Here is a 71522-nt window from a genome sequence, read left to right as displayed (position 1 = left end):
AGGAATGTCTTCAGCGGATATGTCAAATTAGACAACCTCAGGGCAGGTATTCAATTCTTGGTTGCTCTATGTTTTCCCATGTGTATGAACAAACTGCTCCTGTGTCAATCTGTGTGAAAATGGCTTACGTTTTTGCTTCATGTATTACATAGCCTGTGAGTCAACACAGGGCGTGACAAGGGATGACTTCCGTCTTAATAGCCTTTAATAACAGAAAACACCTAAATAAAAAGAGTGCAACTGCCTTAAAATAAGAAACTCAAGAAACCCAAACTACAAATGTCCCTAAAACACAGCTGGTGTTCAAATAACACCTTACACGATTGACACTTGTTCTCACTTCTGGTGATTTATAATTCCCCTATGGATGCAAATAAAGAAAAACCTCAGCCAGTGTCCAATTCTCCTATGATGGATGATATCCTAAAGGAATTCCTCAACACTACACTTCTGAGACCTCTACCTGCACCCCAAACATAAAAAAAAAAAAAAGTTTTCAACCTCTCCATTTCCTGTGCACACGCACAGATTTGAGAGCGGATATGTTCTCACATAGAGTCACAAGTTCCCACAACTCTGAAAAACATCAGTCTTTAAGATCCAGGACCGATTTTGTTTTTTTACGCCCACTCTCCTTCCCTTGATGGGGACTAGGTGTGTTAAGAATATTGTATTTCTGTTCTGTTCAGGTGACTTGAGGAAAGAAGTAGTTTCGCAACAACACAACCCATTGTCTTATCAACAGTTATGTACAGTTTCTTTTTCAGATTTTTTGAGTAGCTGGTGATGACAAAGAACTCACATTCCTGAGTGACAGGGATTCGCAGCTGAATGGATTTCTTTCAGGTAATCATTTTCTGAAGCAGGAAAAAGGAAGAACTATGTCTCAACTAGACTGCAAAGGTATACAGTCATCACTGAAGTCAAAAGGTTACTTTACAGCCATGTTTGGTATCAACAACAGTGATACAAGGAAAGGCCATTACTCTGGCTTGACCTTTGTGGAGACATTACAAATGTGCTTACCATCCACCTTGGATTCACTGAGCAAAATCCTGATTTGTTTGAAGCTCCTGTTCTGTTTGCTGACATGGGGCTTTCATTTTAGCGTTAGAAAGAAGTTCCCCCCCCATCTCTGTGTGGACTCTCTCTAGGCACTCCAGCTTCCTACTGCAATCCACAGACATGAAGTTAGTGGGGTTAGGTTAATTGGTGCTTCTAAATTGCCCGCAAGTGTGAATGTGAATGAGAATGGTTGTCTGTCACTCTGTTAGCCCTGCGACAGGCTGGTGACCTGTTCAGGATGCAGGCCCTGTGATAGCTGGGATAGCCTCCACATCTATCTAGCTTCGAGAGACAAGATAAATATAACTTATAGATGCAGGTCATGAACTTAGCTTGTAGATGAGCTTATATCTATGACCAAATCCAAATAAAGTTTTGAATGGACAGCACCGAAGCAATTATTGTTCATTCTGATAGGAACATAAGTTAGCCAAATATAAAGAATTAAGAATGGTTGTGGGGACATTTCAATTGGAACATTGTATAAATTGTTTAATTCTTTGGGCATTTCAAGACGTATCAGAGCTAGAATGAAGCATGTGGTACTTTGGCACCAGTTATCTATCACTGTATACAATCATGGTATGTCCAGTAGAGGAAGGATCCTTTAGGTCAAAAAGAAACTTCATTGACATCGTTATGTGAGTAAATATTCAAGAATTTCAGTGCATCCTGCAAGGGCCGTGCATGTTAATATCCTGAAAGATTGATCTCACACATATTCAGTTTCCTTTTGTATTCTTCTTAAAATTGCGTCTAAATACGTTTACCCTGTGGCATCTGAGCATAACACAGGATGACTTTGTTATCTGAGCTCATCTTGCTCATTATTAAATCGGAAGTGAAGATAAAATATTGCCAAATACAATTGCATAGTATTTGCTTTAAAAATGCTTTGGCCACTGTTTAAAACAGTACCAACTGCTTTCCGTTCACTGCTGTTGTGGTAACACAACAGAACAAAGCAATCAGCAGAGGGGATTTCCTTGCTTACCATTCAGCCAATAATACAGCTCTGATGACAAACAACACATGAACAGAGCATCGGTATTTACTTATAATAGAAACAACCATCTGACGTTAAAAAGTATGAATTATGTCTTCCATTTATTTTTGTTGCTCCTAAAAGTAAGTGGTCTTTTTGAAGTTCATGATCAATTACCCACAGAACTAAACAAACATTTTTGTTTGTTTGGTTATGTTAATTCAATAAGTGATTATACATGACCTGCATAGGACTGAATGATGTCATTGCTGTCAGTGTTGGGCTGAATTCCCATGGCTGGAAGGCTAAGGGAAGGAAGGCTTCATTACATGACCTGTGTGCGCATGTCTGTGTGATTTCGGCTTCAGTGAGCAAAATGTTTCATCACTGTCAGCAAAAACAAAGTGAGTTATGAGGGATAAAGAATAATGATATTGGGGCAAAGTGCAAAATAAAGAGTTAAGGAGTGAACGCTGAAATAAAGACATTTCTCCGCATGGACACTAAATTTTGAGACATATTACATCCTCCAAGAAAGAACTAAAGAAACATAAAATGGATTAAAAATTCACAACAGTGAGGTGCAAAACAAAAAGAGAACATGATAAAAAACTATGACAAACCATGAGAAAACCAAGTAAACATGTAGAAAATTATTAGGACTGTGGATATAGAACAGCATTACTATGCATGGGTATGCATAGCTAAAGCAGAAAGGTTTTAGGCACATATAAACCACCACCCGTATAACTATAGCAAATTCCTGAGGTGGAGGTTGATACATTTACTTGCCCACCTCTGAAATTCTGTGAAATTAATTTGCTTTTACCTTCTTTTGACTTAATAAGTATAACATTATATCTGTTTGAAAACTATATAAAAACGACATATATTGTACAAAATTCAGGTTTACTTTTATAACCTTTTGATTTCATTTGTCCTAAAGCAGTGGGATACTCATGAGTAACACTGTCTTTAAAGTGATTATTGATATAACATGGAAATGGTACAAATTGCTCCACCAGTTTACCCGTCTGCTTGGACTGTGTAAATATTGATTTATTACAAATGAATGTGGGAAGGGGGACCTACCCGCGGCCTTTGACCTTTCATTCCTTCCACCAAAACGTACACAAAGCCATATAATTGATCACTGCAAATCAATAATTTGAAAAGTGATAGCTAGACACACAGCTAATGGATAGATACAGAGATTTTAAGAGGTTATCGGTGTGTTTAAAGCTGCACTAGTTTTCTTTTTGGCTTCCAGGACAAAATCACTTTTTCTTTTTTCATTTTGAATAACATTTTGCACTTATCCACGTTCCCAAAAACAAACATTCAAGCAAAACAATCAAATCAACAAAAAAACCCAACACATATTTACAATGTTATGTGTCATGCATTTATGCATGTATTATTGTTTTCTTACCAAATCTTGACGAAAACAGGCTCTTCAACCCTGAAGTGACTTGCATTTTATACCTGTTTCACCTTTTCACCCTCATGAATAAAGGAAGGTTCTCACTGAACAAAGAAATTATGTGGGAGAAAATAGCAATGAGAAGAAGAGACACTTGTTTTACTTCCAGAGTTACCTTCCCTGGGTGATCAGGATTGAAACTCCCTCAGGCTCGTTTTTTTTTTTTTTTTTCCGTCTCTTTGTAGAAGAGAAATAGAAGGGAGGGGTGGGAGAAGGAGGCCACAGGTGACCTTTTTGGATTATCAACTCAATGCCTGGGGTGAATGAGAGAGAAAGAAGGAGAGGGAGTGAAGGAGAAGAGAGGTGGGGATAGGCTGGGGGAAAGGTAAAGGTGTGAAAAAAGGGGTGATGTTTTCATTTCCTTTCGTCTCTGCTTGGTGGCTCCAGGCAGTGGATTTTCACCTCACCTTGTTGCACATTGTCTTGTCACTGCAAAGTGTGTGAAAACTCCGCCCACAACGAGCTGAAGGCCAAGGGAAAGAGAGCAAGGAAGTCTAAGTTAACACACTGTAAGGTAAAGTCAAAGGAGTTTGCAAAGAAAAGCGTCTGGACTTCTTTGAGTTGCTTGAAGACGTTTCACCTCTCATCCGAGAAGCTTCTTCAGTTCTAAGGTCAAATGGCCGAGAGTCCCAGATTTAAACCCAGTGGGAGTATCCCCCCAAGGAGGGACAAAGGACCCCCTGGTGATCCTCTAATCACATGCGCCAAGGTGTGAAAGCGGGTGTGGGACCTAATCAGCCAGGGTTTCGGGTGCGCCCATTGTGAAACCTGGCCCCACCTTGTCATGTGAATTCCTGAGGTCAGATGGCCCAGGATGTGAGTGGGCGTTAAGGCGTCTGGGGAGGGAACTCAAAACTGGATTATAGATGGCAGACAGTTGGTGTCGTAAACCACCGCCTCTGTTCAAAGATGGTCGCTCACAGTGGACATAGATGGCCTCTTTCACTCCTCTTTCAAACCATCTGTCCTCTCTGTCCAAAATGTGAACATTGGCATCCTCGAAAGAGTGACCTTTATCCTTAAGATGCAGATGGACTGCTGAGTCTTGTCCTGTGGAGGTGGCTCTTCTATGTTGTGCCATGCGCTTGTGAAGTGGCTGTTTGGTCTCTCCAATGTAGAGGTCCGGGCATTCCTCGCTGCACTGTACCGCATACACCACGTTGTTCAGTCTGTGTTTTGGAGTTTTGTCTTTCGGGTGAACCAGTTTGTGTCTGAGTGTGTTGCTGGGTCTGAAGTACACTGGGATGTCGTGCTTGGAGAAAACTCTCCTGAGTTTCTCTGATACACCGGCTACATAGGGGATGACAATGTTGTTGCGTCTGTCTTTCTTATCCTCCCTCGCTGGTGTCTGATCTTCTTTTCTGTGCCTCTTTGCTGACTTTATGAATGCCCAGTTAGGATAACCGCATGTTTTCAGTGCTCCCTTTACATGTGTGTGTTCCTTCTTTTTTCCCTGAGGCTTAGAGGGAACATGTTCTGCCCGGTGGTGTAGGGTCCTAATTACTCCAAGTTTGTGTTCCAGAGGGTGATGGGAGTCAAAGAGGAGGTACTGGTCCGTGTGTGTGGGCTTCCGGTAAACTTCAATGTTGAGGTTGCCATTCTCTTCAATGTGCACAGCGCAGTCCAGGAAAGGCAAACAGTTATCCTTTGTGTCTTCCCTGGTGAACTTGATGTTTTTGTCCACGGCGTTAATGTGCGCAGTGAAGGATTCCACTTCTTGTGTCTTGATTTTGACCCAGGTGTCGTCTACATATCTGTACCAGTGGCTGGGTACTCTCCCTTTAAAAGAGCCAAGAGCCTTTCTTTCCACTTCCTCCATGTAAAGGTTGGCTACAATAGGTGACACAGGGGAGCCCATGGCACAGCCATGTTTTTGTCTGTAGAAGCCTTCGTTGTATTTGAAGTATGTTGTGGTAAGGCAGAGGTCTAACAGTGTGCAAATCTGATCGGGTGTGAAGTTGGTCCTGTCTTCCAAGGAGCTGTCTTCTTGTAGTCGTTTTCTGACAGTCTCCACTGCCTCCATGGTGGGTATGCAAGTGAAGAGAGAGACTACATCAAAGGACACCATGGTTTCATCTGGATCCAGGGTAAGTTTCTGGACCTTGTCGGTGAAGTCGGTGGAGTTCTTGATGTGGTGTGGGGTGTTCCCCACAAGAGGTGCGAGGATGGTAGCAAGGTGTTTCGCAATGTTGTAAGTGGCTGAGTTTATGCTACTGACTATGGGTCTGAGTGGGACCCCTTCCTTGTGGATCTTAGGAAGTCCATAAATGCAGGGTATGGCATCCCCTGGATAAAGGCGGTGGTATTTGAGGCGGTCAATGATTTTGTCCTTTTCAAGGTCTTGAAGGCAAGCTATAACTTTCTTTTTGTAGCTGCTTGTGGGGTCTCGTTTTAAAGCTTCGTAGGTGTTGTTGTCACTGAGGAGAGTAGTGATCTTTGTGTGGTAATCTGTTGTGTTTAGGACCACGGTGCACCTCCCCTTATCCGCTGGTAATATAGTGATGTTGTGGTCTTTGCTCAGGGAAGCGACGGCCTTCTTTTCTTGTAGGGTGAGGTTAGACGGAGGGACTTTGGCACTGGAGAGGGTGGCTGAGACTTTCATCCTGATTTGCTCTGCTTCTGTCTGTGATAATTTATTAATCCGTATGGCGGTTTCTGTGGCTGTGATGAGGTCCACTATGGGCAACTGTTGCGGAGAAATGGCGAAATTGAGTCCTTTGGCTAAAACCCTCTTTTCAGGTTCAGTGAGATTCCGGTCTGAAAAGTTCTTTACCCATTTCTCCCGACTGTCTTCAGGTGTGTTTTCTTCTCTGAGTTGTGTGGTTTCAGACTGAGGAGTGTGGGTTTTTGAAAGCAAGGTGTGAAATTTCCTGCGTTGTCTTTCTTTTCCTTGAGAGTGTTGGGCCCGCTGAGCCTTGTCCACAAACTTGTGAACCTCTTCTAAGATTGGAGAGGGTAGAAGGGTTTCCAATTCCTGCTGAGTCTGGCTGATCTTGATCTGGAGCGCATCTATAGTGAAATGGACCTGTCTTATCCTTTCACTTAGAAGGTGATTCTGTGCTCTCTGTAGAATCAAGTCTGCTCTGTGTCCCCTGACAGTGGATCCAAGGCGCAAGCTCTTAGGAACAACTCTGCTTTGTCTGCATCTTAGGTTGAAACGAAGGTGGTTCCTATAATCTGCCAGTTTCCTTGATTCCCTTTCATACTCCCGTACCAGTTGAAGGGTGTTCCTCCCAAAATGTACGGCAATATGTCTGTGAAGGTTCTCAGTCATCCAGGTCATCGTTAGTCAAAGGAGTTTGCAAAGAAAAGCGTCTGGACTTCTTTGAGTTGCTTGAAGACGTTTCACCTCTCATCCGAGAAGCTTCTTCAGTTCTAAGGTCAAATGGCCGAGAGTCCCAGATTTAAACCCAGTGGGAGTATCCCCCCAAGGAGGGACTCTCGGCCATTTGACCTTAGAACTGAAGAAGCTTCTCGGATGAGAGGTGAAACGTCTTCAAGCAACTCAAAGAAGTCCAGACGCTTTTCTTTGCAAACTCCTTTGACTAACGATGACCTGGATGACTGAGAACCTTCACAGACATATTGCCGTACATTTTGGGAGGAACACCCTTCAACTGGTACGGGAGTATGAAAGGGAATCAAGGAAACTGGCAGATTATAGGAACCACCTTCGTTTCAACCTAAGATGCAGACAAAGCAGAGTTGTTCCTAAGAGCTTGCGCCTTGGATCCACTGTCAGGGGACACAGAGCAGACTTGATTCTACAGAGAGCACAGAATCACCTTCTAAGTGAAAGGATAAGACAGGTCCATTTCACTATAGATGCGCTCCAGATCAAGATCAGCCAGACTCAGCAGGAATTGGAAACCCTTCTACCCTCTCCAATCTTAGAAGAGGTTCACAAGTTTGTGGACAAGGCTCAGCGGGCCCAACACTCTCAAGGAAAAGAAAGACAACGCAGGAAATTTCACACCTTGCTTTCAAAAACCCACACTCCTCAGTCTGAAACCACACAACTCAGAGAAGAAAACACACCTGAAGACAGTCGGGAGAAATGGGTAAAGAACTTTTCAGACCGGAATCTCACTGAACCTGAAAAGAGGGTTTTAGCCAAAGGACTCAATTTCGCCATTTCTCCGCAACAGTTGCCCATAGTGGACCTCATCACAGCCACAGAAACCGCCATACGGATTAATAAATTATCACAGACAGAAGCAGAGCAAATCAGGATGAAAGTCTCAGCCACCCTCTCCAGTGCCAAAGTCCCTCCGTCTAACCTCACCCTACAAGAAAAGAAGGCCGTCGCTTCCCTGAGCAAAGACCACAACATCACTATATTACCAGCGGATAAGGGGAGGTGCACCGTGGTCCTAAACACAACAGATTACCACACAAAGATCACTACTCTCCTCAGTGACAACAACACCTACGAAGCTTTAAAACGAGACCCCACAAGCAGCTACAAAAAGAAAGTTATAGCTTGCCTTCAAGACCTTGAAAAGGACAAAATCATTGACCGCCTCAAATACCACCGCCTTTATCCAGGGGATGCCATACCCTGCATTTATGGACTTCCTAAGATCCACAAGGAAGGGGTCCCACTCAGACCCATAGTCAGTAGCATAAACTCAGCCACTTACAACATTGCGAAACACCTTGCTACCATCCTCGCACCTCTTGTGGGGAACACCCCACACCACATCAAGAACTCCACCGACTTCACCGACAAGGTCCAGAAACTTACCCTGGATCCAGATGAAACCATGGTGTCCTTTGATGTAGTCTCTCTCTTCACTTGCATACCCACCATGGAGGCAGTGGAGACTGTCAGAAAAACGACTACAAGAAGACAGCTCCTTGGAAGACAGGACCAACTTCACACCCGATCAGATTTGCACACTGTTAGACCTCTGCCTTACCACAACATACTTCAAATACAACGAAGGCTTCTACAGACAAAAACATGGCTGTGCCATGGGCTCCCCTGTGTCACCTATTGTAGCCAACCTTTACATGGAGGAAGTGGAAAGAAAGGCTCTTGGCTCTTTTAAAGGGAGAGTACCCAGCCACTGGTACAGATATGTAGACGACACCTGGGTCAAAATCAAGACACAAGAAGTGGAATCCTTCACTGCGCACATTAACGCCGTGGACAAAAACATCAAGTTCACCAGGGAAGACACAAAGGATAACTGTTTGCCTTTCCTGGACTGCGCTGTGCACATTGAAGAGAATGGCAACCTCAACATTGAAGTTTACCGGAAGCCCACACACACGGACCAGTACCTCCTCTTTGACTCCCATCACCCTCTGGAACACAAACTTGGAGTAATTAGGACCCTACACCACCGGGCAGAACATGTTCCCTCTAAGCCTCAGGGAAAAAAGAAGGAACACACACATGTAAAGGGAGCACTGAAAACATGCGGTTATCCTAACTGGGCATTCATAAAGTCAGCAAAGAGGCACAGAAAAGAAGATCAGACACCAGCGAGGGAGGATAAGAAAGACAGACGCAACAACATTGTCATCCCCTATGTAGCCGGTGTATCAGAGAAACTCAGGAGAGTTTTCTCCAAGCACGACATCCCAGTGTACTTCAGACCCAGCAACACACTCAGACACAAACTGGTTCACCCGAAAGACAAAACTCCAAAACACAGACTGAACAACGTGGTGTATGCGGTACAGTGCAGCGAGGAATGCCCGGACCTCTACATTGGAGAGACCAAACAGCCACTTCACAAGCGCATGGCACAACATAGAAGAGCCACCTCCACAGGACAAGACTCAGCAGTCCATCTGCATCTTAAGGATAAAGGTCACTCTTTCGAGGATGCCAATGTTCACATTTTGGACAGAGAGGACAGATGGTTTGAAAGAGGAGTGAAAGAGGCCATCTATGTCCACTGTGAGCGACCATCTTTGAACAGAGGCGGTGGTTTACGACACCAACTGTCTGCCATCTATAATCCAGTTTTGAGTTCCCTCCCCAGACGCCTTAACGCCCACTCACATCCTGGGCCATCTGACCTCAGGAATTCACATGACAAGGTGGGGCCAGGTTTCACAATGGGCGCACCCGAAACCCTGGCTGATTAGGTCCCACACCCGCTTTCACACCTTGGCGCATGTGATTAGAGGATCACCAGGGGGTCCTTTGTCCCTCCTTGGGGGGATACTCCCACTGGGTTTAAATCTGGGACTCTCGGCCATTTGACCTTAGAACTGAAGAAGCTTCTCGGATGAGAGGTGAAACGTCTTCAAGCAACTCAAAGAAGTCCAGACGCTTTTCTTTGCAAACTCCTTTGACTAACGATGACCTGGATGACTGAGAACCTTCACAGACACTGTAAGTTAAACAAAATCCTGCTCGGCGACCAATAAATAAGTAAAGTACATACAAGGACCAACTGCTATCCAGTTACTTCATGTAGAAGGATAAGTCATCATGCATAATAGGAAAGGACTGTGTGATTAACTTATGAAAGATTTTTAGAAAGAACCTTTATAAAGATCCATATACAGAAAACGTAAAAGAAAAGAGGAATTCCAGGATAAAACACATTGTAACAAAAATTAATATGGTCAGTGTTTCAAAACTCCAGCTGAACTGATACAGTGAAGTCTTGTTTTGTAAATATTTTACAAAACATATTTGTAAAATATGTTTTTACATATATGTACATTAAAAAGCAATGTACATAACTTTTTAAAGATATGCTCATGGCTGTAGTCAAATGAATTGTATATTTTTATCTGTGTATACTCTAAATATCATGATGGTATATGTATATGCAGCATGGATGTGTGTGTGTTGTTTGTAGATGCCTGTCCCCTGCGATCTATTTTTATTATTTAGTGATTCAGTGAACTTCTTTTAATTAAATTGCATAAACACAAAAAATATGAATACAACACGTAATTCAACCATTAATTTGACAATTTATTATCAATTATTTACTTTGCAGCTGGTCTTAACTACTGCTCAGCATTTAATGTGCCATCTTGTACCTTCACGTGGACCACATGACATTAACGACCTCCTTTCTAGTCCAAAGTCTGTGCAGATGTTATTCGTGGTCTGTTTGATGAGTGATCTTCAGGTTCACGTTAAACAATTTAACCCCTAAATCATTTGGTCTAATAAACATTTGCTTTTTGACTATTAATTTATAAATTACTCTCATGGTTGTGATGACAATAGACATAACTGAGATGCTTTTGTTTTATAAAACCCGATACATTCTGTAAACACTTAAATATGAGGATGTAACAAATGTTTTATAGCTATAAACCAAACACTGGTAAAGCGGCAGTTTGTCATCATGTCACTTCAAAGCTCTAGTCCACTGTGTCATTTTGTCATTTTGCAACCACATGAAAAACAAAACCGCACTACTTGGTAAGATAATTCAGCATACAAGGACACCGGCCATAATTTAGCTTTGGTTGCATAAAGTCTTTGTATTTTCTTGAATGTCTATCCACTGTGAGGTTAGGAAAATTGAGGAATTTTCTTCTATAGTTTTTTTTCATTTTGCTTTGTTTAGTTTTTTGTTTTTTGGTAAAATTGTTTGAATAATTTTATTCTAGGAAATTCTCACACAAAACAAATCAGCAAACATTCCCCAGTGGATGTCAAACTACTGCAACCTACTGCTTCTCTGCCCTTTCCATTGCCTTCAGCTATTTTTACTTTTTAACAACATTCCCATGTGATTATTGTTTTTCTCATTGATCATTGACAGAAAACGCTTTATTGGATCCATCTATGCCCTATAGTCTATGCTGTGAATCCAATGACTGCTGAGGCCAACGTGTTTACGGTCATGTCTGTGAGCAGTCGACAGGCACTGGAACGCTGCACACAACCACACCTAATTAGAACAAGACTGTTTGACTTACTGCATTACCCTGTTATTACTCAGACTGGGTACAGAAGGACACAAGGCCTGATTTTAATAACTCTGCAGACAATTGAGGGAAAATTTCAAGCAGTCACCAAGGCAGGCAAGTATTTACACACATGGTTGCTGGACTTTGCTTCTCATTGCTGCTGCTGGACTAGTCGAGGCCCAAGAACATGAAGGAATCAGCATGATGGATACATGTATGAACAGTTCAAATTCTCTCATGTTAACAAAATTACTGTTTTCATGAACATGTACTAATCTAAATGGAAGGTATCAATTATTAATCATCCCCAGAGTTCCTCTAAAATCTCAACTGACTTATCAATAATTCACACATCTGACCATCTTAACGGATTCGCTGCTGGTTTAATTATATCACAACTAACGAGGCTTTTAAAGGACAGATTTCTCACTATTAAGGTAATCACTTTATTGATAAACCACCAGGACAGAAAGAAAGTCAACTGTCCTGGGAGTATAATTGATGGATGCTGAGTGTTTTTCTTAACATGGTGACAGATCATCCATTCTACCATCCCCCTTTTCTGGCTTTACCAAGTCTAGTCTTACTGCCATTAGACTGTGGTGATGGAGAAGAAAAGCATGACTCAATAGTAAGGTTTAACAGCAACACATCCTTGCCATAAAAAGACAAATGCTCACAGTTTTGGGAAAGGGTTTGTAACTTGTTGTTTTTTTAATCTAAATTAAACGGTATACGTTTCATTTTTGTTAGCAGACTGCTGAACTTTACTTTATAATAAAGCAAAACACACTTTACATCCAAACTCTCACTGAGTCACGCTGCTTCAAGTTAATTTTTGTTGTTTTACCTTTTCCAGAGCAGGGTTTCCTCCTCTGTTTTCACTATTTTGATATGCCGCTGGTCACAGTGAATACTAATCGCTACGTCATTCTAGACTGAGATTCTGGTGAAATTGCACAGAGATTATGTCAAGTCTGAACAGTTTTGGGAGCAATGTAAGCGCAGTGAATCAGCTGACATTAACAATGACTTGCTGGGCCCACTTACAAAGCTTTGGAGAATATGTGCTTGTTTCATGCTAGAGGGTTGTGATAATAGGACTTTTGGGATCCATAAAAACTGACGGCTGCAGGAGTTTCTGCATGTCTCAAAGCGTGAATCATGTTTTCTGCTTCTGGGCGCAGCTTGAGGTCCTCTGTATGTGTTAAATTTGTGAGAATTTGTTTTTTTGCTTGTCTTTCTCTTTATCATAGTCTTTAGATTTTACAGACAAACATTGTATCATACATTGTTTTTATTGATTTTGTGACAGCTGGCAATCGACTAGAACTTTTTGGTTTAGTCTTTAGTCTTTCTATCTGCGCCAAACAAATACGACTTCATTATAGTTGTGACATCAGCATGTGATCACAAGGTGAAATGCATAATTAATGATTTAAATTCTTTAAGCAAAACCAAAACAAATGGTGTATGTAGAAAGAATGACAGCTTTTGGTACATTAACAAGTTCTGTTTCAGTGTGTGTAACCCCAATCATGTTTTGGAGGATATTAAAAGGACTTTTGGAAAGAAAAGGATAAACAAGATTATCTTGATTGATTATCTTTTACCCTCTGATTGCCAAGACTTTGGAGAACATATTTCAAAAGAAGTTCCATAAATGTTTTTTAAAAAAAAACCCCAAACATGAACTGCAATGAAGAGTCTGTTTGTAACCAAAGCTTAACTTGTCCCTGCGTCCCATTTAAGTCTAAACACCAAAAATAGAAAGCTGTCCTTTGAGCCACATTGTCATCTTTTACACAGACAAACTGTCCATATGTTAAACTGCACTAAGGAATGCCTCTCTTCTCTTTCTAAGCTTGGCACCTAATATCCAAATTGAAGCTCTAAACAGCTGCTGCTTTACTTTCTCTCTGCGATGTAGCTGGGAAACCTGATCTGTGCTATTGATCAGACTTCCATGTTGTTAGCTAGAAGCCTGATGTCTCCACATTCACTTTATGACCCTCTCCTAAAAGAAGTGGGGGTGTGATTAATGATAGATAAAAATATATCTCATAAATCTTCCCAGTAGAATTTCATCAGCTGGATATAGAGGAAGTATGTCTATTCTGAATATTGTTCATCACCGTTAATTCTTTCCTGTGGTGCTTTTTTATTATTATAATTTCAAAGTCTACATAGGGTTTACATTCTTGAGATCAATTTTGTTTTCTTATTGTCACCTTGAATGTTCAAACACACTGGAGTGCATTGCTTGAGACAAACCAGGCAAATTTGGATTTATTATTTCACGTTTTAATGATTATCTGGCTTGTTGTACTCGACATAATATGGCTGGTCTGTCACTTCAGCCTCAAGACATGGCAGTTCAACTTGGCTTAATCCTGGATAGGGGAAAGGGAGAAGAAAAATGCCAGACTAGTGAATAGATAGGCATAGTCTGGGGGGATGCTGAAGAAAAATATCTGAACGGCATTTTGCAAAATCACCTCTTAAGTTAAGAAAACATGGGAGTTGAGGAGAAACAGCTGTGTGCACTGAAGCCTGGCATCCTGAGGACAAAAACACAGGCAGTTCATAATAAAAATAATAAGCCTGCTGAGTTCTTAATAATGGGCCCGAGATGAGACAATACAGTCAAATGAGGGGCACTCCATGTATCTCAGGTTGCCTTTGTCACTACAAGAGACTAGTCTTACCACCACAGAAGAAGAAAGAAGGGGTTTGGCAGTGGCAATGGGAAGTTGTTGGCTTCATCGTTTGGTTCCATACACCAGCTTTGCCACAGAGAAATTGGCAGAATGATCCAGTCTTACTCCATGGTGCCACACGTGGCTATGGACGGTACCATGTTAATGTTGGATCAGAGCCACTGGTTGGGTTCAGAGTCTGGAGTGAATACTTTAGTGTTTATGTGTGGATTTACTGTATTTGTGCCTGTGTGTGTGGTTTGGGTTCAGAGCTTAATGTGGAATGCTAGGGAAAGCCCAAACCACCCGGTTTTTCATCTTGTCCTTCTCTTACCTCACTCTTTTCTGTCATCTGTCTCTTTCTCCTCCTTCGCTCTTTCTGCCATCTGGCCTCAGTGAACAGACCTCTGACAGAAGTGCTCAGACAGCTCAGTCATAATGGTCTGGGTGGCATTAATGGGGCTCATTTCATTTCACCAAATCTTACTGCAAAAACTTCACCGACAGCTTCGCCAATAAATCGGAGGAAGACAATAAATCGTTGACAATTGCTTCTTCATTATTATTTTTTTAAAGAGAATAGGACAAAAGAACTGATATTATACAGACATTTCACACTGAACTAAATGTTCAGAAAAAAATAGGATGGTGATAATATTCAGGAACTCTTTGATTTATCTTTCATGCCCCTTTGTTTCTAGCCCTTGCATGTCCCATGAGAAGCAATGCCGGGCTCCATATAAGTACTGATTTATGGGAACCCAGGGAGCAGAAAGAAATGGGACAAGCATATTAAAGCGTAAATCATCATCATCACAAATAACTTTGCTATAATAAAACAGCAACCAACCTTTGGTGGAGGCTAAAGGGAAATCTGTAAAGATGGTAGAAAAATGAGCACTGTGAGAAAAATTTTAAGGACCAAAGACCAAGTATCACCAGTAAGCGAACACTGCTTTGATTAGTCATGCCCTCCATAGTCTTTCAAATTACCCCACGTGCCCTCCATGCCTCTTATCTATGAGAGCTCTATAATGTTTTTTGTGTCTGTTTAGTTTTTTTTTTCTTTTTAAAAAATTCCAAATTAATGTTGGCCCCCAACATTGTCAAAAGTAGAGTAACATGATAAGATGGGTCAAGCTCAGAAGCTAATATCACAACAATGGATATGTGCTAGCTCAAGCTTTTTCTTTGGGATGTGAGCTGCTGTGGAGACAGTAACCCGAGTTGGTCTAGGAAGTGAAAACTGCATCCATTTTCAGAAACAGACAGTACCTTCTATCTGTCTGAAGAAGGCATGACCACGGCCAGTATTAACTTTTGAGGGATCGTATTTTATTTTGTATATAAGTTTATTTTTTTTCTTTGTTTTCTTAGTTAAAACAAATGCAGTCTGGAGGTTTCTGCTGAAACCTAATTTTGAGCAAATCTGTTTTTTATTTCTGTGGGTATAGTGCATGCGTAGCATTCATTTCATTTTTATTTATTTTTTTACTAAATTTGTTTGAATTATTAGTAATAAATGACAAGTGAAAAGCTTTTTTTTGTTTTCCAAAAATATTTACTTTTTCAAGAACATTGCACATGTATTCAAAATTGTATGCTTTTAATTAAATCGTTAGCTGTAACATGACCTGTTACTGTAATCCCAAAAAGATGAGTCTGTTCATCTGGACGTAGTGACTCCAAGTGACTTCTTCAGACTCTGCTGAATGCAGGTTTCCCCGACCTTATAAACAGTACCTCACAGCCCACTGTTAGTGGTGCTAGTTCCAGTCGTTATTCAAATGTACTGTTTTTAAGGTTGGGGAAACCTGCAATCAGCTGAGACTGAGGAAGTCACTTGGAATATTAATGAATATTTCTCCCACTGAAAATGTTACGTCCAGATGGACAGAATCAACTTTTTGGGATTTGCTTACCTGGATGATAGGGCATGCATCAAGATGTTACTGTAATGTATATAAAAAGTAATGATAAAATAATGACTTAAAATCCACATATATCCTTTCCTATTCAGCTATATGTTGCCTATTTAAAAAATGGCGATAAAAAACTCTATATAGGCTTTATCCCTTTGACCTTCTGATCAATCTATTGATCTTGAAAGATAGGTCAAAGGTAAAATGTAACATGATATTTTAAATCTTTATATGGTACTTTCTATGCGTTGACAGTAGACACCACAATTTTAAGTATCACAGTTTCTAAGTTATGCATTGTTTTTTGTCAATTTTCCAACACTAAATCATTAAGCTGACCTTGAAGACCTTCGTAGGGGCAAATTTTAATGGACTGCCGACATGACCCCACTCTACAATCTACATGGTTGCTTGGTAGCTATTTAAGCATTAATTCCAAACTGTGTCACTCACCATTTAAAGGGGAAAATTCAGGCTGTCATAAATTTACTGAAATATGTTTCTACAGTTTCACAAAGGGAAAAAAACCCCTCAAAGGATGAGAGTACAAGAGTGCAAAGTAGCAGCAATATAAATCCTTTCTTTCATTCATTTGTTTCCATGAATTGAAATGACAATAGAGGTCTACCCACTAAATTGAAAACATGTCAGATGAATACTGGCTACAAATCAGTGATATAAAGTAAAGGGAGTTGCATCCAACATATGATGATAACAGGATATAGGTACTATATACTCTTAAGGGCACTTGCGCAACTACAATCTGTAACCAAAACTAACCAAGCCTCAGGCTTTCAGGTGAGAACAGGTGCTTATTACCCACTGAGCAACCTAAAATGAAGTTAGTAACATATTTTTTAGAATTAAATCCATGATTACTTCAGTAATTAGTTAGTAAGTGACTTATTTAGACGTGCTAAGGAATGCAACAACTTTGAATTTGAAGCAGCTAAAAATAAACTCAGAACAAAACACCTGCTTTCAAATGCTTCACATCCAAAGCACTGTGTTTACCACAGCCTCACACACACACATTTTGAACGTGATCAAAGCTTCAAAGACCTGCTCTGGTAAGTTTCTGGTAAACTTTGTGTAGTTTAATAAATAATATGTGTCTTAACTACAACAATCCTTTCCAACATTTGTTGTGTATCAAAATCTTTAACCAAGAATTTTTCCCATGAACGAGGAGCAGCATGGTACGTAACACTTATTTCTCAGCGAGCCCAATGTGCTGTGATAATGTGATGTTGTTTTAGGGTAGAAAAAATATTTCCTCCTGTGCTTGCCTGATAGTCTGACCACAACGTGTGACAATGTTTGGAGAACTTAGACAAGAAACCTTCCTTTCCTTTCCTTTCCTTTCTTTTCCTCCTCCTTCATCTCCTTTTCTTCTTCCACACGCATTGTTCATGTGTTGCTGATTACCCCCGAGTCCAGGTCTCAGCCCAGAGCTTCCACTGTTTCGATTCATATGGTTTAAAGAACTATGGAAATCCCCCATCCAACCCCTACCTTAAAGCACCCGGCGTAACCGTACATCGACAAACATGGCGTTTGTGGTTCGTGTATACAAGCGCATATCCTCTCTGACATGTGAACACATTCAGATGTACTGTATGCAAAGTAGATGCGTAAATACACACACGAGCACATGCACACGACACCCCTTGTCTTTCTTTTCTTAGGTTCTTTTGATTGACAGTGCCTGCTCCTGCAAGGGATTATAGTCGAAAATAGGGGTGTGGGTCCTGGGGAGGGGTGATGGGGGTTTGAGGCCAGGGTGAGGGAGAGTGAGAAAGAGGACTGAGGATTAGGCCCACTGAGCTTCATTAACCTGAATGTTTACACAAGCTGATCTCTCGCAATGAGACCCTTTTCCTTCCCACAAGTGTCCCCTTCAAGAATCTGCTGCCCCTTCCTCCATCCCCTCAAACCCATTGAAGCAATGAAGTCAGCAAGTCAGGCATGAAGTCCGTGCTGATAAGACCCAGGACACAGGATGGTGTGAAGGAGTTGGTTTTTTTCTTCTTCCTTATTAAAAATAAATCAAGTGGTGGTTTACCAATGTGTTTATGCAGGTTTGAGGATTATAATAATTAAAATTAAACTTTAAAAACGAAGCTTTACTGAAAATGTTTTTGGATGTTGTGTTTTGAAAGGATTAAGAAATTCTGGAGAATACTGAGACATTAAGTAGAGGAAGCCATTTGATTGTAAATTGAATGGCCTCTGTCAATCAAAATATACATGCAACATACATTTTTACTTAATAATAATTTTAAAAGAAAGCTACAAGTTGTTTCGGCAAACATCTGTTTGGTTGTCAACTTTAAAGCAAAGGACCAACTGAGGTAATTTCAGATTTTGTTGGATTCCATCTATGATTTGCATAATGAATGACTTGGAGGAGTTTATCTAAGACCAGAGCATTTGGCAACATTTGACAGAGCAGTTTCTGAGCAGCAGTTCCTTACCAGAATAGATTAAATCACAGCTAATTCTATAAGGCAGTACAACACAATGCAATGCAAAAGCAGAAAGAGGCTAAAGAGCCACTAAATTAGTGCCAATCACACGGCAGACTTCAAACACAGAGACTTGTGCTTTTGTTGCATCTCTCCAAGGGCCCATTGAGCTGTCCGGAGCTGTGCCTGAGCTTTAAGAACAACACTGGGGGCTGTTTGCCTCTCAGATTAAAGAGGGTGAGTTTGCAAGAGAGCTGAAAGCAGTGGTAGTAGGAAGACATGCTCTGGAGGTTTCCCCCTAAAGAGCAGTTAGCAGAACAGAACTGCCGATACTGTTTAGCATCTTTGGGGAAGGGTGTTTTCTCTCGGCACTGAGGTGGAAAAGTAAATTAGCTTTCATTCTGGGCTTGGCTCCGGCCCCGACAAACTGAGAATGGTGTGTTGACAGCCACAAGATTGCTCTCTTCAAAGAGCTGAAACTTAAGGGACATGGCTCACGCTTAAGTAAACAGAAAGAAGTCTAGAACTCTTACTTAGACAGGCAGGCTGTGGCATGTATTTCAAAATCGCTATGACATCAAATGCCCAGCAGATCGACTGGAAGGTATTCAGCAAGAGGCACTTCTTTGGCGACATCTGCCATGTGGGTCTAATTTTTCACCTTGAATGATTGTGAATGCTGTGGAGGTTCACTGTAGGTCTGTGCTTGCTTGACAAGATGCTGATTCTCAGGACAGAAAAAGGCAAAGGGGGAGAAGTAGAAGGAAAGCTTGAGACAGAGAGAGAAAAAGACAGATAGCTTAAGAGTGCCAAATCACGACTGCTGAGGACCAGCCGTCTACACAATCTCTGACAGGAAAGGGAATGCGGAGGGAAGAGAAGGGGAATGAGAGATTGGAGAAAGGGGTGCTGCGAGGAAAAGAGAGAAATAGTTTTTGAGGAGACATCTGGCTTTGATTAAGAGGGGCAGTGTGGACAAGCCAGGCTTTGCTGCTTGTTTTGACTGGGCTTTTCAGGGGAAGTTGATGTTGTTTGTTTTTGAATAGCAAGTGGCTTGTTAATTGATGAGTACAAGCCATGGAGACAATCACCCGGTCAAGATTAGACATTATTGAAGATAGGGTGTTTACCTATTTGTGTATTTATGTGAAGTTTGCATGTACAAGTATAGTACGAATTTGTGGGAATAGTATGGCTGTGTGGGAGGTTGTAATATATACAGAAAATAAATTTCCCCAGGAATGCCAAACTTTTCTCCAGTGTTACCTCTTAGATGCTTTGATGTGCATGAGATATATTTGCTAAAGCTCCTTTTCCCAGTCTGTTCGAGGCACAAAAAGCTGAAGGAATTCATGGTTTTGATGCTGAAATAGATGTCACAGCAGAAGACTAGCAATTTAAAAGAGGAGAATAAAATAAACACATGAAAAAACAAAAGCCAAATTTGAAAAGACAGGATTAGAACGCATGTGACAAGATGTTGTTGTAAAACGTCGGCTTTTGTGGAGAGAGACGGTAAAGATGTGTGGTATTGGCTGCGTCAGTGCGCGATGATTGCTTCAATCTTAAGATGAGAACAAAACATTTTAAACACCTATGCAGCAAAAGTGGGATTCAGAATTCTTCGCTGTCACTTTTTTGCAGACATATTGAGTGTGAGAGGAACCTCATGGCACAGCGTCCTGCACCACTGAATATGAATAAACCATCAAGTGCAGAGACTCAAGCCAAGCCAAACTCAGCACGCAGGCATCACAGCAGAACAGAACAGGAGGCCCTGGAGCTCTTACTGGCAAGCACAACCGAGCTCCACAGCCCCGCTCCCTCCCTCCCTACAAACTCCTGTTCTTGAAGTCAATTGCCCATCAAAAGAAAGATAATGGCTTTAAGAATTTTTTTTTTTGCCTCTGATTTTTAGTGATTGTTAAGATGACATGCATTGCCTGCAAAAAAAGACACTGCAGGCCAGAATGAATCCAAGAGAATACTGGTGAGTCTAGTGGGATTTTGAAGAGAAACTGGAGACCTGGAGTAGGCTGCTTGTTTTCAGAGGGCTTTGGGGTCGTGACGATGATTGGAAGTGATGTCTGTTTGGTAGCTGCTGTTTCTGCTTCAAGGGTAGCTGTATAAAAGTCAGAGGCAGTTGGGCCTTGGCACGGTTAGACAAAGTACAACCAAGAGGTGCGTGAAGGAATCAAAAATGAAAAGTGATTATGGGTAGCATTTATTAGCCAGTGCCATCCTAAGGACAGCAATGTAAGCCTTCCTTCTGAACGGGTCCTATTGCAAAATTTGTGTGGAGAAAAAAACACCTTCAAATTCTGCGTGTCAGTAAGTGTCAGTATTTCAAATTCGCTGCAAAGACTGGGAATGAATGTGAGAAGGTTCAAAACATAGTGTACTAGTGTGGCACTTTTTACAGGGTTATATTATGAAAATATAAATAATTACGACCATATGAGCCAAATAATTGCTACTTTACATTTTTTGTATTGAATGTCTCAAATAATGTAGAAAAGAGCTGATTCATTAAATATGAGAGTGTGATGGTGTTTTAGGTACCTATTTTTACATTTTTTCATTTACTGTATATGACAAAAATGAGCACATTCCTGTGCACTTTTTAAATGACATATTTGTGTGTTTATGTGTTTCCATTTGACACTAACTATTAGGATTAAATGAATCATGTTATTTTAAAAAGTATGATCATTATTATAACTTTCTATTTGTAATTTACACCCTCTTATTCCAACCTTAACACCTCACCAAGCCTTATTGTGTTTATTTGGCTTGGAGGTCTTGAACCTCTGTCCACCACACCTTAGCAGCAGCGGTGTGATGTGAGGATCAGTGAAACACTATCCAAAGCATGGGAAACCAGCTGGGAAGTGGAGAACAGCAGCGATGGGAGGATGTTCTCCCTGCTTACCAAACAGAAACTCAAGAGGATTTGTTCCAAGAGTGAGGAGGAAGGTGTCATAGAAGGTATCAGTGTCCTGATGCTTTTCCCATGTCTTCAGGGCTTTGTTGTGTTTGCAGTTTGTATGTCCACACGCGGATGAATATTTGTGTTATTGTGTTATAGAGAAAGCACACATATGTCAGTAAGATCACCAATCGTAAACCATTTTTCTGTCAAAAACATATTTTTTTCAATCTTTCTTGGCCATAATTGAACATTTCACACTGCTCACTATAACCAGCAAAAAAGTGAGCTAGTTTTTATTTTTACTGCCTGACCACTAATTTTGATGTTTGTCCAAGCTGGTGGGAGAGGAAATACAGAAGAATAAAATCAGTGTTGTTATGTCTGATGACTGGGAGGTCTAAAAATTTCAATTTCCTATGGTAGTTATGAGGTGGCGCAGGTTCCACTATTGCACCTTGGAATCCAACTACTCCACCCGGTTGAGGTGAATAAAGATGGAGTTTGCTGGATCTAAAACGACAACCTGACTTTCAGCACACTAGTAGAGGCACACAGGGCCTGTCAAGGGTAAATACGGGTAATTATAACAATATGAGTCAATGTGTAATTAATGTTTGCATAACAAAACGTCTTTTAGTACAACTTGAAATGAAGCCATCGTAACATTTTAATCACAGCTGCTTCCTTTGCTGTTTCTGTCAGGTAGTGTTAATCATTTTTGAATGATGTGACTTATTCAGATAATCAGACAACCTGTGAGTTCTACCAAAAGACATTTGCAGGTGAGACCCGTGTCTTTCTGACATTACCTCATCAAACCATCACTCAGACAGAAGCACTGCCCTGTGGGGAACATTTGCCAATAGGCATGCAGGTGAACCCTTGAATCAGCTTTAATTAGGCTGCTAAGTAAAATGCATGTTTGAAAGGTGTGGGAAAGTGAGGCTGGTGCCTGTGAACTTTATAGACCACCGGCAGAATGAACTGTTTATGTCTTTATGAAAAGAACCACAAAACAAAATATCAGTAAATTGTGATCCTTGTCTTGTGCAGAGTAAAAGAAATCCTAGACGTACTGCTATAAAGGCTTACTCTTATATAGCTGTATCCATATTAACCTTTAAAAAAGCGTGAAAGAATACAGTTGAATTCGACAGCTCGTTGTAGCATATTAATCAAACAATGTGCTCTTTCTGGTGCTAATGTAAGAAATCTCTATATTAGCACTCCTTTAAAACAACATTTCAGCACTTAAATTACTTTTAGCCTTACCCCGGGTCCTGACAGTCAAGCACCTACCCAGCACAGGAGCCCCATCTCTTAGGCTCTCGCTGTGGATACTTCTCTCAACTCAACACTGCAAATTTATTGACAGCTTTTAAAAAATATTTACTGCTCCACTTCCTCTCCCTGTGGGCACCTAGCCTGTAATCTTCCAACTCGTTTATTAGATCATTTGTCAGAGCCTTGAACCTTTCTCTCCCCTCCCACACACATTTCTTTTTTGTCATCATCTTCTCTTAACTCTTTCTTTAAGGAGTGTGTATCACCTATAAAGGTATACATATGAGAGAGAGAGAGAGGGAAAGCGAGAGAGAGAATTAGGTGAGACAGAATGGGCCTTGGAGATTAACTCCTTCCATGCCCCTCTTTTCCTTTTTAAAACAGAATTTACAGCTGATTAGCCTCCACTGTAAAGACAGGCCCCAGCTCACAGAAGGAACGCTGCAAAACATTTATGCAAGGCCAGACGCAAAGACCCTTATTAAAAACATGTGTTCTTCCAAAGACCCCTCAGAGAGACATCTAGAAAGGGGCTGAGTAAAATCTCTGCAGAGGGCTCGCTCGTCTCGTTTTCAGCACATTGTTGAAGGAAATGTCTGAAATAGGGCTCATGAATATTTAAAAAAAATACATAAATAATAAGTGCCTTAAAAATGTAAAAGTTCAAAGTAAGTATAAGACAAACAGAGGAATGAGCTCTTTACAAAGAAACAAAACACACTTGCAAGAACCTCTTAGGCATGAATTAACAAAATATATGCTTTATTATGACTATTATCCATATATTTACGCATTAAATGTGTATATTTCTTGGCCAACTGCTTCTTTTACATCATCTTAATAATCTAAGCTAACTGGTTGCTAGGTGTAGCCATATTTATTTAGCCTACTAACTGCACAAGGGGACTAGTCTACAATTCCTACCATCTAACTCTTTGAAAGAAAGTAACCAAACTGTCAAACTATTTCTTTAAAGACCAACAAATCTAGAAATTTAAAACCACAAAATCTGGTTAATCAACTGAAATAATAACTGCTCTCCAAATGGATTTTTGCTTAGTGTCCAAACTTAGCACTGAGCTCACTGTACCACAGCAGTGCTTAGATTCACTGTTTCCCCTTATGGCTATAATCTGTGTGTGTCTGTGTGAGTGTGTGTAGGCAGGAGAAAGTGAGCGGGGGCACGAGAAGGTGAAACTGGGTGTAAAAAGTACTGAAAAAAAGTGAGAGTGAACTTTGTTATTGCTGAAGACGTGTATGGTGAGGCGGCGGCTGGCGTGGACACCTAGACCCTTAGCTACTGTTGCTGCCAGGCCTCAGCTGCTACGTGTGCTTAGTCTTCACCACGTGCCCACAGAGTACACAAAGCAGCCACAGGTATGTCCCCATCACCCCAGGCCACACCGATCACAGCCAGGACGCTGTCAGAACCTTTCTGCTACCCTGTCAGGCTAACGAGTTGTGACTGAATCTTTGCTGCCAGCGCACAAGGAGTTGTTCCATTCATATACCTTCTATTGATGCATGGAGACTTTCCTTACCAGGTCACAGCCATCAAGGAGGAACCCTGGAACGTGTGTGTGTCTGTATCATAAGGACGTCTGCTTTTAGAGACTGCGAATGCGTGTGTGCTTGCATGTGGGCGTGCATGTATCCATTTATCTGTTGGTGGGTGTTCAGTCTGGTTTGCCACAGTGGAAAAGATAATCATAAACTGGCTGGCTGATGGTAAAAATGCATCCAGGTGGACTGCGCTTGTGTGCTGGTGCATGGCTCTGTGTGTCAGCTTGGCCGGGCTCACAAAGGTCCCAGTTCTTCATGAAATTTGTGGTAAATAAATTGTTGAGCTGTACACTTCAGTGCAGCCAGTGGATCAAAACTATCACACAGCTGGCTGCTGTGACATGGAAAAATGGCCCACAATCATCTTCAGGAGGAATTACGACAACATTAGGCATGTTTTCTTTATCATTCCTGCACAAAGTTGAGCAATATAAACAAAACATAATTTGATCTTTGATCATTTAAACAATGACAGTTGTGTGGTTAGGACTTGATGCCAAATTACATGAGATAATTTACCATACAAGCTATCAAGAGTCTGTATCAATATATGGCAAAAACTCAATAGGGTTAATAACACTAGCATGGCTCAGACCAAGAGGATAGAAAAATTAGTTATGGCCAGTGTTTCCAACTGACATAATTTTAGCTATGTGAGTTTCAACATAAACAGAAAAAGGAATGAGAAAATAATTGTGGTCGACTGGTGTGTGGTAACCCGTTGGTTTCAGTCTTCATGTTGGATGTGGTGTTCTTTTTCCAGGGTTTTGGATTTCTCATTATATGTTAGGTACATGAACTTGTATATGGCTCGATATGTGCTGTTAGAGTTGACTGAGTACAGCAGCATTCCCTATTCAACCTAAACTCACAAAATATTTTTTCATTTGCCAGGATTTTTATTGAGGGAGAATTTTATGGTAAAGGTAGATTTGCAGTTGAAATTTGAACGTTCATGCACACGGTCGGGCGTCACTGTCGTCCACTGGAGTCGTCCCAGAAAAGTGTGAAATGGTGTCAAAACAGCCTTTAAATTATATTATTCCTGTGTGGACAGCAGACAAACAAAATAAATTGATGGGATTCAGGAAATTAAAAGGATGCATGCTGTCCAGGCATGATTAGTTCTGAAATGTAAAATTAATCATTAACAATAAATATTTCACTGAAAACTGAATAATACTGGCAAATGTCCAGCTTCTCCAGCAGTCTCTCAGATACAACAAGACTGTCTTTCATTCATAAATCTATAAATTTAACATCTTTTATTTTTGGCATGCTATTTTGTCAAAGAGTTGGGCTTTGGAAAATAGTCATGTCATTATTTATAAATGCATAAAACAGATATTAATCAACTGTGGCAGCTATTCCCATTGCAGGATGGCATTTCGTTAGTTACTACAAATGATCACATTCTTGCCTCTGCACATTTTTTAAGGTGAAATCTGCCAGAGGAAAAAAAGAAAGAAAGAAAGATTTACCTTCTCACCATCCCCCATGATAAATCTGAGAAAATAGCCCTCTGCTCTGTTCCAAATAATTTCCTTCCAGCTCTGTCCAGAGAGATTTCAGGGACTAGGCAGTTTGGTTTTTCTCCTTCAGAGAGCGTTAGCTTAGTTGGCTGCAGGGCTAAGGGTCCAGCTCTATCAACTAACGCCAATGTAAACACAGCAATTCCTCCCCAATTAGAAACGCTAAATGCATTGGACTCGGTGCAATACCAGGGCTGGTCTATGCAATTAATGCAGCCTTAGTCTCCACTGGCTGCTTTGGATGACTGGGATGGTTAAGATGTATACAGTTTCAGTTCAAGGCCAGTCACTGGAAGTCTGATTATGCAGGTTGGACTCATCATGGAAGTATAAACATGAGGCTGGATGGGCGCTTAGTGGTTGGGGTTTTCTTTGGGTCAGCCGTGCTGGGTAGCACCACCAAGATATGCGTGGGAGGGAGGTCAATCAGAAGGAGATATTTGTAAAAGAGGAAGCGGCAATTCAGCTGTGGAAACTAATCAGATACAACTCTTAGAAAGCACAGAAGCTGTGATTATTACAGTGATGATCTGTATGCACTTTTTCAGTCCAGATGTAAAAAGACTGATTATTTTCCAATTAGGCCACTGCAATGCCATAATTTCATCAGTTAGCAATCAGTAATTAAAAATAGTCCTTGCGCCTGCAATATCCAGTCACTTCTAAGATTTAGAAAACATGGACATTCAGACTTGCACTATCCCTATTCTTACTTTTTTTCCCTGATAATTTTACATTCTTTTTAATTAGATTAAAGCTACACATGTGTATTTTGAGTTTCTGTTAGTATGCAAAAAACATGCAAAATAATTCAAAAAATGAAGAAATAAATAAAAAGATGGTAAAAAAGATATAAATGAAAGGTGCAAAATACAATAATGTATCCACTGATGAGGTGAGGTTAGTTATGTACATCACACACTCGAGCGTGCACACACACACACAACCTCTTTTTTGTGATAGAAGTGATAGAAGATCACACTTGGTTTCTTTTGTCCATTGGCCATTGTGCATTGAGGTGTTGATTTGCTTCAGCCCAGGGCACTGTACTCTCTCAAAGATAGTTTGCTAACAGAGCTTTCACTCCATTGCCTCTAATGAAAATCCATACTAAACATTTAGCTCTGTGTGAGAAAGGGAGGAAATTCAATAAGACACATAACACAATTTATAAATTACAGGAAGAACCAATCGAACCAACAGGGAAAATGGAAAAATGTTTTTATGTTTGTATTTGTTAATTTTGCTTATTTTGGGCAATGTATTGTATTTTGTATGTGGCTTCCAGTGTGTGGTGAGCATAAAGAGGTTGAAATCTATTTTCTGGGCCAAAATGAAGTCTAGTGCTGTGTTTTTATTCCTTCTTCTTTTCCACAACGATTATCAGTCATGCCGCCAGAGATGTCTCCACTGAGGTATTCCCCAAACTAATGGTCGCTCTTGGACAGCACTATCGATAGTAAACTAATCTGCAGCCTGCAAGGCACAGGAAACAGATCTCATTAGCACTCACTGAACTATCTTCCAAGGAAACTTTCATCTTTAGACCACTCTGACAAGAGGCCTGAAAGCCAGACTAATGTCACTTACTAGTTCTGGGTTTAATGGCTGACTGAAAATGTCTGAGATGGATGGACAATGAAAGAGTGGAGGGATCTGTGTGAAGTTGTTTTATGTTTGTGTGCTTGACTGCGGGGTCATAAAGCGCTGTAGTTTAACAAAAGCTATGGCACCATACAACCTTTTTGTTGTTAAATCAGTTTTGCTGCTAAATACATTTGGATTGTTTTTGTTTACTTTGTTATGTGCATTTTTGCATAGTATATGTTTTGTGACAATTTCTTATTCTGACTTTGATATTACCTTATTATTCTGTATTTACATGCTAGACAGTAGAAATTTGTGATATTGGTTGATCTAAATGAAGTCATTATAAACTAGCTGTGAAAAAATAAACAAAAACATCTAACAAAATGTTTTTTAAAAAGTAAATATAAAAATGTATATGTAGTTTCTTTCTATTCCTCTTGCCTCAAGTTAGATAAATATACTCACATTTAGAGCGATGCTGCCACACCATGGCCGAAGCGATTAGATACACATGTAGCGTTTGAACTTCTAGTCATTCAACCACTAGAGGGCGACATTCATTGCACATCCCGCGAGCTTTGGTGAGATCTTGTTGTTTGTTTACTACCCGAGGACTTCCTGTCTGGCGAGAGTAGCATTTTGTTTTTTGTGTGACTGTTTGAGCTAACTGGTTAGAAGTGAGCTTTCAAGATGGGTTGTGATGGTGGCACGATTCCCAAAAGACACGAGTTGGTGAAAGGGCCCAAAAAAATCGAGAAGGTGTGTTAGCTTTACTGTTTGCCTTCCGTTTTTAAGTAGAAAATATACCTGTTCGCGATATTTTTCGAACGCTAACAAGTTGCTAATGCTAATGGAATAAACAAAGTATTATTAAGTTTCGGGGTATCATCATGAGAATAAAAAAAGACATATTACGGTATTTAAATGTAGTTTCTAATGTACGTAATGTAGCCGTTGCTGTGAGTTTTCAGAATTTAACAGTTAGCGTTATCTTGATGTGTTATAGACGAAGCTACATGGTGTACTCTTTCCTCATGGTCTTCTTACATAAACAGGTTGATAAAAATGCTGAACTGGCTGCCAAATGGAAATACTGTGCATTGAGTCAAGAGAAACTTAGACGACCCATCGTCTCCTGTGAACTGGGAAGGTGAGTTATTTTTTGTCTTGTTTTGTACTCATCCGTCGGCCATTATTTGATGTTTGGTGACGGTATCGCTCAATGGTGTGACAGCGCGAAGATATATCCACCGTTTTACAAATAACTAAAATCAGACATTAATTAAGAATGTATAGCTTTTCATCTTTTCATCACACGCCATTATGTTCTGATAGTCTGGCACGTTATTTTTCAGACTGTACAACAAAGATGCTGTCATTGAGTATCTCCTGGATAAGTCGGCTGAGAGACCCAATGCTGAGGCTGTAGCACACATCCGTGGGATCAAGGTATATTAACACCGAAGTGTGAAAATCTGACTTGTTTTTTTAATTTTTTTTTAAAAAATTAATAAGATATAGAGCTACATTATACATTCACACGGTTGGAGCCCATGTGTTTCTGGACACACATTTCTGTGTTTATTCGTGGTTTCAAACAGAAAATTTATCTATTTGCTTTCTCTGAAGGATATAAAGGAGCTGAACTTGACTGATAACCCTGAATGGGAAGGAGAAAGAAGAAATGCAAAGGGAGACAGATATGAAGACATTCATTGTGGCATGTTTATTTGCCCTGTAGTTGGGTTGGAGATGAATGGCAAACACCGGTAAGAAACTTGAGTGAAGAGGTACTAAACCTAAGAATGAAAAAATGAGATTGACAATTCATGTTCCCTCTTTGTTTTAAGGAGCAAGCCACTGTATCTAAGTTAATTTTAATATACTAAATACATGTTTGAAATTCACTACAAAACATATGATGACATTCGTCTATCTTGCTTCTGATATACTTATGAATTTCTGGACAATTCTATATTTCTTAAAATTCTACATTTTTTTTAATTTTACCTCTGTACATCACCACATTGTACTTTAATACCGCATTTGACATTATGTTGGAAATCAGAATTTTCAAGTTCCCAGTGGAAATTTTCATCTGAAACGCCCTCTCAACTTTAATTTCCAACTCAGAAATTCAAAGTAGACACACCAACCACGAGTTAACAATTGTAAGATGGCAGCATTGAACATAAACTATATTAAAACTGTAAAACTTTTAACCTGTGCTGGTACTGTTTTGTATTTGTGATCCGTTAAATAATCCATTCACACAGCACTTACCAGGTTCAATCCATGAACATGCTGCAGCAGTGTTTTTAAGTCCAAGAAAAACAAGTATTGCTCTGTTTTGTTAATGATGGATGAATTGTTCTATCTTACTAAGAAGCCATGCATAAGACATCCTGTTTTTACTGTCTTCTCCAACTGAATCACACTCAACTCAGGAGTTATGTCACTCCTGAGTTCTGACTTCTGAGATGTCTGGAACACAGCATAAATTAGATAATCAAAATCTAATGGAAGTACAGATTTGTATCTTTGATTCTGGAGTTTAACAAAATGCATTGGGTAGAGATGTTGATCCAAGTGAAGAAAGCAGTTATTTGGCTGAGAAAACAAAAACAAACCTATCAGAGAGAAATCAAAAACCTTGGGAGTGGCCAAATCTTCAATTTGGTACACTACTGAAAAGAAGAAAGCATTAGTCTGCTCAGCAACTCCATCAAGCCTGAAAGGCCACAGAGGAAAACTAAAGTGAATGAGGTTAAAATTCTTTATGGTTAAGAAAAAAAACATTCACAAAATCTAAGGGCTCCAAGATGCTGTGGCACAGACTTGTCTACATGTTGTAGCTGTTTCCTGTCACCAGGGGGTAGTGTCACAAAGAACTCGTCTGTGGATTACTCTTGCTGTTATGCTGTTGTTGGACCTTGTCAGCTGTGGAAAAGAAAGGTGGTAGTGTACAGAGGGAAAATTACAACGTGTCAGTATCCAAAAAACTTATGGACCTAACTTTAGATTACACAAAGTTAGAAGTACAGCTCCCAGGCCTGAGTATGTCATTTATTTATTTATTTATTTTTGGTGAATGGCCCTACAAGTGATACAGGTGGAAACTGTTTAGCAATTTTATATAAGTGTTTCTCTTTTTTTAGGTTCTGTTACCTCCAGACTTGTGGCTGTGTCTTTTCAGACAGGGCCCTGAAAGAAGTCAAGACAGAAATCTGCCACAAGGTAGGCAACGTTTATTTATTTTCCCTCAGTAGGTTGTCAACTCTGACAGTTTTAAAAAAAATTCTTAAGACACTTTTAATCTTTACTGCCATTAAACTGTTCTCCATCATTGACCTTGGGTGTTTGGCATTGATGCTGCTTGTTTAAGTCACACTCAGCAAATTTTCACTGCTAATGATTTGTAAATAGGCAGGTTTGATAAAAATGTAGATAAGATAGCAGCAGTCTGGTATTAGCTTCGTTCCAGATGCACAGCTGGTTGCTCAGATGGATAAGAATGCAAGTTAAATTACTGAAGTGTAATGATTTAATGCTCCCATGAGAAGATATAAATAGAAATAAAAACATCATGTTAAATTTTTTTCAGTATTTAAGGGCTAGTAATAAAATGTAAGTGAACTCTGGCATTTTTTTACATGCTTAGAATACACACAGATGAATAACTTATTAGTTTTGGGTTGCTTTTTTTAAACAAAAAAAATTATAGCATGTTGACTTTTAAAAACTATTACAATATCAGCATTGTTAAGAAAATAAAGCCAGAAGAGAATGCAAATGTAACTAAAGTGCCCCTATAGTCCACTACAAACCACTTTGTTGTTCTATAGGAATATGTGATTAGGCAAATGTTTGAAATTTGGTTTCATCATGTTTTTAATTTGTGTTTTGCTGAATTCACAGTTTGCACTAGAATCAATGTGTACTTTAATTTGAGGATCAGAGGAAGTGATCCAAACATATATTTCAGCCTGATCCATCACTTTAGTTTAAGATGGCCTTTATATAATGCGCTTTTACAATAATACTGACCTCTTGGTGAATTTAAATAATATTAAACCATAAAGAACATGCCATATCACAACATTTAATTATGTGAGTACATGTGTTTTGGACAGATTAAACTGCACTGTTCCTTTCTTCAAGTCGCTTCTTAGATTGCCCTAGTTTAAGGCACGAGGGAATCTGAATGAAGTAGGCCTAAGGCCTTTTATGGGTTCTGACCTTGTAGTTGTAAGTAGCATTAAAACTATGGTGGTAATTTCCCATGCACAGGCTATTTTGAGGTAACAGAAAGCAGATGGTAGCTGGTCAGTGTTGTTATTTCTGTTTAACTAAAAGCATTTTGGAACAGTGACAGATCAGTTGTTTGACTTTGTCAAAAATATCTCTTAAAAGTATAAGAAAAGCTACAGCGCTTCTCGTGGGAAGCTGACTTAGAAAACAGTGATTTTTGATAAGATAGGCTTATAAGGCAGCACAGTTTCTGGAGCTATTAAGATTAGCCTGACCTTACCCACTTTTTATTCAGTTGCTAAGTTTAGGAAATGTAAAGTACAGTTCACCTAACTTTAAATGTCAAAGTAAAACACACAAAATAACTGATAATGCAACATCACCCTTTGGTATATCCATGTAAGACAATAAGCAGTTTGTGCTGAGTTTTGGACAGGTTCTATAAAAAGTGATAGCCATTTTGGCTTTTTTTTCTTTGCATCCAGTACCCAAGGTTACGAACTGACTCATAAAATTGTTGTCTAAGGCTGAACTGTCAGAATCAAGTTCAGAGTGTGTGTCTGAACTTGATTCAAAGATTGAATCTTTGTCTTAGCCAGTATTAAAAACAATGCTCTTTCTTTCTTTGTTTTTCTTTTTTCTTTCGTTTTTTTTTCTTTTGTGGGTTCATATTTGAACTCTGCATGTACTTGCATGCCGCTGTTTACTGAACACACTTTTTGTCCTTTGTTTTTTTTTTTTTTTTCATTTGCTGTTTGTTTTTTGTTTGCTTTTGCAAGGAGTCATTGCGTAAGTTGATCTGCCAGTAAAAATGTAAAAATGCCATTCACATAACCAAACGTCTTTAGTCTAGCTTGACTTACTAGAAAATTCAATGGGCTATATAGGAGAAAGCTTCTTTTTAAAAAGGCAAAACACTGTTTACTCAGGTATTGTTCAGACACACTCACAGCATGCACAGGATCATGTGAAAATTAGGACTCTTTATTAGGGATGGGTATTGATAAGATTTTCACGATTCCGATTCCATTTTCAATTCTGTTTAACGATCCGATTCTTCATCGATTCTCTTATCGATTCTTTTTTTAAAAAAGGAGAACACTAAGGTCGATTAGCTTTGTTTGTAGAACTTTGTTTTATAACTTCTCTTTGAACAAGACAGAAATTTAGGAGTAACATGGCCTTACAAACCCAACAGTGAGATCTTAAGAGATCCACAGCCTATGGCTCTTCAGTGGGGTGTCACAGGATCCCCAGGAAAAAAAATTGTAAATGTAAAATAATAAAATAAATATTCTTCTGTAGCAATAACAAAGTATAACATAAATTATTCTGTAGCAATTACACAAGAATATCCAGTAATGTCCCTGCCTACAATTAAACACATTCACTTACCGAAAATCGGGGGCATCTGCTGTGGCAAATGGGTGCAAGCCTTTGACCACAAACTTAGTCAATGCTCGGTGACATTCGTCTATCCTGGCCTGAAAGGAGATGCTATCGGTAGACTGCAGCGAGAACTGCCAGCATCTGAGCCAGCCAGACTCTGTCTGTCTCTCTCATCATGGTCACCTAAATGCAGCGCACAGTAACGGCAGGTTTTGTAATAAGGCAGATCGCGCTAACATAATATGCACTGTTAGCTGATTATTTACCTGCCGTATTAACAGGAGAGGACGTGCAAACGTCACCGCTGCTGCTGGGTTGAGATTCACGAGTCCGGAGCGGAATTAAAAACACGACATTCATTTAAGGTTATCGCCTGTTTTGTGAGCAAATGCTTTTGCATATTCGTAGTGTTTCCTCCCTTAAATAAAATATCTACTTTGCAAGTATTTCAAGTTGCCCCGTTGTCATCCGTTCTCGTAAAGTATAACCAAACTTTTGAGCGTTTGAGCCGCTTAGGCGCCCTCCTGCCAGGTAAATGACGCTCCGCAACGTGGTGACGTCATTCGGGGCGACTGGAATCGATAAAGGAATCGTTTGCAAAAATGGCAAACAATTCCAAGGAATTGAAACAGTGGGAACCGGTTCTCAACAAGAACCGGGTTTCGATACCCATCCCTACTCTTTATCATAATTGCTTTTATTTGTTTACACCTGTTTACTTCTTAAATAGGAGAATAGGGTCAACACCTTTATCAGCAGTTGTGTTTTTCAAACTGAATGTCATACTGAATAACATTTCTTTGGTAGTGGCGTTTCATCCAAGCTTTAGTCATTATTTTTGCTTTATAGACAGATTTTATTTCATATACATGTGTAGCCGTACTTTATACCAATGCTGTATTTAGGAAAAAAAGGACAGCACTGATAGAGTTTCATAGATAAACATATTAGTATATACACATGGTCTTGAAATACACAGTGCATGCATTTTGTCTTCCTTAGTTTTGTTTTCCTGTGCACACATTATGACATAACAACACAAGACAAGTGCAAATAAACCCAACTAGATGTAGTCTGCATGTTTGTAATGATTTCATTCTCCAGCACTGCTGTTAAAGTAGCTGCTGCTGTTGCTGTAGTTGCTGTGTATGGCCAGCAGCCATGACGGTTCTATGGGAACAGTAGCCTGGTTGAGAACCTTGTTTCTGTGCCACTGCTCCAGACAGTCTAGTGCCTCAGGAAAGGTATTACTCTCAAACTTATTGGCAAACATGCTGTCCATGCTGATGATCCATGGTAGGTCTTCCACTCCGTAGATACAGATGCCTCGTATGTAATGCCCTGGAAAACAGCAGCTTGGACATGATTTTTGTTTAGCATTATGCTGAAATTCATTCCTTGTATTATGAGTTTTCATCATATATATATATATATATATAAATATATGTACGGATATATTTGTTACATGAATAACCTTTTTAAGATCTGTCATGTCAAAGCTTATATAAGCTTTGACGTAAAGCTAGTGGAGAGTATGCCATATCAGACAAATTCTGCTATCAGCACATTTTATCATCTTTTGTTGAGTAAACCTTGTTTCAGCCAGTTATAGGCCTCATAATCCTGTCTGGAGCCAAGGAGTAGCACCTTACTTAATAATTGAGAAGGTCAAAAAGATTACATATATATGTAGTGCCTATTTGTGGATGTACATGTGACTTGCTCACAAAGATTTATGCGGGATTAATAATTTTTTGTGGGATTGCAAAACTAAATGTCTCAGTGACATTTTTATAATTTAAATATTTAAGAAATATTAGTAGAATTTAATCTCTGGGAGAGTAACTAATCAGGTCTTTATTGACATATATGACTATACCTTTGCAACCACTGTGTGCACTTCCTTCTTGATCCCGCCATTTGATTGCCCGGATAGCTCCTTCCCAGCCTCCATCAATGCGACTGCCTGGAGCTTCTTAAAACATGTAATCAGACGAAATTGGTAATTATATGACCTAATTGAATTGTCAAGGTTTAACTAGCCCTGGTCAGGCCTGTTTCATCTGCTGTTTGAGAGTCAGTTCTCGATACATCTCAAAGAAAAGCTAAAGGAAGAGGAAGCATTCGCAGTGTGTAAGCAATTAAAAGTAGTGACATTGATCGAAGTTGCAAAAGTTAAACTTGTTATAAATAAAATAGTCTCTTTTTCCTGATAAGTTTTCATTTTACCAGGGGAAATGAAATAAAATGTATGAGTACAACAAATGGTCAGAGGCAGGCTGGAGTCTATTCTAGCTGACATAGGTGAAAAAGAAAAGTATAACCTAGATAGGTCACCTGACAGAAACCCATTCAGTCTCCTGAACTATGGGAAGGAACTGAAGCACTTAAGGAAAGCCCACATAGGTACAGACACAGAAGGGTCCAGGTAATAAGGAAACTTGAACCTGGAACCTTGTTTCATGTCATCTTTTGTTTATATCACATCATACTCACACTAGTACATGGTTAATAGTTTTGTGCTAGCTGTTAAACAAGCGTGGAGTTTTGTGTCTGTGCATTTATTTAAAACCGCCATTTTACCTTTGATATGGTTGAGCGTCACCCAGTAGTGTTCATCTGGACTGAATGTGTCCCTGGACCAATCCAAGAGGTCATGCGCTATTGGGCTTTTCAGAACAAAGTCCACGAAAGGCCTTGTAAGAGCATAGTAGGCTGTTCCAAAATATAATTGCAGATTGTGTGGAGGAGGCCTTTTCCTCACGCCTCGCCCTTTCGGAGCTACATGTGACCCCACAATCTCCTTGTACTGGCGTTGTGTTCTGTACCTCATCGACATCGGCTGTTTGACCCCAGGTGTCATGTTTTTATCCCTCCATTGTTGGCTCTGCATGTACTGTACCAGTTCCAGGTTAGTCTTAACAGGAAAATCTTGTCCACACAGATTCACCACCTTTTTCCAGTCTGTCTTGGATTTTGCTAGATCCTTCATGCAATTCAGATCTGCTTGCAAACGAGAAAAACCAGCGTAGGTCACAGTTTCACTGTGACTGGAGAGGAATGTATTTGGAAAGCAGCTGACTAGCTTCTGTACAGCCTCCCGATACTCCCGTGGAGCCTTAGCATCCACGTGAATGCAGTACACATTTTGTGGCATATAAATGGCCCTCAAGAGGCGGATGAAAAGCTCCAGCTCTTTATGAATAGTCACAATGAAAGCTAAAGGGTAGAGCTCCTCTGTACGACTTAGAGGTCTTGTTATAAAGTGTAAATCTCTTGTCAAGTTTGAGCACAGGAAATGGCTGTTTAGAATGTAGCTTTCCTCCTGTAGACAAAAAAGGATATTATTGCCACTGTTACTGCTGAAAATATTTTTTAAATAGGAATGTCAATGTGACTGTGCTAATGCTCCTAACGGGTTGTTAGGTCAAATGAAAATTTCCTCTAGAATATTTGTGGTTTTTATTTCTCAGAAGTAAAGAAAGGGTGGGGGAAAAACATACCTGACAGTCACGGCGGTACCAATTTACTCCTTTCTTCATGCCTGGCAAAACAGTTTTACACGCAGTTGAGAAAGGTTTGCAACTTGAAGATGGGGGAGGCTTTAACTCAGGTGGCGTCCTAGTCCTCAAATAAATGAATGAAAAGATAATAATACTTATCCCCAGGCACACAAGGAAGCTGCATTTTGTCCCTTCAAGCTGGCGCATAATAGCCCTGTTTCTCTGTAGTCTGCCAGTACCACCACAGTTAAAGCTTCTGCAGTGGAGACATCCAGTTGGATTATTTGCAGAAGAATCCTGGATCCTTGAGGAATATAAAATAGGGTTAAGTATTTAGGTTGGACCTAATTGATGAAGCTAGTTTGTAAGACTTGGCACATTAACTGCTCCTGCTTTAGTGCTTCTGCTTCTGTCTGTAGGATGTTTTTCTTAGAACCGCAGCTTGCAACACAGGAAGTGAATAACGTGCTGTTCTGTATATGATGGTATTACAGAAGCATGGCAAAGTAATTGATATCGATGACTATGCTAAAATGTATTTTTGTTATGATAATGCAAAGCAGTTCAGTTGTGGATAACTTGCTATGTATATTTTCAACGCGGCAAAGGTAAGAAAAATGATTTAGTTCTTGAAAGAGTAGGTGTAAAACGTTTAACTAGTTCCTTGCAGAGGAGCGGTTTATTTGGGGGAAGTTGAGTGTGGGTTTCAGAATTTGTCATAGTAATGAAATCTCTCTAGTGAACATTTACTTTACTTGAGCTACAGGCTGTCCTATTAAATCTCAGTGTCGCATTCATTGGCCACAGTATTTTACTACAGAGACTCATGTGCTTTTGTGTTAAAAGAAATGGTTTACATTGCTTTTAATTATGACTTTTTTGATGGATTCCAGTGTTTGCATGTAAATGGGGAGTCGTCTTCTCACATGACAAGTTTGTTATTGAGTTACAGAGGGTTCTGTGCTGGGACCAATTCTATTTACATTATAGATGCGTCCCTTCCCTTCCCTTGTTATTAGACAATTTTGCATACATTTTCATTACAACACAGATGATACCAAGCTATAGTAACCTCTCAAGCTGGATTACACAAATTAATTAGTTAAAGGACAGGCATGTTTTAGAGACAACACTAAAGTTATTATATTTGTCCCTAAAAATCTCTGAAACATGATGTCTAACCAGAACGCGGACTCTTGATTGGCATTACGTTAGCCTCCAGTAACATTGTGAGGAATCTGGGACTGAACTGGATATGTCCTTCAATGTGCATTAAACAAATATGTATCCCTGCTAGGGCTGTGCGATATGACCAAAATCTCATATCCTGATATTAAGACATCTATCGTCTGATAACGATATAAATCACAAAAATGTAACATTTTCTGTAAATTCTGTGAATGTCGGGCAGCTCGACTTGCGTGAAGTGTTTCCAGCTGGGCGTCGCGTACCTGGAGTCGAGTGTTTTAACTGATGCATGAAACGATACATTTTTAGACATAGGTTGTAACGGCCGCTGTTTTCTTTGTGAGTATTTATTACACAGCGTGCTGCGGGGAAAAGCCTGTTCTAACGTTTGAGTCTAAGGTTTATTTTTTAGCACCTGGCGGCTCTTTTTTGCTTCTCATCCGTAAATACTCTGCATCTTTCACGTGATTCAGTTTATTTTGAAAAGTCTCAACAGGATCTTGAGCTTTATTGTGAAAGGTTTATGTGGAAAATAAACAAGCGGACACGAGGTGGTTTTACCGTCGTTGTTGCTAACGACAATGCTTAAAAACAAGCGCTTGTCCGTCAGTAGTGTGGTTATATTAAATATAAGAGAAAGAGAGAACTTTAGGAAATTAATATAGCCACTACAGTGACCATCAAAATAATGAAAAAATATTGCCGTAAACAGTTTATTTTGCGACACCACGAAACAAACGATAGCGTAAAATGAAACGATAGACGTTTTTATATCGTCATCCGATATATATCGTTATATTGAACAGCCCTAATCCCTGCTTTCTTTCAAGTGGAGTATTGTAATTCATTAATATCAGATTCTTCTAAACATCTTCTTTTTATCTCTCTGGCTGCTTCTGGTGTACCCTGAGGCTCTGTCCCGGGTCCTTTACTTTTTATTATCTATCTCCTACTCCTAGGTGCTATTTCACAATAACATGCAATTTCACTGCTATGCAGATGACACCCAGCTCTACTTATCCTCCAAACCCACAGCTACTCTCCTACCCACATCTCACAACTTTCTTAAACCTAATGGCAATCAAACAGAATTTATTCTAATCGGCACCAACTCAAAACTGACTAAAGTTCCAATCAGAAGTCTTTCATTATCCATTGATAACTCAGTTGTCAGAGTTATCAATGGACCCTCAGGTCAAGAGTCTTGGTGTCATCCTTGACAGCACTCTTTCCTTCACAGCACATATAAATAATATCACTCTGTCTTCCTATTTTCATCTTCATAATATTAACTGCCTTCGTCTTTCACTCACTCCACACAGTACCTCGATACTTGTCAATACTCTTATTACATCTCGTTTAGATTACTGTAATTCTCTTCTCATAAATATCTCCATAAATTGCAGTTACTTCAAAATACAGCTGCTCGTATTATATTCTGAATTAGATCTACTGAACATATAACACCTGTTCTTAAACACCTCCATTGGCTTCCAGTTCACCTCTGTGTCAATTTCGAAATCCTGCTTCTTACTTTCAAAGCACTTCATAACCTTGCTCCCCCATATTTATCTAATCTTCTCCATACGTACTCACCCTCTCTTACTCTCCGCTCTTCTTCAGCTTTCCTTCTGTCTGTTCCACCTGCTCGCCTGACTTCCATGGGACTCAGAGCCTTTAGTTGTTCTGCCCTGAGACTCTGCAGTGCACTTCTACCAGATCTCCGGACTACAAACTCTCTCTCCACTTTTAAATCGCACCTTAAAACCCATCTATTTAAAATTATGTACTCTTTATCATGATTCTGTCTTTGTCTATTTTTACCATGCTTAGCTTTTATACTTGCTTTTATACTTTCATACTTGTTTTTTTATTTTTCATTTACTTTATGTTTTTTTGTTTTTTGTTTTTTTTTGTACTAATGTTTTTGTACTTGAGGGTCTTTCAAGGTGCCTGTAAATACATTGTTTTTATTATTATTATTGTTATTATCATTATTATTATTATTATTATAAACATTCACTAAAAAGCCTCCAGTTGAGAAAGAGCAGACATATTTCTTCCATATAAACACCTCTCCATTGGCTTCAAGTCTTGAATTTAAAATTCTTCTCTGGAGCCAGTTTTTGCTGGCTGTTTCTTTCTATTAAAAGAGAGTTCTTCCTCTCCACTATCACAAAGTGCTTGCCTACAGGGAATTTTTTAAGTTTTGGGGTTTTCTCCCAAATACTGTTAGGTCTCTACCTTGAGGCAACTTTTGTTGTGATTTTGTCCTATGTAAGTAAACCAAAGTTTAATTGAAAAAAAGTACAACTTTTTTTTTTTTTTAATAATAAAAAAAAAAAAGAATTTATACCCAAGTATCCTTTGGAGGGCAGAAAAGCTTTAGACATATCTGAACACTGTTCTCTGTCACAGTAAACATCCTCACTTGAGCCTCCCTGTTCCTGAGAACATCACTGAAGATAAAGACATCCGCAGGGAGGCTGCCATGGAAATGTGTATGTTTCTGATCTGCTGAGATTGCTATCCTTCTCATACTGCGACTAATAGAAAGAACAATAGATATGTAGAAATGAGGAATAGCTTGCTGGTTGTTGGTTATCAGTTTTGGGAGATAAAAAAACCTTTTGGTTTCTTAAAATATTTGTTTATACATTCCTTGCGATGAAAATTTGAGATCATATCTAGATTATATCTCTTGCTGCAGCATATTGGACTATATTTTGTTTTCATGCAATCATTTGTCACATTGCTGCTTTGATCAGAGACAACAGACAGAAACAGACAATAACAGAATATGTAAAGAAAGAAAGACAAAGAAATGCCAAGCTTAGTGACCTACCTTTGATGCAGGTCAATCTGTACTCCTTATAGTGAAGAGGTCAACTTTTGTACATCAGCACCTGTTTGGGTCTTAATGACCTAAACTGCTCCTGCGAGTTATGTTGCTATAATTCAAGTCCTGCAGTGAAGAGTCATTTCCTTTGGCGCCATCATGAGCAGCAGCAGTAGCGGTAGTGTCAGCAATATATTCAAGCTAAATTTAATTGTTTTCTTGTGTTCTTGCCAGGAGGTTGGTTTCTCAGAGCTTGATGTTGCGTTGTGAGTGAGCCACAGTGGTTTGTGATTGTGTGGAGTATTCTCTTGTTGTGTTTGCAGCTGATTATGTCTCTCCTCCCACAGTCCCATGAGACAAGTCCGGCCCTCCCTGGTTACTAGCATGAACACCCAATCACACACCTGACATAAGGAGTCATATTCACACATTTCACACACACACTCACTCTTTCTTGCTATCGCTCGCGCTCTCTCTCTCTCTTTCCTGCTCACTTGTGTATTGCATCAGTATTTTTTGCTTGGTTTCAAATCTCATTACCTCAAGTTTCTTCTTTCTTTTTTCCTCTCAGATAAGACCAGTTCCAGTTTATCTGTCCTGTCAATGGTGTGCATGTTTATGCACGCTGTGCAGTGTGACTCTTCTCTTGTTCACAATCTTGTTGCCTCTTGCAGTTTAAAAAAAAAAAAAAAAAAAAAAAAAGATTTTGGTTGACTTGTTGACTAACTGACTTCTTGCTAGGTTGTGTCATTTTTGGTGATGGTAACAGCATAGTGACAGACTTCATAGCGGCCCACAGAGTTTATTTGCTGCTCGGTCAGCTCCTGAGATTATCTCTGTTGTGTTGAACAGAGCACATGGCCACGGTTCACACCCAATGAGCCTGCATTACAACCACACAATGGATCTCCTGCTGGTTACTCAGGGGTTTAATATTTGTTTTTGAATATGGGTGTGTGTTTTCCTATTAAAAGCATTCATGCTGTTTATGTATGTTTAGAGACACAAAAACCTAAGCCTTTTTCTTTTTAATCGCAACACTTTCACAAATATGTAAGCCAGTTTGTTTCCTACAGGGTTATCTTTAACCAGTGTTATCCTGTATTTCGATTAGCAAACTTACAAACTGTTGTGGATAAATGAAATCATAACTCAAGTGCTACTTCTGAAACCAAAGGAACAATGAAAACAAGAACAACAATAAAACAAATAACATTTTAATTTGGATCTGCAGCAAATATTAAACTTTTGATTTGGTGTGACAGAATGGCTTATTGTTATATTGTGAAAATCGCAAGTGTCAAATTGTCGAAAGAATAACATAGAATAACAATAACATTTCTTTGTCTTTGTCATTTCATCGATGTGTGCGTGTCTGACTGACTGTATTTGTGGCTTCTTTTTTTTTTTTTTTTTTTCCCCTCTCCTGCTTCACAGAGTTTAGTTTAGCCAGTCATAGGCAGGCAGCATGCAAATAAAATGGGAAAGGGACGTGTCCTGAGAAAGAAATTATCTGTGGGTTGATCTCATAGTTTTTTTTTCATTAGTGTTGAGTTCTAGGTATGTTTGGATAATCATGGCTCATGGAAAAAAGCAAAAGGCATATTACAAAAAAGCTTGACTTATTTTTCTTAGTCTGTCTAATTCCTGCAAAAGATGCATACGAGCAACATTTAAGGAACTTCCATTGAGAAAGTTTAAAAAAACAAAACAAAAGTGATTTGCAAGACGGGTTAGACTACATGTGTACTTATACGAAATGAAACTGAAAGCAGTAACTTTTTCAGAGAAAATCATTTTAAACTAGCCAAAGGTTCAAAATACCTTAAATGATGTTAATTACAATCAACTTTCAGTTTTGTTACTTCCTGTTTTGCCACAAAATGTATAATGCATATACAACCAGACAATGTTTTATCAGTGCTAGCAGGCGGCAGCTTTTAAAAGTGTAAGTAATTGAAGGGCACTTTTTTAATCCTCCTTTGCCAAGAAGCTACTGTCACTGATAACAGTTTACCTAATTCAAAGTGTGAATCTATTGAAAGGAGGTGCCAGCAACACCATTATACACAATAGTAGTAACAGAGAATTATACACAATAATAAGACAATTAACAGTAAAATAAGCTAGTAGTGTTTCCCTGGAAATTTCAAGTAAAGGTTTAACATAACTGCTTAGCACTTTAGCTTACCAATAACTAAAAAAAGTTCACTTTTTTACTCGTTGGGAGCCTGCATAGTATTTTAGTTAAAAACTTTTATTCCTTTTTCAATAAAAACAAAAACAATATTTTCTACATTGGATGTTGTATCTTGGGTCATGTTTTTTAACCAGCCACTTAAAGTCCTGCTTTTCCAAACCAGTATTTTCCATCCAAGACTTGCTCTTCTTGTCATATAGAGTGCAGCTAGTGATGCTTGGTTGAGTCTTTACTTTACTTTAGGATTACACAGCACCATCCCTCATAGCTGGCTCTGCTGAATGGTGTGTTGTTTCCTCAAATAGTGAAACAGGTCTGTTGTTTCCACCTTGAGAAAGAGAGATTTATGTGTAGATTTTGTAAAACATTGTTGTCATGGTCCTGGGTCGAGCGACCCAGTGTTTGAGTTTATGTATCTTTTGTATTCATTTGTGCCTTAGATTAGTTCACCTAGTTTATTTCTAGATTGCAGTTTAGTCTTGTTCCTCAGTTGTTTATGTCATCTCCCCCTGTACTAAGTCTCCCTGGTTCATGCGTCATGTCTATGTTTAGTTCATGTCATGTCTAGTCTCAGTGTTTCCTGTTTTACTTTGAAAGTCTGTATTCAATGTCAGTGTTTTTAGTTTCACCTCTCCTGTCCTGTCGTTAGGTTCATGTGTGTCAGCTGTGCTCCCATGTGTGGCCACTTCCCCTAATCATCCCTCATGTGTATTAAGTCTCAGTTTTTCATGCAGCCTGTGTCGCGTCGTCTGTGTTTCCACCCTCCATGTTGTCACAGCCAGTCTCTGTATTTATAGTTATGGTTTCCCGTGTCTTCATAGCTTTTCCTAGTATCTTTTTCCCAGTTTAGTTATAGTTTAGTTTGTCACTGTGTTTCTGCCTTGTTCGCACTTCTTGTCACCAGCCACAATAAAGGCTCGCTTTCAGTTAAGTTTACTCCAGTCTACTCTCGTGTGTTCGCACCTGGGTCCACACACACACCACCGCACGGCCTGTCTCCGCAGACCGTGTCAATTGTGCTTTGTTGGGGGTTGTTGAAGTAGTTCCCTTTTTAGGTAGTAAATGGTAAACAGAGGTTGACATAGAACTTGCTTATCGCTTCATGATTTCAGATCATATATTTGAAAGTCCTACCTCATGTTTAATTTTAAAACAGTTGTACTGGATAACAGTACATTAGCAGAAATAACGCTATATGGGGAATGTCTTCTGCCTTTACACTTGTTGCAAAACATGTTTGCCTTTTCTAAATCCCTTTAAGAGTCCCTAATCTGGAATACAATGTTTGTGTTATAGTGTGGGGATCCATTTAAAGATGAAGATATTGTTGTACTCAATGGCAACAAGGAGGAGGTGGACAAGCTGAGGGAAAAGATGGAAGAGAAGCGGGCCAAAGCTAAAACTAAGGTGTGTGACTTCTCTGCTTTTTGATAGAATCTGTCTTCACAACTACAAAAACCTGAAACAAATATTTATATTTAAGTCTAACTTTACATCAAGGTCAATTATTTTGTGTTTACAGTGTAATGAATATATCATCTCTTCCTTTCAGAAATCAAAGAAGAGTAAAGCAACTGAAACGGTGTCAACATCAGAATCAAAAGGTTTGTGTGAAGCCTGAGTATGTCATCATATGTGTTCAGCATTTGCATGAACAAAGCCAACAAACTAGCAAAAGGCCAGACAATTTTCTTCTTCATTTGGATAATATTTTGAATGTGCTGTAGTGTACTAGCTAGGTCATTCAAACTTTTAACTCACACGGAATACTAGTAAATACTGAGAAGTTAAGATACATATATATGTGATATATACTGTGTGGCCACCTATTTGGCACAAGCTAATGTTCACTTCAGTCTAGTTAGTCATACTTTGTACAACAATGACGGACATTGTTACTTTTTTATATATATAATATATCAGACTGTTTTTGTCATATTTTACTGGCATACAGCAAATTTATTTTTAACTTTTGTCATAATTCCTGTGCAAACCGGGGTCCTGACACATTTCCAATAACACAGGGTTAAGAGAACTATTAAAGATTAGTCATAGAAATGAGTAGTATTGGCCAATATCAGCCTAGTTCACTGCCTTTCACCTTTTGGCAAAAGGTTTCACAATCCTAAATAAAAATGTAAAAACTTTACTATATTATACATTTCCTATAATTGTGAATATGTATTACTATTTCCAGTTGTTTTTCTTCCTCTCATAAATGAGCCAAGAAATGCAAAAATAGTCACACTGTACCAGATTCTGTAGATGTACAGTCTAACCTGATGTTAATCAGTCAAATTGAAGGTGTCAGTGTTGTGTGCCAACAGAGAACATTGCTGTGGTTTCCTGTTTTCAAGAATAGCACAACGCTCTCAACTCACAAACAAGACTAACTGAGAAACCCCAGAATTCAATTTGTTTTTACTCAGATTAACACTCCAATGTATTTCACTGAACAGTATAAGTCCACTCAACTTACACAGTCTGGGAACAACATGGCCCAGGGGGTAGAACAGTCGTTTACCAGTTGGCAGGTCTGTGGATCAATTTGCCGGGCACTCCAGTCAGTGCATGTCTAAAAGCATACATTGGAATGTTTTTGCGGATGAATGTTCGACCAGGTACAGAAAAAAAAGTCCTTGTTATGAATGTGTGTGTGATTGGGTGAATGAGGCTTGTAGGAAAAAAGTGCATTTAGTGCACAGAGTTAAAAAGCGCTACATAAGCATTACTCCTTTTAACCATTTATCCTCTGTCTTTCCTGATTGCTTTCCACACAGACGGCACAGTGTCTCCTCCCAATGGTGTAGCAGGAACAAGCTCGCAACAAAATGGTGGTGACAGCAGCCAGTCGGGTAAATAACAACACTTGGATCTTATAAATACAGACAAATAGAGTCTATTGACATTGCATTGTCTTCACAAATCGCTTGAAGTTCATGAAGTGTTTACCTGGCTGTAAAGTCGGAAAGAGTTGGAGTTTTGAAGTTTTAAATTAAATTTTAAAGGAAACTCTTTTTAAAACATGAATGTGGTTTTCTGTATTTAATACAAACGTTAATCCTCATTCAGCCTCTTTTTTATTAACCTTCTAAGACCCAGCAATGAATTTAAGTCCTCTGACAGAGACTGCTATGTTAAGCACCATTTATGCTGTTTATACAACTCCTGCTATACTGTCAAGGGGACATCCTGGGCTTTTTATTATTTAAAAAGCCCATATTTGTGGGAGTTGGGCTAAAAGAGCACGTGGACTTTCTTTTCAAAAGGATGGAAATTGCAGCTTCCACAGATTTGCAAATTGTTTCTTTAATTTAAGAGTCTTAACTTTGATTTTGATTTCAGAAATGTTCAACAAGTTTATCCCTTCCAAAAAACCCCGTTTATTCACTGTCCTTTGTATTGAACTGCAGGACTCACTACTTACATTTTCAACCAGTGTCCATACTTCCATTAGCAGAAGGCAGGATGCAGCAGAAAAATAATTTACTCAGAACTACGGAAGAGGAGTCAGTCTTACTGCTGTCAGGGGATGAGCTGGACAAAGGCCAGACATCACAGTAGGAAGGTGGAAGCTCTGAGGTGGACACATCATCTTTAAAGGAGCTTAAGAAGGGGTGGTGTGACTGCAACTACCAATGATAATAGGAACTGTTTAATGTAGGGCTCTGAAATTTTTATCTAGACGGGGAAATAAAAACCTTTTCAGCTGAATTCACACACTCACACTCTCACCAGCTAAAATTTTGATTTCTTCTCTTATTTTGTCAAGTTACAAAGTGTCTGATGGTTGTATGTAACAGAAAATAGGCAACCAGGTCATAGGAAAAAAAATCACCACACAAACAAGAAGGAAATGACTGTCTGAACTTTCACTTTCTTGCTCTATATGTATATATACATATACATATATACATATACATATTGTCAAAAGAGAATATTGTATAATGTGATCAGCTATATGAAATGTATCTTTTTATTTTATCATTAAGCACATGTCTATGTGACTTTTCACCTAGTAACTTGTGTGATGAACTTATGCAGATACTAACACGATTTCCTGTCACAGACACACCACAGGCCCACATATTTCCTGTTTCTGCAGACTAATCGAACTCTTGTTTTTCTTTGTATTCATAGTCTATAAACCCTCTTTAATTCTACTAAATCTTGATCTAAAAACAATACACCCTTGTTCCACGCACACTTTTAAATATTCTAAGCTCTTTCAGACATCATGAATCATCCCACACACACTGCCTTTTCTTTCAAACTTCCACTTTTTCACTCACTGTACTATCAACCTTCGTAGTGTTATTATTACCTATTTATTATTTGGTACAAATCACACAGAGTCACTCAAATCAAATACTGACAGCATTCACATATATGTATATATGTATATGTATGTATATGTATGTATATATTTGAAACAATAATTAAGTTATCTAAACAGAAATCTAAATATCAAAACATTCTTTTCTTTTAAGGCTCAGGAGGTTAATGATCACTGTTCAGTGTTTTACTACTGATGTCCATTTAAAGTAAAATTCTATTGTAATTAAAATGTCTGTGAAGGTTCTCAGCCATCCAGGTCATCGTAGTCTAAGGAGCTTGGAAAGAAAAGAGTCTGGACTTATTTAAGTTTCCTTGAAGACGTTTCACCTCTCATCCGAGAAGCTTCTTCAGTTCTAAGAGCACTTGTTGGATAGTCCCAGATTTTAAGCGCTATGGGAGTGTCCCCGAGAGGGCCACGGACCCCCTACTGATCCTCTACCCAATCACACGAGCCAAGGTGTGAAAACGGGTGTGGGTTCCAATCAGCCAAGGTTTTGCATTGTGAAACCTAGCCCCAACCTATCATGTGATTTACTGAGGTCAAATCTCCCAAGATGTGAGCGGGCGTTAAGGCCGTCTAGGAAGAGATCTCAAAACTGGATTATAGTTGGCAGACAGCTGGTGTCGTAAACCACCGCCTCTGTTCAAGGGTGGTCGTTCACAGTGGACATAGATGGCTTCTTTAACTCCTCTTTCAAACCATCTGTCTTCTCTGTCAAAAATGTGAACATTGGCATCCTCGAAAGAGTGACCTTTGTCCTTTAGTTGCAGCTGAGTCTTGTTACGTCGAGGTGGCTCTTTTATATTGTGCCACGCATTTATGAAGTGGCTGTTTGGTTTCTCCAATGTAGAGGTCTGAGCATTCCCAGGTCCCTCTATAGCATACACTACGTTGTTAAGTTTGTGTTTAGGAGTTTTGTCTTTGGGATGAACCAGTTTTTGTCTGAGTGTGTGGCTGGGTCTGAAGTACACTGGGATGTCGTGCTTGGAGAAGACTCTCCTGACTTTCTCTGATAAACCTGCTACATAGGGGATGACAGTATTGTTGCATTTGTCTTTTCACACCTTGGCTCGTGTGATTAGGAAGAGGATCAATGAGGGTCCATGACCCTCTGGGGGACACACCCGCAGGGCTTAAAATCTGGACTCTCCACCAATTGCCCTTAGAACTGAAGAAGCTTTTTGGATGAGAGGTGAAACATCATCGAGGAAACTTAAAGAAGTCCAGACTCTTTTCTTTCCAAGCTCCTTAGACTATTGTAGTTAAAGTAACATCTAATGGGTATTATCAACCTGTGGGAGGAACAAGTCCTTATTTTTAAAGATGCCTTTTTTTTTGTCTCCTTCATCCTACTACTCAGCTGTAGCTGGAGCCTCTGGATCTTCCAGCTCGTCTAAAGTGACCAAGCCTTCATCAGCCTCTGCTACAAAGAGGTCCATCCAGGATATGAACGAAAAGTCAGAGGCTTTTAAGTCTTTGTTCACAACCCACAGTTCTGCCAAGCGCACTAAAGACCAGACATCCAACTGGGTCACCCACACCCCTTATCATTTCTAATAACTACTAAAGTGCATAGATCACAGTTTCTAGATCTTTCCAGAAATGTTGACATATTAAAATGCTTGCTGTGCATACCAACCACACACACCAACCCTACATGACCTCAGATATTGACAGCGATATGTGGGCTAATTCCCAATTTCTCTCTCCATTTCCCAGTAGCTCAGTGTTTACATGTTGTGAACATTTAGTTACGGCTCCCTAAGTGGTTCTGACTATGTGTTTTGTAACTTAATTCCTCCCCCATGGATTCCCTCTTAACCTCTTTGTTCTCAGTCACAGGTGCTTGAGGAATTAATACTAGGATGACTGTATTATCAGTGGCACTCTGCTTCCCCCTAATGGACAGAAAATAGCTTTTTAATGTGCTCACAGCATTGCTGCATTTATTTTACTCCTTAGTGATGATAAGAAAAATGAAAAAAGACAAACTGCCCTGCATTTGAAAAAGCAGATCCTCAGTAATTAGTATCTCCAGATTTTCCTTCCTCACGAAATCCAGTTGTATGTGCATGGTAGCTGTTTATTTTGGCTTATTTTTTTAACAGGTGTAGCAGATGACTTTCACTCACTTTTGTTCTTTTACTTAGTTATTTCTCAATTGTTCTTTGAAGTGGGGGAAAACTAAAGCATTCTGTGTATTTGACTCTTCTGATTTGCAAAATAACCACCACAGCCAGAGACCAACAGCTTTAATGCAATGGGGGAAATATAATCAGTAACTATCGCTTTTTTTGTTTTTGTGCATTTTTGTCTGGACTTTTATGGAAGACCTTTAAAATAAAAAGTTACATTGTATTATTATCTCCAGTTGAATTCATATTGAGGTTTAATGTGCTTGTTTAGACAGTCAGTACATTTACAAAGAAATAAAAAATGCTTTGTTCTTCCTTTTTGCTTTTTTTTTTTGTATCAAGCAATGTCACAATAAATTTCTATTCCCTGTATTTTAGTGTTCTTTTTATGGTGCAGATTATATTACATCTTTGTGTTCTCTCTTCTGTAACACGTTACCAAGTGCATAGCAGAGCATTAATTATCCAAGATCACAAAAGCAAAACCAAATCCCTGTTGTGCACTTGAAGGGAAACATCACACCTAACACAAGCTATAAAAAAAAACTCTTAGGCAACAACAAGTCTCCCTGCAGTGATTATATGGACAGTGTCACATTTTTGTAATTAGGGCTTGTATTTCACAGTAATGAGACAATCAGGAAACAACTGAAAAACAGGCTCAGCATAAATCCACAAAAAAAACAAAACTTTTGAGTATTCGTGGCATTACTTACAGTCAGGGAAAAATTATTTGAACTCCTGCTGATTTAGTAAGTTTGCCCATTAACAAAGAAATCATCAGTCTATATTTTCAACGGTAGGTTTATTTGAACACTAAGAGACAGAACAACAGCAAAAACAATCCAGAAAAATGGATTTCAAAAAAGTTTTTAATTCTATCCATTCGCATTTTCATGAAGGAAATTAGTATTTGATCCCTTTGCAAAACGTGCTTTAGTACTTGGTGGTAAAAGCTTTGTTGGTGTCTTGCAGTTGGCCACAAGTTTTGCACACATCTCAGGGATTTTTGTCCCAATCCTCTTTGCAGTTCTCTCCAAGTCATTAATGTTTCGTGGCTGATGTTTGGCGACTCGAACCTTCAGCTCCCTCGAAAGATTTTCTGTGGGATTAAGGTCTGGAGACTGACTAGGACACTCCCAAGACCTTAATATGCTTCTTCTTGAGCCAGTCCTTTGTTGCCTTGGCTGTGTGTTTTGGATCTTTTTCATGCTGGAATATACACCCACGACACATTTTCAATGCCCTGGCTGAGGGGAGGTTCTCACCTAACCATCCTCCCTTTGATGCAGTGCAGTTGTCCTGTCCCCTTGGGAGAAAAACACCCACAAAGTAAATTGTTTCCACCTCCATGTTTGATGGTGGGGACTGTGTTTTTGGAGTGGTAGGCAGCATTTCTCCTCATCCAAACATGGCGAGTTGAGTTGATGCCAAATAACTGAATTTTGATCTCATCTGACCACAACACTTTCCCCCAGTCCTCATCTGAATCATTGAGATGTTCAGTGGCAAACTTCGAACGGGCTTGTACATGTGCTTTCTTGAGCAGGGGGACCTTGCGGGCACTGCAGGATTTCAGTCCTTCGTGGCAGACTGTGTCACCAACTGTTTTCTTGGTGACTATGGTCCCACCTACCTTGAAATCATTGACAAGTTCCTCCTGAGTAGTTCTGGGCTGGTTCCTCACCATTCTCATTATCACTGAACTCCACGAGGTGAGATCTTGCGTGGAGCTCCAGAACGATGGAGCCTGGTAGTTACTTTATGGTTCTTCCATTTGCAAATAATCGCTTCAACTGTTGTCACCTTCTGACCTTGCTGCTTGGCGATGGTCTTGTAGCTCATTCTAGCCATTTGTAGGTCCACAATCTTTTTCCTGACATTCTTGGAAAGCTCTTTGGTCTTGGCCATGGTGCAGAGTTTGGAATCTGGATAGCTTCATTGCTTCTATGGACAGCTATCTTTTATACAGGTAATGAGTTGAGAAGGCTCCTAATGTCAGCTCATTACCTGTATTAAGAACTCTTGCTGATTGATCGGGGATCAAATACTTGTTTCCTTCATGAAAATGTGAAGAAATTTATACCTTTACTGAAATGCATTTTCTGGATTTTTTTTGTTAATGTTCTGTCTCTCACTGTTTAAATAAACCTACCGTTGAAATTATAGACTGATCATTTCTTGGGCAAACTTACAAAATTTTTCAAAATCAGAGTATTTTATTACCATTAATTTGTCCAGTTTTTATAAACCTTAAATTTGTACATTCAGGGATTCAAATGTTTGTTTTTTTTCCCTTGAATGTAAAAATTTAAGGTTTATAAAAACTGGACAAATTAATGGTAATAAAATACTCTGAGAAACCTCTGGTATCAACAGCTGATATCCAGAACCTGTGAATGTTAAATACGGTCTTTCTTGCTTTGTGATACTTTGCCAGACTTTTACTGCATCCTGAGTTAATGTTTGCCGGGTTTTTCCTCTCTAATTTTCCATATAGGGAAACACATGATTGGGTTGCAATTAGATGATTGGCTTGTGTGATCCAGAAAATGTCAAAACCTTTTACCTTCAACACTTTATTGGTTGCTTTTAGTGCCATCTGCTATACAGTGCTACCGCTGCAAAAATCATTCTTACACACACATATGTGAAAATGGCAATAAAAAAGTAATATGCCATGCCAATAAGCTATTTTTCTCACTGCTGAATTAATCATGGCATGTAATGTACATACCTAAATAACTTAAATAACTGAAAATTAAGTACCGTAGACATAATATGTTGAGCTGATCTCTGAATAGGTCCACCCAGAGTAGCTACTTACTCCACAGCCACTACAAAACAAGCAACTACTGCAGGCCTGTGGTAATGAATAGATGCGGCCCCTAGGTGACAGCACAGGCGCAAGTACCGCGCTGAGATTTTATACTCGGCGTAAAGAAAACAACATACAAAGGGTGTACAAAGCATGCTTCTCGTTACACCACAAATGATCAAATTATGGTGGCTAAAGCTTTAGAATAACAGAACTGTTTCCATCCAGAGATTTTCCTGGTAGTCTGCTGTTCTCTTTCTTTCACGTTTGGATCACTCAGTGCCGCACTTTATAAAACAAAGCATTCAACACTGATTAGGAAACAAGCTCATTTTAATTTAGTTGATAGTTATAATAAAGACTTGCGAATGAGAAAAAATTATTTATATTTATTATTTAGGCCTTTTTGGTGGTCATGGGGGACTATAATAAAACTAAGTTGGTGGGGTTTTTTTGGAAAGATATAATAAATACCAACTACACGGAACAATTTATTGTTTGTTTATATTTGTTTGAATTATTTCACCAACACATAATATCAAATTTGCTAAATTGTAGATTTTTTTCCCTCCACCGTTAATTTTTGTTTTACTCAAGAACGTAACAACATAATTTGGTATATTAGAAAATCTTTACTCTGTAGCACACGATTTTAAATTAAGGTCACATTGTTGGAATTAAATGAATCTGGGGAAAATATGTATCATTCCACCATTTAAAAAAAAAAAATCGATTAAACAGGTGTCAGACGTCTTTCCCCCCTCGTTAGATCAAGATATATCAGCTGCATTCTTAACCACACAGCAAAGACACTTTGATCTGTTCATTAGTTTAAGCTGAAATCTTCTAGAGATCAGATAACAGGGACTATACACCTTAAAAAGCTTCAGTGGCTTTTGAAAGCAGATTCTTGTGGTCACCCCGAGGCGATGTGGCTTTAGGGCTGGGCTGGAATTACCTAATCTTGAATTTTCCATACTTCTTTTTTTCCACCTATTCATTAATTTTATCTTCTGTAACTTTATTATTTTTATTTTTTTACACTCAAAACTAGAATACAGTGGCAAGTTTAACTGTAGTACTGTCTCGGTTATAGGTCTAATTCTGTGCATCAGTATATATTTGTTTTCCTCAATTTTTTTTTTTTTTTTAAGTCTTTCGTGCCAGCTTTCCTCATATTAATGAATTAATGTACACGTTGTTTTACACAGAACCGTATATGGAAATTTTCATAAATGGTTTGGCAATACATTTTGATTTGTCCTCTCAGGTGTAGTTCACTAGAGTGCGCATGCGTACTGCACAGCAGTCAGGTGAAGTCGGCAATGTAAAACTCATGGTTTCACTCATTCGCTGCAGCTCAGCTGGATTACTGCGACTGGAGCCTTGCAGATGTCTGTACTGGAGAGGATAGACTGGAGGGTGAGTTGGCTGCCTCCTGTATTTTCCTCTTACAGATGATCTAATTTGACCAAGCCTGTATCGTGTTTATCGCTTTTGTTTTATTGCTTCCCACAATAACCAGGAGTTAAATTGGGCTGGTGCTGTTCGGGGCTGAGTTCCGACACACTCCTCACAGAGCTCGGTAGACGATCAGCCTCACTTCATCTTAATATAGGTTATCCTAGAGTCCGTTTTTACAGCCACACTCTTAAAAATTTGAACAATGAATTAATGCACTTCCACCTCTGTCATTAAATTTAACAAGCCTGACTAATTACAGCTGTAGGGTATAATATGGCAACTTTCAAATATCACAAGCTTCACAGGGTTTCCCGTAAAAGTCACCTTGCAGATCAGCTCCCTGTTTTGTCAGAAACCACCTTGAAGATCAGGTCTCTGTAGCATTGGGAGATTGTTGCGTGTGAGAGGCCAGGGAGTGAGAAACGAATGCAAATTGGTTGACATCCTGCTTGAACAGGACGGAGGCCTGTGGATTATCTTTTAACCTTCGCTGACTTAACTAGTAGCGTCCAGTTAAAATAACCTGAATATAAAAGGAATTTAAATTGCACCATGTTTGAGTTTGAGTTTGCTACAGCAACAATAATATCCAAGCATATGAAAAGGCTAATGTAAAATGTAAACTTATAATTCTAATGCACTTATTAAAAAGACTAAACTTATTCGTTTAATATCTACATCATTGGAAGACTAACAGAAAAGTAAACTTAGGGAGGGTCTTTCTTACACTGATCACTTTGAAAACGGTCTTTCTCAGAGTAGAATAAAAACGTAAACCTAGTTATGGTTTAGTCTATATTAAGTCAAATGATATTAATCATAGATCTACTCGTAAATATATATTTATTGTCTAATTTAATACGTTTGCGTTGTACAGACGTGCGCTCTCGTTAACCTTAAGACTACGGAGTCCCTCATTATATAGCCTAAACCTTTACAGCAGCCATTTGGACACGACATGGTAAGTAACTACAGGTGTTACTAATTACAAAATCTTCATTAATGTCATTAGTAGCGGCTGTGTTTGTACATTGCTTCACCTCAAAATGGTTGCTGCGGAAAAGGTCAGTTACAAATGCGTTTTTATCCCCAGCTTAAAGTCGCACGGCGCTATATGCGCTTATGAATAAACTGTGATTAATGCCAATAATAACAAGGCTTTACTCTATCAGAGACTTTGAGTATTTTCGCTTGAGGCTACTGATTTACAAACCAGTGGAGTTGCTGATGGTAAAAACTGAAATAAATGCTGAAATGATTTTTCAGTAAAATTGCTGGTAGGGTACTTTTTCCACCTCTTCAATAATTTCTACAAACAGTTTTTTAAGTTACATTATATAATTTTAAACTGAATTGGGGGGGGAATTACAAGAGTAGATTTTTCCGCCCAGTAAAGTTTATATATTTCTTTTTTTTTTCTTCAGTTATGAACACATTGGAGCAACTTCAATATTACTGTGATCTCCATTAGGATTGTTTACTTGTTAGTAGACTTATCAATACAATGCAAAGTGTGGGTGTTGAAATCAGTTTATAAACCAGCTTTGAACTATATTTCTTAAGTCTGGGATCATAGCAAACAGGCAGATCACTAGGCAGAGCTGAGTCATTGGCTTCTGTGACACTTTGAATGTGTCCGGGCACGGATCCATTTAGACTTTACACCTGACATCAGCTGAGTCGGTTGTCAGTGAAACCGGCTGTCATTAAAATGACAAGCTGAGCATCAGGATTTTTCAAAACCTTACCGGTAGGCCAAACGTGACTAACTTTCTTAGGCCCGTCCTGTGCCTGTTTCAACACAGAACAACATTTAATCAGAGCATTTTTTTAAAAAAAAATTTGTGCTTGGCATCACAACAAGGCAAAGGGGGTGGAGAGAAACCACGGGATGTCTGCACGTTAAGTTCACAAATTAAAATCTGACACGTACTGGTTTACGTATCAATTGATAACGCAAAACAAAGTGATAAAATACTAGAGCAGCCTCGGGGTGGCATAATACGATTTGAAAAATTGCGAACTGATAACACCAGGTGAGCCTTTTTATTTTTATTTCATGCATTTTTTCCCCTCAAAGTCTGTCCTATTTGTCTTTTGATTAAAACCAGAGTTCAAAGAGCCCTCCTTCCGAGATACTATAAAGCTCAACAAAAATGTAAATGAAGTTAAGAAAGGGCTGCTTGCCGAAATCCTTTGAGCTTTGGAGCTTTTTGAGAGAATAATGCGGCTAAGCCCTCGGGCTTATTGCGGTTTGAAACGTACCACTGACTTGAAGCATCAAAATGTCGCGGGCCTGTTGGAATACCTGTTACTGAATTAAGCATACAAACTGTAAGTACGCCTTGTCGTGGGAAAAAGGTGATCTTTAAGATTATAAAATTATCCAGTCGGTCAAAGCATAACTACAGGGTTTTAATTCTCAGCAATAAAAGGGAAACACACAGTAGCTTGGCTCTCATTTCCTGTCACTGCATTTATGCGTAGTATGTATAGGCCAATAATAATTGACCCACTTATTATTATTATTATTATTATTATTATTATTATTATTATTATTATTATTATTGAATAATAATAATATTTTTAGTGGTGGTGGTGTTAAGAATACGAATGTTAACTTTTTTACCTCAAATTAAGACGTTCTCCTGAGAAGGCTATTAAAATTAGCAGCTCAAACCGAACATAGTGATTGGTCTCTAGAGGCAATGCACTGTGTAAAGCCTGCGTATATTACATTACAAGGTCTCGTCAAGAAGCTCTCATTAACGTACAGCAGTAACTGCAACACTTTCACAGGTTCTGACTCATAGTCGTAATATTTTACATGAGCACATTGTCCTGCAGTTCAGTAGAGTGCAGTTTTGTAAATATATATATATATATAACTCAAGAAATTATTTCTTTGCTGACTGGCTAACAGATCTCTGCCCAATGAATCGCTTGCCCAAGAATATAATCCTAAAACAGAACACGGTGTCCTGTAAAATTAAAGGTTCAACTACCCATGGGCCCGAGGAGATAAAAGAAGTAAAGATGTTAATGAGAAGCAGCGTTTGCTGCAAGACACGAGAAATAGGGGGGAAAAAGAGGGGGAAAATAGATATAGGCTACACTGGGGATGTTTAATGCTTTGAATATTTGACACCGTACAAAGACACGCTACAGACGGACCGAATTTTGATTGGACAATCACCCCGCCAATCAGGATTTTTTTTTTATTTTATTTTTCCAATTCACTGACATCATCGGACAGGGTGACGCCCACTGTGAGTGGCTGTATAGATATAGTGAAATGCTCATGTTTGCACCAATAAGACTGAACATCACTGTTTTGTCCATAAGAGGGAGTCAAGTTTCTTATGAACCGGTTTCACCCACTTTCACAACAGAAGTGCTGAGCACTTTGGCAGGAAAGGGGGGGAATATTGCCTGACAACGATTATTTTCTCTCATAGTGGCTGTGGAAACTCATATCTGTAGTCGGATAGTCAGTCGGTAGGTCAGTTCGCCCTTCAGCCTTCGCCCACGACTTTGCCTCCTGCTGCAGCTGAAGAATAAGCGGGTTCATGACCACCAGGAAGCTCTTAATTTTTTCATACCTGGATTAACTCGCGGGCTTCTTTTCCCCCAATTTTTTTTCTTTTACACTTTTTTGTTTTGTTTTTAATCTTGCAAGGAAGAGACTTTTTCCTCAGCCAAAATGTTGTGGAAATTAGCCGACAACGTAAAATACGAGGATGACTGTGAGGTGAGTTTCGTAAGAGATGGCCTCCACTAAGTGAGATCAGTGGCACCGAATTTAACAGCAAGAATTGGGTGCTGACTTTTAATCCTTTGGGCTGAAATAATCACGGTAAAATTTGGGAAGGTGACTCATTAGAGGCAGCAATGATGTGCTGCACCAAGGGAGAAAAGTTAGAGTAAAGTTTAGAGAAACAGTGAAAACAGGATGTCGTTGTCAGAATTAAAGCGGGCTATAATTCCTTGTAAAATTAAAGTGGGATCGTGTTCTTATTATTACTACTCTATATACAAAATAAAATATGATAATGATGATGATAATAATAATAATGCAATAATCTGAGACGCTGATTGCTGCTGAGAATATTTGCATATGCTTGCAATGGCCACTAAGTACTAAGAAAAATTCCAAATTAACGGTGTCCATTATTGTTTTATCCCGTCTATTTCCCATTTTTCAGTAGACATCGTGCCAGCGAATAATCTGATATTTTATCTCCTTGAGTGACAACCTGCCATGTTGTTGGGATCTTTCTCAGCCGCCTTGTCTCCTCCATTCCTTAGGAAAGGCACGATAGTAACAGCAATGGGAACCCACGGCTGCCTCACCTGCCGGCGGTCAGTCAACACCTCTACAGCCCGTCTACTTCCCTCTCACACTCGGCCAGTTCAGACTTCCAGCCTCCTTACTTTCCTCCTCCCTACCAGCCTATCTCGTACCCGCAGTCTAGTGACCCCTACTCTCACCTCGGGGACCCTTTCAACATCAACTCCATACACCAGTCGCCATCCTCGAACCAACAGCAGCCGTGGCCTGGGCGGCAAGGCCAGGAGGGGCTCGGCGCCCACGGGAGGAGCGGACTCGCGAGTCAGATCCTAGGCTTGGAGGGAGGCTCGTCGGGGGTTAGGAGGGAAGGGTTCCGCCGACCGGAGCTGCTATCTCCACACGCTCACAGTCTAGAGTCGTCGGTTATTGGCGATAATATGGGGATGCATGACATGGGACACGGACTGGATGATGTTCAAGTAAGTGGATTTGATTTATATAATCACTTGACATTATACTTTTGAGGCAGAGGCGCGCAAAGACTGAGGCTTATGTGCATAAATGTTTGTGTGAATGCAGTCGAAGTAATGAATATACTGAAAAGTCGTAAATGGATGCATTATAGTGTGTTTTATTGCACTCGCCTGTCATATGGAGATTTAAAATCTCCTAAATGTTAATATAACCAAAGGTCACATATATTCAAAGTACTTCCAAGTTAAAGGTACAGTAGTATTAAAATATTTTTTTTATTATAAAATGGCATATATTACGTTATAAGCTTTGCATGAAAGAGACAGAAGATGATTACTAATATGGAGAAAATACCCACCCCAGGAAAAAAGTAGGCTAGCTGAAGCATTTTATAAAAACAAAGCTATGTATGTGTTTACTTACTGCTGCTTCTTTTCTTTGTTATCAGCAAGTAGACGACCACAGTATAATTATGGCAGATCAGACGGTCATCAAAAAAGGTGAGCTTTGACTTTTTTTTTTTTTTTTTTACTTTTTAATTGTTACAGCAATTAACAAAAAAAAAAAAAAAAAGAAAACTGAGGAGAAATGCTTTTGTACAACAAAATATGTGGTAATTACTGAGAAATGCTGGACCTTCATTTGTTGAACTCTATATACTTGGAAATGACATACTTCTATAGTGGCATGTCAGGGCACTCAGTGTGAGAGTAAGGAAAGGAGGTGTCTTCTGTTTGTACTTACACTGCATACAATGATAATCCTCATAGCCATGCAATGCACTTATTTAAGCCCGATGTGATCCTTAGCCTATTCTGTTGAAGCTGCTTGAATGGATGCCCAGTGGGAAAGAACTGATCCCTTTCATATTCATCAGGCTACAGCTGACATGACATGGAAATTGAGCAATCTCACAAACTGTGTTGACTGTGAGATCCAAAGCTTTGGATCATCTTTAGGCGTGTTAAGCTTGCAATTGCAGCTCTTTTCAGTTCATGTTAGCAGGAAATTATGAGTTGGTCTTGAAGCTGTGTTTGGCTCTGCAGAACCAGATTTTGGTGGGGTGTGGCATTAGGCTTGCATGTGAAGGACAGTTTAGTAATTTGTTGAGACTTGAACTGTTTTGAGGGAGAAACTTATTCCTGCTGTTTTGTCATCAGGGCTCTATTAAACAGACTTAAAGTGAAAGATGAACCCAAGGAACATCATGTTATTATGAACAGTATGTGTACAGTGGACAAGTAGAAAATATAATTTTGCTGAAGTAGAGTTAAGTTTCATTTTAAAATGTAAATGTCACGCCTTAGTTTCTTGTTCATATGCATGTTAAACTTCGAAGTAAAATTTAGGTTTTTGATTGGCTCACAATGTCATATTTTGCAGTACAGTGCCAATGTTTTATTCTTTGAAAGCATACTAGCAATTATAGGGTTGCTTTGTAATATTGCAATATTACAGTACATAACAAGCAGCACGACATTTGCAGAGTGCAATAAACCAAACAGTCTGCATTTGTTACGGAAATCAGTGATTGCTCATTATACTGTTCCCAGGCTCAAGGGCACGCTATGGGCAATCTAGGGTTTCCACTTGTAAACAATGGCATGTCATTCCCAGCAATTTGCCGGAGAGGAGAATTAAAGCACTCATGTGACTTTGTGATTTCTGTCTCAGTATTAGGACTTCGAGGTGGCAGGAACCTTGATCGCTTACAGAGGACTTATTATCAGGGGGGAATTCTCGCGGGTGAGGATGAAGATAGCTGTTTTGTTTTGTAGTGTGCTGTACTGTTTTGTTTGTCTGTCAGTGCTTTTGTTGTGGGATGACATTTAAAAAAAAAATCACAATGTCTAGCTCGATCAAAGACGGTGAGACCAATCAATTCACGGTCCCGAGGTCTATTTGTGGCTTAGATGAGGGACGGTCTGTATGTGCGTACCTGTTTGTGGATGGTGTTTGACGTGAGGGCATCATAGCTGTTTAACCATCAGGCATCCGATGTTTCCAAAACCACACATTTCAAAAGGCTTTAGAAGTTGTTTCTTGTATATTTTGGCACAGCAGAGACTGGCTTTCCTTATTGGTGGAGAGCAGCACACGCATACTTCTGCTCGCTTTTCCGCACAAGACACAGAAAGATCAGAGCTTATGCACATAAACAGGAAAAGTACAGATTGGTTTGTCTGATTTATTTTTATTTTTTATGGACCATAAGTCTGGAATAAAGATTGACAATAATTAACAAATCTGACTGCCCAACCACAATCTGTTTTTATGTTCTTTTGCACTACTTTAGTCTTTAGCTTACAAACATTATTTCCCTCACTCTCCAGGGCCTGTCACTCTGCCTAAAGGAAACGCACTAGGTCTTCCCTTCCAGAAAGAGTCCCTGCTGGGCATGGTATCAAATCCCACAGAGGTGTTTTGCTCCGTACCAGGCCGTCTTTCCTTGCTGAGCTCCACATCCAAGTACAAGGTTACTGTGGCTGAAGTCCAGAGACGTTTGTCACCCCCAGAATGCCTCAACGCATCGCTCCTGGGAGGCGTTCTACGCAGGTCAGGGCTCGGTCTCATTCCACGTCACAGCTAGACAGCATTTTCTTTTTCCTTGTGGTTCATAAAAATCTTCAACATGACATGTGAATAAATTTCTACTGATTCACAAAAAAAAGGATTAACTAATCCAAAATGATTTCAATTGTTCAAAATTTCTGGTTTCTGCAAACTGTTAAGACTTTGATTATCTCAAAAATAAACCATTATTAAACTGTGGAAGGTGTGGAGCAAGTGATCTGTAGACTAAAGCTTAGTAGCCCATGGGAAAGGCTTTTTTTTTAAAAGCACAGCTTGACTCTGTTGCTCCAGCTCATCATTTTTCCTCTTTTCTTTATTTTTTGCAAGGTTTGTGACATTCTTTGTGTTGTGTGCAATTTTGGGTTCAGTGCTTCCATTGGGGATGGGTTGCATCAACATTGTTAGTACCTACCTAAATACGCTCTGGGTGTGTTTTGTGTGCCTGTGTACGTGATTGCGGATGTTAAACTGTGCTAGAGCAGTTGACCTTATGGCACACATGGTAGTGCAGCAGTCTGTTGAGGGACTTCGAGGTTACAGTACATGGTTAACACTCCTGACTGGAGCATTTTGTACTTGGAGTGCACGTTTACCACTTCCCATGTGCCTGTATTAATGCTGACATGCACCCACAGACCCACATATACAATCTGTCTTTTTTTTTTCTCTTTAAAGTAGGTCACGCAGCAATAGGACTATCGTTAGTAGTGGGACAAGAGGGAGAAGGGGTGGGGGCACTCATACACACATGCCTCTCCAAAGATGCGCCCCTTCTCACCGACCACTGAGGGGGAGAGCTTGTCTGCCAGTCATGCAGAAAACTGAATTGGCTATGGCAAGTGGATAGTTCAAGAGCTTCTGAAAATGCATTTATGAGTGATTCCTCTCTGCTGTGCTTTTGAGTGGAACATCAATTGTTTCAATATTTTATTTTAGGTCAAGAGAGTCTGCTTGTAATTTCTTTTCAGAAGTGTTTGATGAGACTATACACATGAATGTGTATTACACAGGTGTATCTTCCAACTCTTTTTCTGGGTATTTCTTTTAATTTATGGTCTCAAGGGGATCAAATAAACAGTCAAAGGACACAATAATCTTTTGAAACTCCACTGATAGTTTGATGAACATGTCAAGACTATTTGTAAAAAATGTAATGTGTGAATGACCTCAGTTTTTTTTTTTTTTCTTCTCCTTATACAGAGCCAAGTCAAAAAATGGAGGCCGTTCTCTGAGAGAAAAGCTGGACAAAATTGGGCTTAACCTGCCTGCAGGAAGAAGGAAGGCAGCTAATGTCACTCTACTTACCTCGCTAGTAGAAGGTATGACACATCAGTCATTCGCCCACAGTAAATTCTCTGACTATAATTACAGTTTGCAGTGGCTGGAATGTCGCGTTAGTAGTATGAGAATGTGGGAATGTCAGTGTATTGGCATTGGTATGTGTGTTTCATTTCTTGTGGAAAGGGTAACTAAAGGCAATGTAACTGCAACCTTTTTTTCTGTGTTTAATGTGCCAGACTGTCAGCTACACATTATTTGGTGAGTCATAGTGGTTTGGAAAATTTCACCAAAATTAGGGTGACTGAACTCATGCAGTGTATAAGAGACTGAGATGACCATTTTCCATCTGAAATACTCGAAAAAATATTTCAGCACTAATTCTGTTACTCCGTTGAGCATGTTGTCTTGTATTACCTAGTGTGCACAGTCACCTCTAAAACTCAAAGTTACATAAATTGTTCCTTTTGATGGAAAAAATACTACCAGGCCATACAGCCCTGATTTTTATCGTGACTGTTTTCTGTTGCTGTATAGTTTGAATGACAACAACAGTCATACCTCAGTCTGTGACATTTGATTCTACTATCATCCCAGTATCACTTTAATCACATTTACCTGCCGCTGGCTATAGAAAGATATATTTTTTTTTTTTCCTCTCTCACTCCCCACATGCCTAATTTTTATAAATGGGGTGATGATTCTGTGCAGGAAGATGACTGGAGGCCTGTGTTATTTAGAGACCTTCAAAGCTGAATTAAGCCTTGTTATCTTGTGTTCGGCTTGCCAGGAGGGCCAGCTGACCTTAAAGCTTGTGCTTCTGAATAGCTGCCAGCATTTTGAATACTTGTACGTGTCTATCAATAAGCGGTGTTGTTGGCATCTCGGGCCTGTTTTGGTAGCATTTATTCACATAAACCCTTTATGACCATGTAAGTCAACCCTGAAGACAAAAATGCATCAATCTGCGTTGCTCTTCTTACCTAAAGCGAGAAGAATCAGTACAGATGATTATTCTGCAGTTCAGCTGCTTCACTTCATGTCCCTTCATGCTTGTGCGTATCTGTTCCAAAATGGGACTGCTCGTGTACTGCTTTTAAACTAATAAATTGCTCTGCTGCTGGACAGCTTAACAATCTAGTATGTCGAAGGATATGTTGTTATAATATCTGTCTAAATATTAATATTACAATATATTAGTATTATATTTATTCACAAGTATTAATTTGTGGTTAGCAATAAAGTTGCAACTTGAGTGTTTTCTTGGATCTATGTAATATTATCTTTTTCTTTTTTGTCTTAGGCGAAGCTGTTCATTTAGCAAGAGACTTTGGTTATGTGTGTGAAACTGAATTCCCTGCAAAGGCAATTGCTGAATACCTGGGTAGGCCACATGTGGAGCGGAATGAGGTTAACTCGCGGAAGAACATGCTCCTTGCTGCCAAGTAAGTGTATTTTCAGTTATTGTGTTTTAATCATTGTGTAGCAAGACAACCTTTTTCAAAAGCTGGTTTTATAGTATTTGATCAATAGAAAGCTGTATTTTCTAAATCATCTGAAGCGTTATCCGTTTTCCAATTAAGTCACAAATCGGTATATTTTTCATATCCTTAGTTATTCTGCTTGTCTACCCACAGGCAAATCTGCAAAGAGTTTACCGATCTGCTCACTCAGGACCGCTCACCTTTGGGCAACGCTAGGCCCGCTCCCATCCTGGAACCTGGAATCCAAGGCTGCCTGACTCACTTCAGTCTTATCACTCATGGCTTTGGCTCTCCAGCCATCTGTGCTGCCATGACTTCGCTTCAGAACTACCTGAATGAAGCGCTGAAACAAGTGGACAAGATGTACCTGAGCTCTGGTAGCGACACCCAGGGATCCTCAGACAGTGGAAGTAAATCTACTGACAAAATGGACAAGCACAGGAAATGAGAGCTTAAAGGAGAATCCCTATGAACTTGAGATTCCCAGAGTCCCTTAAACTTGCTGCCCTGTCTTCCCTTTTGGACTTTTTAAAAAAATCAATATTTGGTATTGTCTTTTTGAGAGCTGCATTTGTGTATGAATGTGGTGCTCACACTGTAAATTTATAGTTTGACAGGTTGGGGATTTTTAACAACCTGTCACAGCAGGCTACAAATCAGTTACTGTTGGCACGTGTGTCGAATGCTCTGGATTGGTCCTAATGGGAGCCCGCTCCGTGAAAGAGTAAAGCCCTTTTCAGAAATGGCATGTGTGGCTTCTTCTGTCTGCTAAAGCGACAGGATTGTCATTTAGTGACAAGGAAAAAAGTATATATTTATGTTCATATTATTGCTGTTTAGCACAGTTGCTATTCGGCATAAGCTAGTGAAATTACAGTCATGACTTTCACAGAGAAGTTGCTGGGGTGTGCGTTCATACACCAAAGCAATGCGATAAAATGCTGTTAGATTCCTAGAAAGGAGTACATGCCTGAAAAGGGGCTTAATACATGCCACATCATGCTAACCACTATGCAGTTACATACAGTTGCTAGTGGCCTACTGCTACAACCACAGGGCCTGTATTCTCTTGAAGAAGATGAGGGGAAACAAAATGCATTCTGCGACTATTTTCCCCCCTCCCTTGTCTTTCTGTCTTTCTCTTTTTTTCCCTCATCTTCCCTAGAGGACATCATTTCAAGATGACTTTCTGTGGCTGTGAATTCCTCTCAGTTTTCTCCATCCTGCTCAGTCTGGGGGCAAATCCACTTATTTCCTGTGTCTCAGTTGACTTGCAAAGGACAGTTTTTATGTGTGAGAGAAAATCTACTTAGTTTTCTTTATTTTTGTGCTTTAGTTGTACCATTACTTCAGAATGGATCCAGTGTTATTGTGTTTTTGTTCATGGGAGTTGATTTGAAGCTTGTGCAGGCCTGGATGAGAAAAGACAGTTGGTTTTCTCATCTCAGCCTGTGCTCTTTCAGAAACCAAAAACTTTAAAGTGCCCCCATTATGCCAATTTAGAGGCTCATTATTTTATTTTTGTGGTTGTATACTGTTACAGCACATCTCTTCACCCTCTGAAACACTCAGTATTAGTGGCTGCATTAGGTTTTAGTTCACTGCTTATTCTTTTTTTGAGGGCATGCCAAACTAGCTGCTAGGTGTGCATTATGCCACCATGTTACACAGTGACGTAAATAACAAAAAGAAAAGTCTGGACTTCAAATGATGCATTTCAAGCAGTTTAGGAGCACTGGTTTTTGCAGGAGAGAATAACTCACTTTGATGTGGACTTGATTTGTTTTTGTTTTTTTAAACTTTGCAAAACCTTTTTCTCATGTGCAAAAGTGATTTAACAGACTACATGATAGATAAAATCCCAGAATGCATAGCAGGGGCACTTTGAATTTGCTATGACAGAAGCCTCCTCAGTGTTTGTGGATTACAGGCGTTGCCATGGATCCATTGTGACTCAGTCTTACAACACATACAGTACATAGTCGTGAGAAGTTTGTTTGTTTGTTTGCTTTTACTTATTATTTTTTTGTGAACAAGTTATTCATTAAAAACAACATCCAAATTGACACTAACCTACCAACAAGCTCACTTCTGCCAGATTGTGTGTTGGTTGTGAGAATGCGTGCGTAAATGTACATATTTCTTTCTTTTAAAAAAAAAAAAATGTTTTTAGAAATTAAATTCCAAGCATAGAATTTAATCCAGTGTCTTGTCCTGGATGTAAATATTTTCTAATTTATGTTGTAATTTAATGGGCTTGTGTAAATAATGGTATCAGTTTGGTGCATGGTTTAACTTTTTATGAGGATGTGTTAAAATTTTGTAAATCAGTTTTTTGTTTTTTATAAACTAGAGTGTAGAAAGTGGGGGATGATATACATTTTTGAAAATATGTTTTAAAAAAATGCTGTTCTAAAGTTTCAGGAAAAAAAAAAAAAATAAATGACAGCCTCAAGCCTGATTTAGTGAGTCAGTAATGTTGCCTAGGCCACACACACTTATTTTTTTTTTTTCTTAATGGATAGCACTTTTGTTCTGTAGCCTCTTTTTCAGCAGTATCACACAGATGATGGTTAAGTCATGTGTTGAAAGACTTTGCTATTAATAAACGGCAAAGAAAATCCCCTACTAAACTAATGAGAACAGTAGCCATCATTATGTGCTCTCACTTAGCGTCACAAATAAGCTGTGTTGCTCAGTAAAAGCACAGACCTCAAAAGTACATCATGTGATGCACAAAGAAGTGCAGCTTAGAGCGGACAAATGGGTTGTTTATGTTAAACTTGGAAAACTATTGAATCGACTGTACTAACAGTTCAGCATTCAACATCTATCCTCTGCAGCTTGCCAATATTTCCTTTACATATCGTTAGCTTCATAGCATAATTGCCTAAGTCACTTTGACCAGACAATGACTTAGGCACTTATGCTATGAAGCTAACGATATGTTTGGAGCAGGTGTGGTATTAAGTGCCATTAAGCCTACTTGCAAGTTTCTTCTTTGGGAATACCGAGATGCAAATTTGTGACTGCAGCTAAGAATTTAGTTAAGAGAAAATGAAGTTATGCAAAACTGTCTACTTGTTTCATCATCACTTGTCTGTTCGGTCCTTGCTAATTTCAGAGATTCGTCTGTTTGTGTTTCACATAGGAGTAACACTTATATGAATCAACATAGAACATATAGCTGAATTGAAAGGTATAACAACAGCACTGAAATGCACAAAAATATTTGACATCAGTGTTTCTCTTTGTTTTATATTAGCTTTTGGGGTCAGTGGGTGAAACAAACATTTCCCCAAAACCAAGCCACAGGTTATAAAGGAAGCAGCAGCAGCAGCAGCAACTACCTTGCAGTTAAACAAGTATCAGCCTCTCCCCTCAGAACCTGTTTAACCAGACCTGTCAATGCAGTGGCTCGCTGCCCTCACAGCGGTTGACTTTAACTGCCTTCAGTTACTCGTGTTAGCTTGTATGCTTGGCCCTGAAAGGGTAGATAATGGGTGGAGGAGGTATGGGTGAAATTTAGCAGAGAGAAAGAGGAAGGGTTTTTTTTTTTTTTTTTTTTTTTAGTGCCTTTGATGACAGGCTGAACATGGTTGAGGAAGCACTGAGGATTTGATTGGAGGTTGACCTTGTTTCTTTATGCCGTCTCTTTGTCACATCACAAAGTTTGTTTTGGCAGATGTGAGCTGTTAAGTACACACGTCCCATTTGTTTTTTTCCCCCCATCTTTTATTGTCAGTAGAATCAATTCTATCTTAGCACATTCGCAAGGTTGGAGCTAGTCAGGTGATCAGCAGAGTTGTTAAACTCACCTGATTTTACATATAAAATAATCATGTTTTCAGTTAGACAACAGTTGAACGGCTTTGTTCAATTCCTTGTACGTGTTTTTTCCAAAACACAGGCAACATCGCAACTGGTCAAACGTTTTCTTCTTAACTGTGAGACCGTGTGAGTAATTCGCTTATGACACGCCTAATGTAGCTGGGAAAAGGAGGCGAGCATAGACTTGTTGCGCTTACCTGTTACCTTCACTTCTTTTTCTCTTATGAAAGAAGAGGAACTCATGTACTTTTTTCTTTTAAAAAAAAATAGATATTAGAGATTATATCTGACATGTTAATATAATCTTCAGCTTTCATTAGGATGCCCAAGGCTACTTGTCAACTCCAGATTCACTGAACTGTAGCTGTATTCTATTCCAGCTCTGACTGAATGACCTTTCCATGTAGGTCAAACCAAGTCAGAGGATGAAAACGTAAGAGAGAGGAAAAAAGGCCAAAAAAGAGACTACTTGATGTGATATTTCCCTTTTCTAAAACCTTGTTTGGCAATAGTATTGTTGTTTTTATATTACTTATCGGCCTAACAAGTTTACTATATGCTCTTACTGTTACAATTTTTTTTTTTTATAGATTTTTGCCCAACTTGTTTCCAGACACTTAGAACTTTACAATTACCATTTTAGTTAACCACTTCCCTTCCCTGTCTTTGAAATCTGTTGTACATTAAGGCTCATTTGCAGTCAGACTAATCGCTTGCTTGCAGCTCCCAACCACTGAAACCACTTTATGAGTTAAAACATAGCCTTAACGTTCCATGTCATAAGTGACAAGTAACACAGATGAGAGTAGTAGTGTAAATCACGAATCTGAATTAAAAAAACCCCTGGCCCTGTAAACGCAGAACCCAGATGATCATTTTAATATAAAAAAGTCTCTCATTTGGACAAAAATAGGAACAATCTGGTCTTTACATGATTAATAGTGCCATTTTGGTGCCACTGAGGAATGAGAGTAAGGAATGAGGAGCTATATGAAGAGCGAGTTGACTAAAAGTACTGATGCAGACCGTGATGCATTCTGATAAAAGTTGATGCAACATGGTCTGCATCAGTGCTGGGAAAAGCACAAGAACATACCAGGATAAAATAAAATAAATCATACTGAAGTAAATGTACTTAATCTGATCTTAACCGCAGAGGAATTGCACCTTTAATGAGTTGATGTTGTACTTTTAGGGTAACCTCAAGTTCTGTGACATTTTTCCGTTCACCGTCGACCCCTTCTCGTTGGGGTAGGGGGTGGGGTGTAACTTCTTTTGTGTTGGAGTCAAACTATTTTTTATATACTGGTTATAGAAAAAAATCACAGAAATACCCATATTAATATGACTAATAGAAACTGACCATACATAATAGTTTCTCTAGAAAGAAAAAGGCTTCTTATGTTTAGTCAAGACTGAAGATGAATTCTATTTTGTTACTGTATTATTCATTGTGACACATGTGACAACTTACCCAAACAAAATTCAGCTTTTTTCAATTGAAAAAATTGTTTTGCAAAGATGTGGAATAAAGTCTGTGTATGCATGTAGTTTTAGTTACTGCAGGCCTCAGTAGAATTCCCCAACAACACACAGGCAGAAGGCAGTTCTTTGTTTCCAGTCTGATAATGTTCTCACTCCTGCAATCTTACTTGTAAATGAAAACAACTGAAAAAATATATTTTGGGAAGAAAGAAAACAGATGGGGTGGGGGCGGGGATGAGGCATATAATGGATAATATATGTGTGTTAGAAAATGCAGAAAATCAAGAAAAGACCAAAGAAAACAAACAGAGGCAAAATTGGCCTTTTAAAGTCATCTAGGCCAGCAGTTAGTACTTACTGTACATGATGCGATGGACTGGCTGTTTTAAATTGAAGGGGAAAGTGTAATTAACTGTTGATCAATGTAAATATATTTGAAACGTAATAGTCGTAAAGCAAATGTGTCTTTGCTCTACTTTCCTGGTATGGCTGAGGAATGTTTGCGTCTACTCCCAAAGTGACTCACTGGCATTAAATAACACCTGAGTTACAGTAAGTCTGTCAGTATTTGCCTGCTGAGATGCAGTCAACAGTTGTCAAAGACCATGGCTAATTTGTGTCTTGACAATACTCACTGCTTTTTATATGTTCACTGTGTATCTGTTATTATAGCAGCTGTTTTGTTATCCCTAATTCCATAATTATTCCCAAGGCAACCTCTACCTTTTATTTATGAGAAACCTTTTAAAGATGCCAAAGAGGTTCATCTTTCCGTGACAAACCACTTTGGCTAGTAATTGCTGCAAAGGAAGTTTATTACAATGCGTGGTTGATGGTATTTGAAAACAGCAATAATAATTCCGAGTTGACTCTAAGTACTGAACCAAATAAAGCTGAAAATGAGACATAATGGTTCCAGTTATATAATAAGTAGAATCATATATCAAGCTATCAACACTGATCTCAGTTGAGAGGTTTTACATTTGTGAGTGATTGTTTTTGTGCGAAGGTTGGGGGTAGGGTGAAGTTATATTTGGTGGAAAGAAGTTCAATAATGAGAGCATTAAGCAACTATGGTAGGGGGTGAGCTGGGTGTGCGTGCATGCATGCTGTGTGTATGCTGGGGGTAGGAGTGCTGGGGGTTGGGGGGGTTTCTGCTTAATCCCTGAGGAAAATGTGGAAGAAATTAATCTAAATTACAAGGATGAAGCTAGTCTGGAGTCTGGGACTGGAAGAGCTACAGAGGAAAGGCGAGTGAGAGGGAGGGAAGAGGGGGACCGACTCTTTCTTTCTTTCTTTTTGGTTGGTGTTTTCTTGTTATTTTTTTCCTTTTTTTCCCCTCATCCTGTGGGAATGAGGTGGTCTGTCTTCCTTCCTCTCTGGCTTGCCACGCAGATGCCCCTCCTTCGCTTGCTCATGAATGGGCCTCTTTCCAATTAGTTAGCATTGTAACCACTGCCGGTGTGGACAAGATTGTAGAGACCCCTCAGTCCCTGTTCTCATCCTGGTGCTCACTCACAGACAACAGATGCTTTGGTTTCTCAGGGAATACGTGTTTCTTTGCTGGCTTCTCCTAGTGTCAACAATGAAATGAAGGTACTTTGCAACTCTTTTCAACCTGCCACATCTCAGTACTCTCAGAGAGTGGAGAAGAATTAGCTGTAGAGGAGACCTTGATGGTCTCCCACAATCTTATATAAGCTAATTCGTACACAGAGTCCACCACCAGTAAAAAGCCCTTACTACTTCCTCATTTACTCGCACACAAGAACAGATAAATTAACACAGGATGGTTGCCGCCACTCATCTATTTAATGAAAAGCATCTGCCGTCTCCCCTTGCTAACCAACATACAGGCAAATCTTGTTCACCTAGGTCTGAGTGCAGTAATCAGAACAAGCTGTTTGGTCAACAAACAAACCTGTAAACACAAAACGTACCAACGTTTATGCATAGTACTGTTTACCAGTTTACCAGAATCAAAATTCATGACCACAGGGAGTATCACAACAGGAGATAAGTAGTCTCATTAGTTGCTCAGATGCTTCTTTCTCAAACATTTTTTGTGCAGTCCATTAAGTCTACTGTGAATCAATACAAAACAGAAAAAAATCCTATGAAGCAACATTTGCTGTTTATTGTTGTTACCGTTAATGGGATTATGGCTTAGCAGGGATTATTGATTTGTCTCCGTCTCGCTGCTCAGTTCTTCATTGTCACTGACATGCACATGGCTGATTCCCGAGCCCAGAGTGAAGTCTGTGAACGCATGGCTGAAATAAAGGATAAGGCCGGAGTAATGGCCACGTTCTCTTCACTGTTCATGACGTCTACATGTGAGTTAAGTAAGCAGTTTCCTCTTTTCTCTATTTTAGTCTTAAATCCTATTCTTGTTGACCTATTTCTTTGGTCATGTTTTTTCATGCTCTCAATGTTACAACTCTTGTCTAATGATCCATTTGCCAGCGTTCACTATCAGTCACTAGTCTCCGTTTTTTAAATTCTTTGTAATTTTTCACTGTGGGTTTTAGGGCATCTACAGCGCTCTCATGGT

General features: G+C 39.2%; 3 protein-coding genes across 12 annotated transcripts; 2 read left to right on the top strand and 1 right to left on the bottom strand.

Moving 5' to 3' along the window:
• Positions 1-28018: 28018 nt before the first annotated feature.
• rtf2 (replication termination factor 2) lies at positions 28019-49641 on the top strand. Of its 2 annotated transcripts, XR_267328.4 has the most exons (10): positions 28019-28184; positions 28481-28575; positions 28781-28874; positions 29055-29194; positions 30584-30662; positions 44092-44202; positions 44348-44399; positions 45576-45650; positions 46209-46363; positions 48495-48627. XR_267328.4 is itself a non-coding variant. In XM_003456087.5 (9 exons), exons 1-9 carry the CDS (start codon positions 28116-28118, stop codon positions 48689-48691), a joined length of 912 nt encoding a protein of 303 aa, XP_003456135.1. In that variant the 5' UTR covers positions 28020-28115; the 3' UTR covers positions 48692-49641. The 2 variants fall into 2 exon arrangements, 1 of the variants encoding a protein (XP_003456135.1); XM_003456087.5 differs by lacking the exon at positions 46209-46363 and having other exon boundaries at positions 28020-28184; positions 48495-49641.
• Positions 33745-41813, bottom strand: gcnt7 (glucosaminyl (N-acetyl) transferase family member 7). 5 transcript variants are annotated; one of them, XM_025907085.1, is made up of 5 exons: positions 40602-41813; positions 36569-36872; positions 35649-36390; positions 34945-35037; positions 33745-34420 (listed from the first exon to the last, which is right to left on the bottom strand). In XM_025907085.1, exons 2-5 carry the CDS (start codon positions 36773-36775, stop codon positions 34293-34295), a joined length of 1170 nt encoding a protein of 389 aa, XP_025762870.1. In that variant the 5' UTR covers positions 36776-36872; positions 40602-41813; the 3' UTR covers positions 33745-34292. The 5 variants fall into 5 exon arrangements, with proteins under 5 accessions (XP_025762870.1, XP_005460863.1, XP_019214868.1 ...); XM_005460806.4 differs by having other exon boundaries at positions 34945-35040; positions 40602-41806; XM_019359323.2 differs by having other exon boundaries at positions 33745-34406; positions 40602-41803.
• Positions 49642-53356: 3715 nt separating the features above from the next.
• On the top strand, positions 53357-66223 carry tfap2c (transcription factor AP-2 gamma (activating enhancer binding protein 2 gamma)). 5 transcript variants are annotated; one of them, XM_005460802.4, is made up of 8 exons: positions 53357-53509; positions 57860-58321; positions 58765-58816; positions 59991-60062; positions 60650-60872; positions 62091-62209; positions 63472-63613; positions 63806-66223. In XM_005460802.4, exons 1-8 carry the CDS (start codon positions 53480-53482, stop codon positions 64098-64100), a joined length of 1395 nt encoding a protein of 464 aa, XP_005460859.1. In that variant the 5' UTR covers positions 53357-53479; the 3' UTR covers positions 64101-66223. The 5 variants fall into 5 exon arrangements, with proteins under 5 accessions (XP_005460859.1, XP_003456134.1, XP_005460860.1 ...); XM_005460803.3 differs by lacking the exon at positions 53357-53509 and adding an exon at positions 54539-54615; XM_005460801.4 differs by lacking the exon at positions 53357-53509 and adding an exon at positions 56931-57302.
• Positions 66224-71522: the final 5299 nt, after the last annotated feature.

Source organism: Oreochromis niloticus, linkage group LG5 (genome assembly GCF_001858045.2).
Source record: "Oreochromis niloticus isolate F11D_XX linkage group LG5, O_niloticus_UMD_NMBU, whole genome shotgun sequence".
NCBI lineage: Eukaryota > Metazoa > Chordata > Actinopteri > Cichliformes > Cichlidae > Oreochromis > Oreochromis niloticus.
Note: the sequence above shows the minus strand (reverse complement) of the source record. Positions and strands in the feature narration are given on the sequence as shown.

Coding starts and splice junctions, on each gene's coding strand:
- rtf2 (XM_003456087.5), top strand. CDS start 28,116: ATGGGTTGTGATGGTGGCACGATTCCCAAAAGACACGAGTTGGTGAAA. Junction 28,875..29,054: donor CACACATCCGTGGGATCAAG/GTATATTAACAC, acceptor CTTTCTCTGAAG/GATATAAAGGAGCTGAACTT. Junction 29,195..30,583: donor GAGATGAATGGCAAACACCG/GTAAGAAACTTG, acceptor CTCTTTTTTTAG/GTTCTGTTACCTCCAGACTT.
- gcnt7 (XM_005460805.4), bottom strand. CDS start 36,775: ATGCGCCAGCTTGAAGGGACAAAATGCAGCTTCCTTGTGTGCCTGGGG. Junction 36,391..36,568: donor GGTACCGCCGTGACTGTCAG/GTATGTTTTTCC, acceptor TTTTGTCTACAG/GAGGAAAGCTACATTCTAAA. Junction 35,041..35,648: donor GACGCTCAACCATATCAAAG/GTAAAATGGCGG, acceptor ACATGTTTTAAG/AAGCTCCAGGCAGTCGCATT.
- tfap2c (XM_005460801.4), top strand. CDS start 57,255: ATGTTGTGGAAATTAGCCGACAACGTAAAATACGAGGATGACTGTGAG. Junction 58,322..58,764: donor ACGGACTGGATGATGTTCAA/GTAAGTGGATTT, acceptor CTTTGTTATCAG/CAAGTAGACGACCACAGTAT. Junction 63,614..63,805: donor AACATGCTCCTTGCTGCCAA/GTAAGTGTATTT, acceptor GTCTACCCACAG/GCAAATCTGCAAAGAGTTTA.